This window comes from Camellia sinensis, chromosome 8, assembly GCF_055761805.1.
Source record: "Camellia sinensis isolate YWXY chromosome 8, ASM5576180v1, whole genome shotgun sequence".
Classification (NCBI taxonomy): Eukaryota; Viridiplantae; Streptophyta; class Magnoliopsida; order Ericales; family Theaceae; genus Camellia; species Camellia sinensis.
In genome coordinates this window covers 95,643,870-95,715,958 of record NC_138968.1, presented here as the reverse complement: position 1 = coordinate 95,715,958, position 72,089 = coordinate 95,643,870, and the positions used below count along the sequence as shown (strand labels likewise).

General features: G+C 38.9%; 1 protein-coding gene across 9 annotated transcripts; it reads left to right on the top strand.

Annotated features, from left to right (window-relative positions):
- Nucleotides 1-29,596: 29,596 nt before the first annotated feature.
- LOC114278094 (sulfate transporter 4.1, chloroplastic) lies at nt 29,597-56,749 on the top strand. 9 transcript variants are annotated; one of them, XR_014337957.1, is made up of 19 exons: nt 29,597-30,057; nt 31,592-31,640; nt 32,113-32,314; nt 33,158-33,326; nt 35,275-35,340; nt 35,432-35,539; nt 41,096-41,203; nt 41,298-41,363; nt 47,612-47,672; nt 47,854-47,981; nt 48,281-48,322; nt 48,511-48,552; nt 48,768-48,884; nt 53,871-53,922; nt 54,755-54,893; nt 55,022-55,110; nt 55,455-55,615; nt 55,858-55,934; nt 56,196-56,749. XR_014337957.1 is itself a non-coding variant. In XM_028220084.2 (18 exons), exons 1-18 carry the CDS (start codon nt 29,728-29,730, stop codon nt 56,511-56,513), a joined length of 2,163 nt encoding a protein of 720 aa, XP_028075885.2. In that variant the 5' UTR covers nt 29,597-29,727; the 3' UTR covers nt 56,514-56,749. The 9 variants fall into 9 exon arrangements, 8 of the variants coding, with proteins under 8 accessions (XP_028075885.2, XP_028075889.2, XP_028075886.2 ...); XM_028220084.2 differs by lacking the exon at nt 55,455-55,615; XM_028220087.2 differs by lacking the exon at nt 55,455-55,615 and having other exon boundaries at nt 29,620-30,057; nt 32,109-32,314.
- The last annotated feature ends 15,340 nt before the right edge of the window (nt 56,750-72,089 follow it).

Here is a 72,089-nt window from a genome sequence, read left to right as displayed (position 1 = left end):
AATATTTTTTATGGGGGAATTTAGGAAACCCAGACTCGTTTGCCTAAGGCCACGTGTCCGTTATCACTAAAGTTGCCTCGGCTTGGGAATTTGGGTACGATTGGGGAAGGTCAGCTATGAGCACCCCCGCTTGCTCAATCAAAGATCGGCCTCTACCAACCATGATATCTAGTTTTGAAAACATTATGCATTCTTATTCCGATTAATAGCTAATCTTACTATGTGATGCGCATAACACAAAAGTATAGACTAGATCGCCTAATTTGAAACAAAGCATCGCATATCCGTTTGTTTGGAAATGATTTGAGGTTTGCTACTCGCAAGTAGGCTAAAATACGGATTTCAATGAATTATTCCAATTCAAACAATCCAACCTTCACCCATAGGCATTCAGACAGTAAATCAACTAAGCATTTAGCCTCATGGCAAGCATGCTGTCATGTTAACACTCACATACATGCAAGATGCCAAAGCATAAAAATACTTACAGTGTACTCCGAGCCAAAACAAGAAACTAGTTAGTAATCATGATGCTAGTTCATGTTAAGATGGCTAATGTAACACATACAGAATGTCACTAGAATAGGCTCGGATAATCTATGGATGGCATGTGAAATGCACAGATGACATGTATTCAAGTTAGATTTGAAATACTATGCAATTAGTATGATGCGCCGAGCTCGGTGCATGCAATACAAATGAATGGATGCACGCATGCATAGCATAAGGATGCTAAATTAAATATGCCCTAATACTAACCATCAAAAGCAGGTAAGTAAAAGGGAGAAAGAAGTGGGGATTGGAAGACATGCATCACACGCACGCACACTTATTACAAATTCGCCCTCGCTCGGAGGGACCGAAAGAATAATACAATTTAATCAACTAACAAGCTAATTAAATAGTTACAAACCAATTAACTAGTTAAGCAAATTAACTAAGCTAATAAAGCGATAAAATAGCCTCGAGAAGAGGGTCCAATGCATGCATGCTCGACTCCGCTTGGAAATCCACCACCATGCACAAGCTGCCTCTGTTTTCACTGTTTCATGCCTCTGAAAATTGCACAAGTCCTAAGGAGCACTCTATGAACACTGTGGGGTGCCATCGACCGTGAGGAATGGTCACCGGCCATGGGAAAGTGATCATCGACCATTGGTATGGCTCTCGGCCAGAGATTTGTGGTCGGCACTCAATGTGGTCAGTCGGCCATCTATGCCTGTAGAATCCTGTTTTGACAACAGCGGAGGACAAGACAAGGCATGGCAATGCATTTCAAAGCAATGTTTGCACCACCACACCCCTTATCATGTTTATGACTCAAAGGGGTATGGTGTTCGACCCTCGGACCACCAATCGCGCATTTCAATGCGTGATGGTCCAAGGTGTCGAGTTGTGCATTTTGATGTCAAATGTAATGCACATAAACACACAATGAGCCCAACCTCAATCATGGTGATTCAAGGGGCAAGGCATGCATGCCAAATACAACCTAAGCATGCAAGCATGAAGCAATGTAACAACATTTGAGCAACATGCAAAAGGTGGACTTAGACTAATTTGGGCAGCTCTCAAGTAAGCCCAAAACAGTGGCCAAAGTGCTCAAGAATGAGGGACAAATGCACATGCAAACATGCATGCAAATGGACTAACACTTAAGCATAAAGAGGGGCCTTTTAAGCACACTTAAAAGAGGATGAAAAGCATGCAAATGTGACAATGTTGCAAGCTCTGAAATGGCGCTAAGAGTGATGCCAAATCACATAAACAAACCAAACATGGCATGTAATAAAGCTTAGAGCCCAAAAAATAGCAAGAGGACTTGAACCAAAACCATGCAAAACAGAGGGCATATGGCAAATATGACCCGAGACAGTCCTAAAGCATGGCAAAGTAAGCTTAACACATGCGATGACCAAAGCCAACAAGCTAAAACAAAAGCAGCAAATGCATGAGGCATACAAGGCCACTAAAGGGCATTACACCACACTTAATGCAACCAAACATGGTATGAATTAAGCGACCAAAAACAGAGATATGACATGCTAAAATGAGCTCCAAAACCCGCCTAGATGGCATTTAAATGGCCTAAGTCTAAAGGCATGCGCAAAGGTCCAAACATGGAACATAAGACATCAACCTTTCGAAGCATCAAAGGAGTCACAAATGCAAGTATACAAGCATGCTATATGGACTGAAATGACGTGGTAAGTGGTTCCAAACCACTGAAATGATGCAAGGAGAGTATGCTAGAGGATCCAATACTCAAGGCCTACAAGGGAGATTGCATGGTAGCTATACAAAGCAAGTCATGGATGACCCAAATGACCGAAATCAGACGTCAAGCACATCAAAAACATGCATAAAAGCTTCACAAAGCTAAGCCAAAATCACGCTAAAAACAAGGCTCAAAGCACAAAGCATGTTAAGGCAATTTCATGGCATTACAGGACAAGTATGCTAAGCATGCATGGTGTGTCTAAACCAATTAAAAATAGTGCTATATCATGGCAAAATAATCACAAATACTACTTAAGACATGGCCAACATGAACTCAAGAAATGTGCTCACACATGAGGCTAAAATGGCAAGTATTGAAGACAACAAGGAAAGGGGATGACCCTCTCCTTCTTAGGACCTCAAAATATCATCCCCACTACTAAAATCCCTCTGGATTTCAGTGGTGAGGAGTCCAACGCAAGGTGGTCCCGGAGCTCACCAAAAATGCACAAAAAAAGAGGCCAAACAAGGCCTAAGATGGGTCAAACCACCCCAAACCTCAAGAGACCTTAAACAACTATTTTAAACATTCAAAATCAGAACTTTTATTAGTTCTAGACTAAGCTTAAAAATAGATGCAAGGATGGCTAAAAGCCTATGCAAAAATGGAGAATAAAGTGGTAAAGTTCTTACCCTTGAAGACCTCTTTCAAGAACAATGCTCTAGCAGCCTCTCCAAGCTTAAATCAACTCAAGAACTCTGAAAATAACTCCTTTGTACCTCAGTAGCTAAAGGAAGGTGTAGCACTAGGTGTTTGTATGCAAAACTACGAACAAAACACCTTAAACACACACAAAATGGAAGGAGAAGGAGATATAGAGGTAAAATAGATACATAATCCTCTAACCCTAATCTCAGAGCTCTAGAGCTTCTTGGAACCCTTGAGGAAGGAGGAGAAGCCCTCCCTTTATAGAGATCCACTCTTGCAAGGCTTACAAAACAAGCTAAGCAAGAGGGAAATCCCTCCATACACGTGTATGGAGGGGGTGCAAAGTGGGTGCCAGCTATCACAGCTGGCATAAAATATCTACTAAAAGCAGATGAACAGTGATCGGCCAACCAAAAATGACAAATTGACCAAAACAATGGTCGGCCGACCAGAAATAATGCCGACCGGCCAAACATTTGGCCGGTGGCCTCAAGCCATGGCCGGTGAGGCGTAGGGATGGCCAACAAGCCATTTCCCACCCTCAGGAGCAAAACAACAAGTGTTTGGTGCAAAACCAAACACAAAACAGGCAAGTCGAGAGGTCTTGAGGCAAAGCGCGTGGCCGAGACCTCCAAGAACTCAAGACGAACACCAACATGGATGATCACCGAGTGTTCAAACGGTGACGTCCAAGTCTTGAGGACGGTCAAAAATAGGGTGTCTACAGTTGCCCCTCTTTGACAGAACTCGAAAGTCATAACAATGACGGGAGTGAGTGTCAAAGCCCAGAGACGACCCATTTTGACAAGGCCGATGACTTAGACAAAGCATACAAGCTACAAATAAAGGTATGCACCCGAGGCCAGGGGCAAAATGCAAAACAATGCACAAAGCCGAGCATAACTTATGATCATGCAAAGAGAGCTGTAATGACGCAAATACATACAATAAATGCAACAGTTTTAAGCAAGCCGAAAACCAAACTACATTACAATGCAGAAAGGATGTAAGAGAATTATGTAATTCTCGCTACGTTTCACGCGGAGAATATAATACCTGTGCGGTTCGTCTGGTCGTGCCAGCTTCAAATGAACCGTACATACAATATCGTTCCTGTCCGGTTTGTCTGGTTGTGCCAGCCTCAAATGAACCGTACATACAATATCGTGCCTGAAAAAGAAAGAGAACTTAACATGTACGATATTGTTAGAAACATGCATAGTAATGCAAGTGAAAAGTGCGTGACACCGCAAGTGGGAGGGTGCATGACAATGCAGGTGGAAGGGGTGCATAACAACGCAACCCGGGTGTGTGCATAACAATGCGATTTGAAACAAGCATAACAATGCTACGAAGGCACAAACACATATAAGTAAAGTACACAGGACAACGTGTACAATGTGTGAAGGTGAGGAAAAGTATACACATGTAAGTAAAGCGCATGCGACAACATGTACAATGTGTAAAAATAAAGGAGCTTGAACACATATAAGTGAAGCATAACGCGACAACGCATGCAATGTGTATAGGAACTTGAACACATATAAGTAAAGCATGACGCGACAATGCATGCAATGTGTATAGAAACTTGAACACATATAAGTAAAGCATAATGCGACAACGCATGCAATGTGTATAGAAACTTGAACACATATAAGTAAAGCATAACGCGACAACGCATGCAATGTGTATAAAAAGGAACTTGAACACATATAAGTAAAGCAATACGCAACAAAGCATGCAATGTGTATAGAAACTTGAACACATATAAGTAAAGCATGACGCGACAACGCAAGCAATGTGTGTGCGAGAGGATGCAAGACAATGCAACCTAAGAATACGAAACAACGCGGGTGGACGGGAGGATGCAAGACAATGCAACCTAAGAATGCGAAACAACGCGAGTGGAATGCGCATAACAATGCAAGATGAGAGAAATGCATAACAATGCAAATGAGATATGCATGACAATGCAAGATAGAGAAATGCATGACAATGCAAATGAGACACGCATGACAATGTAGGGTAGGAAAATGCATGACAATGCATATACTGAAATGCATGACAATGCATGTAATTGAAATGCATAACAATGCAAAGTAAGGAGATGCATGTCAATGCATGATAAAGAAATGCATGACAATGCAAATGCGGTGTGCATGACAATGCACGATGAGAGAAATGCATGACAATGCAAGGTAAGGAAATGTATGACAATGCAAAGTGAGACACGCATGACAATGCATGGACTGAAATGCGTGACAATGCATGTAATCGAAATACATGACAATGCGTTTAATTGAAATGCATGACAATGCATGATATGGAGATGCATGACAATGCGAAATGAGACACGCATGACAATGCATGAATGAGAATGCATGACAATGTACGAACTGAAATGTAGATGAAAGATGCGTGACAATGCGTGTAATTGAAGTGTATGACAATGCATGACTTATTGAAATGCATGACGATGCATACTATTGGAATGCACGACAATGCAAATGAATTCAAAACGCGTAACAATGCACATTTTTTGAGATGCATGACAATGCAAATGAATTTGAATACGTGACAACGCACGTCTTGTGAAATGACAATGCAAATGAATTCAAAATGCGTGACAACGCACGTCTTTTGAGATTCATGACAATGCAAATGAACTTGAATGCGTGACAACGCACGTCTTTTGAGATGCATGACAATGCAAATGAGCAGTGCGTATCAATGCAAGTTGTGCGCGTTACAACGTATGTAGACATGCATAACAATGCAAGGGATGATGTGTGCTACAACGTATACAAACATGCATAACAATGCAAGAGATGGTGTGCGCTACAACGCATGCAGACATGCATAACAATGTAAGAGGTGGTGTGTGCTATAACGCATGCAGTCATGCATAACAATGCAAGAGGTGGTGTGCGCTACAACGCATGCAGACATGCATAACAATGCAACGTATTTGAAGTAGTTTCCGAACCTTTGCAAGATACAAAAAGCATACGAAAAGGATACACCTTGCACGTATTCGAGTGCTACGCACAGAAGACACGGCACAGAGACCGGTTAAGCTTCAAAATGCAGTTCCTTGCACTGTCTTCGGCAAAGGAGGCCCCAAACCACATCAAAGACCCAAACAAAGGTACAGGAGGTTCACCGGCCACCGGGGAAGACCACCGGCTATCCATCGGCCAAAAAACAAGGCTATCGGCCAAATATTTGGCCGACCGGCCAACAATGTGGCCGACTGGCCAAAAATGCCTAAATCGGGGCAGTTTTGTCCTTTTGGCCACGGGCCTTTATATATAGGGCTTTAGCCCTATTTCTTCACTTGCCTCAAGCTCGAAAATCTCTCCTCTCTCTCTCTAGATTATTTTCCAATCTTCGATCCACCATTTTCCTCAGTTTTTGAGCCCGTTTCGTCGTTCGATTCGCGAATACCTTCACGTTTTGGACATTTTGAACCGAACAAAACTTGTTTTCGGTGTCTCTTTCTCGATTTCCACCACTCGGGGTTTGTTTCCCTCGAGTTTACCTTGATTCTCGTGCTTTTTCCGCACCCCGACCTTTCCGACCATTTTTCACCCTCCCGGGGTTGACTTTTCAGTTGGCTTTTCACATTTTTGCCCGGTTTTCACACTTCCGGCCACTTTTGCACTCTCTTAGAGATGGAAGACGACATACCACAGGGTGGGCTCCCCTAGAGTAGGAGATGGACCCCGAGGCTGAACTCTTGCCTTTGAGCATTCAACCGTTCGACCCGGCGACCTACAGGCTGGCGATTCATGTGTTGCCTCCTAACGGACTTCGCTAGTTCAGGAGTTTTGCCAGGGACGTATCACCAGAGCTTCTTTTGCGCAAGCCAGAGTCATATCTGTCATACAACGCTTCCGAGGTACATTCTTCCCCGTTTTATTTTCTGTAAAGTAGAATACACAACTGTAATACTTGATTCTGTCTTTTAAATGTTTGGCCCGGATACACCGATATACCATATGCTATAGTCCACTATGAACACACTTGCACCTAATATCTGCTTGAAACTGAAAACGTGCACACACGCTGTATTTCACTGAACCACTCAAACACACACTGATACATCATATGCTGTAGTTCACTGCGAGCCCTCCGGCACTCGATATCTGCTTGAATCTGAACACGTGCACACACACTGTATTTTCACTGAACCACACGAACATACTGATACATCATACGCTGTAGTTCATTGTGAGCACACCGGCACCCGGTGTTTGTTTGAATCTGAACACATGCACACACGCTGTATTTTTGTCAATTCTGAATGTTCTTCAAAACTGTATATTTAACATTGCTTCGCAACTGTTTGCTTTTGAATACAGGGGGATTCCCATGCCTTCCTGGGGTATGGGAATGTTATCACCCGTGGATGGTACTTGGAGCTGCCTGACGCAATCTGCCACATCGTCGACTAGGCCGGCTTCGGCACTTTCTGCAGGGGACTCTCGCGCCTTACTGCGAGCAGGCCTCTCCTTGCTGCTCTGGTGGAGAGGTGGTGGGACACCACCGATTCCTTCCATTTCTCTGCCATGGGAGACATGACGATGACTCCCTTTGACTTCTCGATGCTCAATGGCATCGGGGTAGGGGGTGATCCGATCCCCTTTGACACAAATATGGACGAGTGAGAGGCCGCCCAGATGCACCTGCTTGGCGAGCTGCCACCTCTTGCCCGTCCAGGATTTGTCAGATATTCGTGGTTTGAGGACCACTTCAAGATTCAGCCAGCCTTGGCTGAGGAGGCACCAATGGCTCAAGAGGAGGCAAAGCAGTATGCACGCGGCTTCCTTATGTTTTTGCTGGGGACGACTCTCTTCGCCAACCGGGCGAACACCATGCCCCTCTGTCTGCTGAGCGCTTTAGTGGACGCCACACGGATCCGCCTTTACGACTGGGGTGGTGCCGGCTTGGCCAACCTTTACAGATATATGAGCTCATCCTGCCGTTGTAGCGGACAGTTGCTCAGAGGCTACTGGCGGGCTTGGGAGGTACATCTTCTTTTTTGTTTTACATTTCTGCTTTATATTTTTTTTACTCTGTATGCTACACACACTGCGGTCTACTTCACGCTGGTCATATACTGCACACACGGCACACATATAATCTGCTTTACACACTGCACATATTGCACAACACACTTCATATACTACACAATCTACTACCAACTGACTGTACACTGCACACACTGCAAACATGCAATCTGCTTTACTTATTGACTGTATACTGCGCACACTGCAAACATGCAATCTGTTTTATTTACTGACTGTATACTGCACACACTGTACGCTCTGCACAATACACAGTTCTGCGATTTCTACTTTATTATGCATTCTGCTTTATCTGATAAGCATACTGATATTTGCTTTGCAGTTGTGGGTCTATGCCTACTTCCCGAGGCTTGCCCCAGTGCCAGATGAGGAGACCCCCCTCAGCATTCCATTCTCTCGACCCTTCGATGTAAGATGCGTGCAGAGACCACGGGAGTCATTCATATTCTTCCGTCGCTACTTCGATACCATTACCGCCGCAGAGGTATTTTAGAATTTGCAGTTCATTTAAGCTTTGCTTTACATTATGCTTTCGATAACAGTAGACAACAAACTGCATATCATTTACAGATCACCTGGCAGCCTTGGGCTCCATTGCCAGCCGCAGTTCGGGAGCGGTATGCAGGCGCTGAGGAGTCCACCCGATTCAGGCTTCTGTTGGAGGGCTCGGTCTGTCGGGCTTGGTACCTAGGCGAGCGCTTCCGGCGCCAGACCTTAGGTTTACCAGAGCAGATAGTTCCAGGTCCACCTCCTACGACCATGAGGCAAACAAAGAGATACACCCCACAGGAGATGGCCACTTATATGATCGATTGGGACTCGGGGGGCTTTAGAGGCGAGGGCAACTATGCAGAGTACGTCCAGACCTATATCATGCGGCCTCTGGGTAGTGCTCGCCGAGCTGAGAGGGAGAGGCCTGCGGCGCCAGCGGCTGGAGCAGGAGCAGGAGCATCGAGGGTGGCTCGGGCAAGAGCAGAGGCACCGAGGATGGCTCGGGCCCATGGTAGGAGTGGGTCCCGGAGAGGACAGGGGGCTAGTTGGCCAGCACTGCCCACGATGATGACATGCAGAGGGCAGGGTGGGGAGACTTACCAGATCCCCATCGCTCTCCTTCCGGCTGATCATGAGTTAGTCGGGTTCTACGACTTGCCCCCGGTATGTACTACTGCATTTTGTACAGTCATTTCATTTCTCTTGATATTCCGTAGAATACTGATACTTCTAACACTTTTGCAGGCTTCATCCGAGTATACTCGCCAGTTCCTAGAGTTGAACGCCTCCATGATGGGGATGCTACAGCGGAGCTTCGACCTACTGGCCATTTACAGTATCCCGGTACGTTCTTTCGATCGTCATCTCAAACTTTGCACAATCTGATGCATCACACCATCAACACAGTACTTGATATACGGCCCTCACGGCATTCGATACACTGTAACCCACAGACTGTTCATAGCATTACTCACGGCATTCATACACTGCACTCAGTCACTACATTCTGTATTCATACACTGCTCACAGTATTCATACTCTGCTTTGCGTAGCATACTGATGCGTTTGCCATTTATCCTTTTCAGCCCCCATTCCAGATGTCGGCCGTAGGGGGTGCTTCAGCTGGACCTTCTGTTCCTGCTCGAGGAGGAGGGCGAGGAGGCACAGTATATCCCCGCACCAAAGTGGGGCGCACTCATGTTGGGAGCAGCTCTCGGGCACCGATCCCTGACGATGATGAGTCGAAGGTAGAGTCAGAGGCGGAGGCAGAGTCGGAGGCGGAGGAGACCGGAGATGACTCGGGCTCGGGCTCAGATGGTGGAGCTGGCGACGATGCTCCTGGACCTTCGTCCAGGAAGAGGACGAGGACAGACCCTCAGGCCTGAGACCAGTTGGCATTGATCCAGACTTTTGTTGCCTTTCTTCTTTTTGTTTTACTTTTCTTTTTGTTGGTAGCTTGAGCACACTGTATTGCCACAGGCAGGTTTTATTTTCTTCAAAGCTATGTACTTGAAAAGATGATGAAATGAAACAAGCTTTTTGTCTGAAAAAGTGTTGCATTTGTACATTTCATACATTGCATCGCATTGCATCGCATCATATTACATAACAATGTAAATGAGATTGATCGTTTGTCTGAAAATTGGAACACTTGCATCGTAATAACCAGATAATGAACCGGCCAACAACAAATAACTCATACAACAATACTGCTCATTCTGAACATACAGCCCATAACACAGCGCTTGGTTCATTCTGCACACGGCGAATCCTGAACAAACAGTCCAATCTAAAAAGACGAAATACAAAGATGGAATTGGAAAAAATTGAAACACACTCAGATGCTTCCAATTTTCCTTTTCTTCTTTTACTTCACAATCCGGAGTCCATATGTTTGCTGTTCTCACGTGACCTAGGTCAAACCCTGCGGTTGTTGAAAGAACCAATCTTGCTTTGCACAAATGTGGAGAATGGCACAGCACTCTGAGCACAAAACGATTTTATTTAAAATTGAGAATATGAGTTCTCGACCGGGTATTGAGCCTACGACTGAACACAGCGGAAAAAAGACTCAACAACGAAAAACAAAAGGTAAAAACCTAGACACATTGAGAAACACTCGAGATGACTCAAGACAAGAATCGAGACAAACAAAACCGAAGATGCAACACATAGACGTGTTACAAAGACAAGAGACCTCTTAGTTCGCGAGGAGCCAGTTTCTCCGGGTATTATTTCCCACCCTTTCTTATTTGTGATTCTCACATCACTCGGCCCTCAGGCTCTGTTTTTCTGAAAATAGCCCTTTTCTCACTTTTTCTCTCAACGCACATCTCTCTGTTCTTCAATCTCTTGTTTTTTATCCCTCCCCTAGGTGGTTGATGGATAAATAGGAGGTTGTGGGTTCATGCCTAACACTGTTAGCTCGCAGCTACTTCTTCCGGCGACGTCTAATCGATGCTCCGAATGAGGGAGTGGAGTATCTTGATCCATTCCGACTCGTGCTTCGCACTTGGCTTGATACCTCATTGCTCGAAGGGTGAGAGAGCTTTCAGCCCTTTACAGACAGCTCCAGTTGTGCCCTTTCTGGCAAGTATGCTGGTGATGGGGGAAAGACAGGAAGCCTGACTCAACTGTGTCCCTTAGTTCATCATTTTGACCATTTTTTGTTTTGGTTTTCTATTAAAACAATTTTGACCAAAATGAGAGTTAGATTAACATACTTGTTCGATTTTTGATTTGAAAATCATGAAAGTTAGGTTATGAGCACTGAAAATTTTCCTTTTTGGGTCCAAGAAATGGTCCTGTTTTGAAAAAAAAGAATGGAATAATTTTCGAGAAAATAGTCAACCTCAGTAAAAATTCTCAAAAATCATTTTGGCAAACAGCTAGTGCTCAACGAGCATGGAACTTACTCTCGAGATGCACAACCTCGGATCCGAAGGAAAATTGCCCCTTGCCTGAAGAGAGAGCATGGCAACGGAAGGTTGCCTCTTGTTTGAATGGCGACTCATGGCAACGGAAAGTTGCCCCTTGTTTGGATAACGCCGCAGCATACTGTAAACAGTCCTCATTAGTGATGATCGCAACCGAACTCTCGGATAAAGAGAAGACGAAGATGGTCAAAACCAATATATGGACACAGTCACTTTGAAAGTGTTGGTGGATGGACTTCAGGATGAAGTTGCCTACGTATCCCAAACATGGGAATCAAGCCTTACGTAGTTCCGGTTAAGGGACACTCGGGTATTAACCTCTCCTTCTACGCTCTAACTTTTGCTAAGGCCGCCCTTCTGGGTTTTCAACCTTGCGAGCTTTGTTCTTTTCTTCTTTTCAATTCTTTTTATTTCTTTTCTTTCTTTTTTTTTTCTTTTCTTTTTATTTTCTTTTTTTTTTCTTTTTGTTTTTGTTCTTTTTCTTCTTTTTCTTGCTCTAACTTTTGCCTGGGTTGCCTTTTCGGATTTTCGGCCCAGCAAGCCTCTCAAAGGTAAAAGTGTAGCTTTGTCCATGCCAAATGGTTTTAGGATTTCGAAGCCATCTGAATCCAGGAGAATGCCTGTTGTTCACTGATGCTGTAGAAGTCCATCCAAATGTTGTGGATAGGAACTCGGTTGTTCTTCAGCAATGCTTCCTTCTTTCCTCCCTTTTGGGATTTGGTATTCTTGCCGATCTTCGTCGTGGACTCTTCGAGTGCATTCTCTGACGTCTTTTGCCCCTAGTTCCAGGGGTGCTTCTGATCTGGCCATACCAACCTCACATTGTGGTTGACCGTTGAACATTCTGAATCTAAGTTCAAGGTTCGAAAGCAAGGGGTTGAGTCGCGAGGCTGAGAGCGACCCTAGGCTGCACAATCTCAAGAGCGATTCCACACAAATCTTCGCAGGACCGCGCAAAACATTTTTGAAAACTTTTAAGAAAACGACGAATCGTTCGCGCTGAAGACAGTGCGGAACCAATCTGGATCAAGCCAGGATCCTTCTCAGTACTCACATTAACAAACATGATCTCAATCATTAAGGGCTTAGGATGCCTCTCTTTCTCTCAATTGATCAAATTTTGCAAAACCTGAGGAATTCCTTCCTCTTCGTTTTTATCACAATGTTCAAAAAGTTTTTAAAAAACTTAGGTCAATACAATGAGTTCAAAGCACAGAAAAGTAAGTGAAAAGCACTGTCACTTCGTTCTGAACATTGTTGGCATAACAGGTTCAAAGTAGCAACGAGCACAAAAGCATGACAGCCACAGCTGTTTCGATCAGATTTCTTGGTTGCAACTGGCTCCACAGCAGAGACAGACTCAAAAGAAAGGAAAAGATAAGCACAAAAACGACAATGGTGTCTGAGGTAATAACTCTGGGATCACCCGACTCCTATACAACAAGACTGACTCGATACAACAAGACAGACCTTTAAGCAAAAAGACTGACTCAAAACAAAGAGACAAACTGAAAACAAAATCACAGGACTGACTTAATGCCCAAGTCAGAGTGTACAAAAGTTAGCATTCGCAGATGCTCAAAACAGTGCGTGCCAAACGCCACGTCTGAAGTAAACCGGGCACCGCCCGCAGGTGGGCCAACCCCTGATCACATACTTGTATTATCATCGAAGTCCAGAAACTCAGTGGTGACAAACTTTGTTGAGCTGGGTGGGAGGATGACCTTATTATCGATCAAGTCTTGCACTTCGTGGCGAAGATGAAAGCAGTTGTCGGTGGTGTGACCAGCCTGTTGATGGTACACACAGTACTGGGTGGCATCATGACCCGGTAGAAGATGAGCAGGGAGAGGCCGAGACTCAAGGGGTTTAAGATGTCCCTTCTCAGCAAGGATTCGAAGCGCCTTAGACAAAGGCATGTAGAGGGCATGAAAAACCCTGCGCCCTCGGGGCAGGTACATCGAAGTCTGTAGATTTTTGCTGGGCGCACTAGCAAAAGGATCAGCAGGTGCTGCCTTGGCTCTCTGATCTTTCCCAGGTGCAGGGTTGGGAGTGGAAGGAACTGTTTTGGCGTGACGGGGCCTATCTCGATTTTTTGCCTGGCTTGAACTACTTTTGGTCTGAGTGGGGAAGCTGTCATCCACAGTTTTAGCCAAAACTACGAGTACTTGTTGCTTATTCAACCCCTCGGCTTTCAGAGCCTCAACAGCTTGCTGGAGTTGCGCATAGGGATCTGCATCTGCCTTCATTTTGTTCTTTCCACTAGCCTCAGCTTGGTGGGAGGTTTGGGTTGTTACTTCAGTGCAAAGCCCCGTTGTCGTTGACACATCATTACTATAGCTTGAAACAACCTCAGGTTGGCTGAGCTCGATCACAGTTTGCCCCAGTAGTGGGGGCTCCTGCGGTACAAAATTCCCAGCGTACGACATGGCTGGTGGTGAAGTCGACATCCCATAGGCCAGATCGGCCACAGATCTCTGGAGGTCGCCGATCATTCCCATTAACTCAAACGTGGTGGGCTCACGAGCTTGAAACAACTGGGGTGTCCAGATCGGGTGTGCGACAGACGACCTGGGCGGATGCGGTACATAAACATTGGTCTCATCCTGCAAGATGATTCCTTGGTCTAATGCGGCTGCCATAACCACAATTTCCTCTGAACTCTGTGTCATCATAAGTCCGCTGGACTGAACGGTGACTGACGGATCAGATGTCTGTCTTGCCTCAGCAAAGGGGAACACTGGCTATTCTGTACTAAATCTCTTAACTGAAAGAGAAAACACGCAGCATTTCGGCCCAATCAAAATAGACACAAGCATAGCTGAATAACTGTACTCTACTACTGATCATTGTTCCCCCAAAATCACTGCCGCAAAAACTGAATCTGATACCCGCAGATATAAATGATTCCTCAAAACACTGATACTGATACCCTCAGGCCTGATACTCAGATTTACAAACTGATATGCACATTCTCTGTAGAGATACACTCTAAAAGCACATAGCAAGTAAAAGGGAGCCAAAACACCCCTATATTGGGGTAGGGTTTCCCTGTCCTATTTTATCAGGAACTAGGGTTTCACTAAGCACACAGCGGTTTCAAACAACCTATAATCGGGTAAGCAACCTGTCCTAGTTTGGAATGGTCACGATGGATTCCGAACATGCACTAGGTCGAATGGTCAAAAGGGTGCCCCGGTGACAACCGGGGTTTGTGTTCCCATCGTGGCAAAGCCCGTAACCGGTCAGCCTTATGGCACGTTTCTCAAAGTGAGCCTCCGGCAAACCGTTCAGGAATAGCAGATGGAAAACACTGTGACTTAGGCGCACCAATGCACATGCAATGCAAAGAAACACATGAGTGTAATCAAAACAAGATATCATGAGTTCGAGTCAAGCTCTCAAAGTCCCCAGCAGAGATGCCAGAAACTGTAGACGTCCCCGAACGTCTCAGGGGAAATCCCCCCCCCCCCCGTTCTGTTCATTTGGGCTCACTACAGTTCAGAACTCAATGTCATGGTCCTGTATCTAATCTCGCAGAGTGCATTGCAAGACCAATGAATCATCAAAGAGTCGAAGTCCGGCAAATCATTTTGAAAAACAGATTTTTTAGAAAGAAGTGCCAAACATGGACTGCTTTGCCAGATACAGAGTCACCATCTAAATATTTTTTATGGGAGAATTTAGGAAACCCTGACTCGTTTGCCTAAGGCCACGTGTCCGTCATCACCAAAGTTGCCTCAGCTCGGGAACTTGGGTACGATTGGGGAAGGTCAGCTATGAGCACCCCCGCTCGCCCGATCAAAGATCGGCCTCTACTAACCATGATATCTAGTTTTGAAAACATTAGGCATTCTTATTCTGATTAATTAGCTAATCTTACTATGTGATGCGCACAACACAAAAGTATAGGCTAGATCGCCTAATTTGGAACAAAGCATCGCATATCCGTTTGTTTGGAAATGATTTGAGGTTGGCTACTCACAAGTAGGCTAAAATATGGATTTCAATGAATTATTCCAATTCAAACAATCCAACCTTCACCCACAGGCATTCAGACAGTAAATCAACTAAGCATTTAGCCTCATGGCAAGCATGCTGTCATGTTAACACTCACATATATGCAAGATGCCAAAGCATAAAAATACTTACAATGTGCTCCGAGCCAAAACAAGAAACTAGGTAGTAATCATGATCCTAGTTCATGTTAAGATGCCTAATGTAACACATACAGAATGTCACTAGAATAGGCTCGGCTAATCTATGGATGGCATGTGAAATGCACAGATGACATGTATTCAAGTTGGATTTGAAATACTATGCAATTAGTATGATGCACCGAGCCCGGTGCATGCAATACAAATGAATGGATGCACGCATGCATAGCATAAGGATGCTAAATTAAATATGCCCTAATACTAACCATCAAAAGCAGGTAAGTAAAAGGGAGAAAGAAGTGGGGATTGGAAGACATGCATCACACGCACGCACACTTATTACAAATTCGCCCTCGCTTGGGGGGACCGAAAGAATAATACAATTTAATCAACTAACAAGCTAATTAAATAGTTACAAACTAATTAACTAGTTAAGCAAATTAACTAAGCTAATAAAGCGAGAAAACAGCCTCGGGAAGAGGGTCCAATGCATGCATGCTCGACTCCGCTCGGAAATCCACCACCATGCATAAGCTGCCTCTATTTTCACTGTTTCATGCCTCTGAAAATTGCACAAGTCCCAAGGAGCACTCTATGAACACTGTGGGGTGCCATCGGCCATAAGGAATGGTCACCGGCCATGGAAAAGTGGTCATCGACCATTGGTATGGCTCTCGGCCAGAGATTTGTGGTCGGTCGGCCATCTATGCCTGCAAAATCCTGTTTTGACAGCAACAAAGGACAAGACAAGGCATGGCAATGCATTTCAAAGCAATGTTTGCACCACCACACCCCTTATCATGTTTATGACTCAAACAGCTATGTTGTTCGACCCTCGGACCACCAATTGCGCATTTCAATGCGTGATGGTCCAAGGTGTCGAGTTGTACATTTTGATGTCAAATGTAATGCACATAAACACACAATGAACCCAACCTCAATCATGGTGATTCAAGAGGCAAGGCATGCATGCCAAATGCAACCTAAGCATGCAGGCATGAAGCAATGTAACAGCATTTGAGCAACATGCAAAAGGCGGACTTCGACTAATTTGGGCAGCTCTCAAGTAAGCCCAAAACAGTGGCCAAAGTGCTCAAGAATGAGGGACAAATGCACATGCAAACATGCATGCAAATAGACTAACACTTAAGCGTAAAGAGGGGCCTTTTAAGCACACTTAAAAGAGGATGAAAAGCATGCAAATGTGACAATGTTGCAAGCTCTGAAATGGCACTAAGAGTGATGCCAAATCACATAAACAAACCAAACATGGCATGCAATAAAACTTAGAGCCCAAAAAATAGCAAGAGGACTTGAACCAAAACCATGCAAAACAGAGGGCATATGGCAAATATGACCTGAGACAGTCCTAAAGCATGGCAAAGTAAGCTTAACACATGTGATGACCAAAGCCAACAAGCTAAAACAAAAGCAGCAAATGCATGAGGCATACAAGGCCACTAAAGGGGTATTACACCACACTTAATGCAACTAAACATGGTATGAATTAAGCGACCAAAAACAGAGATATGACATGCTAAAACGAGCTCCAAAACCTGCCTAGATGGCATTTGAATGGCCTAAGTCTAAAGGCATGCGCAAAGGTCCAAACATGGAACATAAGACATCAACCTTTCAAAGCGTTAAAGGAGTCACAAATGCAAGTATACAAGCATGCTATATGGACTGAAACGACGTGATAAGTGGTTCCAAACCACTGAAATGATGTAAGGAGAGTATGCTAGAGGATCCAATACTCAAGGCCTACAAGGGAGATTGCATGGTAGCTATACAAAGCAAGTCATGGATGACCCAAATGACCAAAATCAGACCTCAAGCACATCAAAACATGCATAAAAGCTTCACAAAGCTAAGCCAAAATATGCTAAAAACAAGGCTCAAAGCACAAAGCATGTTAAGACAATTTCATGGCATTACAAGACAAGTATGCTAAGCATGCATGGTGTGTCTAAACCAATTAAAAATAGTGCTATATCATGGCAAAATAAGCACAAATACTACTTAAGACATGGCCAACATGAACTCAAGAAATTGTGCTCACACATGAGGCTAAAATGGCACGTATTGAAGACAATAAGGAGAGGGATTTCAGTGGTGAGGAGGCCAACACAAGGTGGTCCCAGAGCTCACCAAAAATGCACAAAAAAAGAGGCCAAACAAGGCCTAAGAGGGGTCAAACAACCCCAAACCTGAAAGAGACCTTAAACAACTATTTTAAGCATTCAAAATCAGAACTTTTATTAGTTATAGACTAAGCTTAAAAACAGATGCAAGGATGGCTAAAAGCCTATGCAAAAATGGGGAATAAAGGGGTAAAGTTCTTACCCTTGAAGACCTCTTTCAAGAACAATGCTCCAGCAGCCTCTCCAAGCTTAAATCAACTCAAGAACTCTGAAAATAACTCCTTAGTACCTCAGTAGCTAAAGGAAGGTGTAGCACTAGGCGTTTGTATGCAAAACTATGAACAAAACACCTTAAACACACACAAAATGGAAGGAGAATGAGATATAGAGATAGAATAGATACACAATCGTCTAACCCTAATCTCAGAGCTCTGGAACTTCTTAGAACCCTTGAGGAGGGAGGAGAAGCCCTCCCTTTATAGAGATCCACTCTTGCAAGACTTACAAAACAAGCTAAGCAAGAGGGAAATCCCTCCATACACGTGTATGAAGGGGGTGCAAAGTGGGTGCCAGCTATCACAGCTGGCATAAGATATCTGCCAAAAGCAGATGAATAGTGATCGGCCAGCCAAAAATGACAAATTGACCAAAACAATGGTCGGCCGACCAGAAATAGTGCCGACAGGCCAAACATTTGGCCGATGGCAACAAAACAGGGCCGGCGGCCTCAAGCCATGGCCAGTGAGGCGTGGGGATGGCCAACAAGCCATTTCCCACCTTCAGGAGCAAAACAACAAGTGTTTGGTGCAAAACCAAACACAAAACAAGCAAGTCGAGAGGTCTGGAGGCAAGGCGCGTGGCCAAGGCCTCCGAGAACTCAAGACGAACACCAACATGGATGATCACCGAGTGTTCAAATGGTGACGTCCAAGTCTTGAGGACGGTCAAAAATGGGGTGTCTACAGGTGCCTGGCATATTCTCAATTGTAAACTCTATCTCCCTGTCTACCAATTCCCCTGGTAATTCATTTGGAAACACATCTGGAAATTCTCTAATAATAGGGATATCATTTAATTCAATATTTACAAATTGTTCAGACAACACATAACACAAATAAGCCTGGCACCCTTTTCTGATCAGTTTGCATGCTTTCATTGCAGCTATCAAATAAGGTGGATGCACTACCCCGTTACCCATAAACACAATTTCTTCCTGTTCTGGTGGTCTAAACACAACCCGTTTTGTCACACAATCAATGGTGGCACAATATTTAGTTAACCAATCCATGCCCAAAATTACATCAAAGTGCCTAAAGTTCAAGGGTAACAAATCCACATACAGGATGGCATTCCCAACACGCATGTCACAAAAATGATATACAGATTCACACAATACAGATTCTCCGGATGGAGTAGATACACATAGCAGATATGACAATAATTCTAGAGGTCTACTTAGTCTAGATGCAAATGCACATGTCACAAAAGAGTGTGTTGATCCGGAGTCAATTAACACAAAGGCGTCCTGATTACATATAGAAATAGTACCTGAGACAACTGCATTGGCATTCCGCGTATCGCCCGAAACAAGCGCAAAAACTCTCTCTTGCCTCACGGTATCTCCGGTGGTAGTAGATCTCATGGTATTTCCCGTCTTCGGGATCGATGCAGTGGAACTAGCAGCTATCTTCCTACTGTTCTGATTACAATCTCGGGCCATGTGCCCTTGTTTACCACATTTGAAACAGGCTCCTGACACACGGTAACAAACCCCATGGTGCCTTTTGCTACAAATATTACACATGGGAGAGGTGTCTCGAGAAGAATTATAAGTATTTGAGGAGCCCGTATTTTGCTTTTTCGAAAATTTCTTCGTTGAGAAGAAGCCTTGCCTTTTGTTGCCTTTCCAGTCAGTTGTTGGTTTAGTTTGTCTAGCTATATTGGCTTTTGATATTATGGCCCGGTTTAGCACCCCAATGTAGGTTTCTAGCTTTAAGACATTCACCCTTTCTAATATGTCGCTTTAAAGCCCACCCTCAAAATGCCTCGCCTTCTTATAATCAGTATCGATCACATGTGGTGCAAACCTGGCCAATTCAGTGAATTTGGCCTCGTACTCGGCTACAGTCATACTGTCTTGCCTAAGCTCCATGAACTCTGACACTTTCCTATCCCGAACACACTGTGGGAAGTATTTGTCATAGAAAATCTCCAGAAATTTCACCCAGTCAACATCTTTATGATTTTCTCGCATTAACATCCACCATCTCCTTGCTTCATCCTCTAGAATAAAAGTGGCTAGAAGCACTTTCTGTGTCTCTAAACACGGGAACACTTCAAACAATTATTCGATGCGAAGAACCCATGCTTCGGCCTTCAACGGATCTAATCCACCATGGAACTATGGTGGTTTCATTTTTTTGAATTCTTTGGTGAGAGCTATTATCCGATCATCGTTTTGATTATCTGGCACAGGAGGCACCGGAGGTAGAGGTGGAGGATGTGGCTGCTGCCACTGTTTTTGCCACTCTTGTTGTTGTCTCAAAGTCTCTGCCATTTCCTGAATCAACCTTTCCATTCTATCTATTCTGACAGTAGAAGACTCCTCTATCTCATCGCCTCTTGTTCTCACCATCTGATTAAACTTACATTATACTCCATACTAAAGATTCACAAGTATGCATATACCAGGAAGTATACATATTCAAATAATTTGCAATGCAAGCAATTCACAAACTTATAACACATTGTTGTTCACATTGAAACATTTAGATGCATTCTCGATGCTATCAAATTCATACTTATCACATGAATGCATCCTAGATCTTTTCTAGACGCTTATTGCTCTTTTGGACAAGTGTGTGAGTTATTAACTCGTGCTCTGATATCACTCTGTCACGACCCGAACCCGCCCCTATGGGTTAAGGACGTAACCGGCCAGTAATCTTGAGATTATCTACGGCCTCAAACCAAATCAGACCTATCTCGTCAGAATAAAGGGGCCAAACGGAAGCAAAATTTGAAAATTTGTCCATAGAGCTGTGTTTACATGGCACGTCATGACAAACCATACATACACATATTAATAACTCACAACAGAAAACACAGTAACATAAAGTTCTGTACAGACAGGGTCATTCAAGTCTAAGTCAACCCAAGAAAACTATATTCAACAGATTCAAAGTCTTCGCTAACATGACAAAATATAAATACATAACAAAAGGGCGAAGACGAGTCTCATGCGTGAGACGCAAGGGTTGACTCTTCAAAACCTTGGTTGTTCCACACAGACTTCACTGAGGCTGGGTCTGGACCTCTCTTGGCTCTCCTACAAACACATGAATAAGCGTGAGCGAAAGCCTAGTGAATAATATCAATTAAAGAAGATGCATTGGAACAATATACATCGGATGGCCTTAGGCCCAATTCATATTTCTATCTAGTATATAAATAGATATGGATCAAGTAACTTCGGTTCCAAACACTTCGGATGGCCTCGGGCCAAATCCATTCATGTCAAACTGGCCTTTGGCCCATTTGTCTTTCATTCATGTCAGACTGGCCTCTGGCCCATTTGTCTTTCATTCATGTCAGACTCGCCTCTGGCCAATTCATACTTTCATTCAGATCATACTGGCCTCTGACCCATTCATTCTATCATTCAAATCATACTGGCCTCTGGTCCATTTATTCATGTCAAACTGGCCTTTGCCCTATTCATACTTTCATGTCAAACTAGCCTTTGGCCCATTCACTCTATCGTTCAAATCATACTGGCCTTTGGCCCATTTATTCATTTATTCATGTCAAACTGGCCTTTGGCCCATTCATACTTTCATGTCAAACTGGCCTTTGGCCCATTCATTTGGCATAGCAAACATTGTCCACCAATCAAATCAACAAACTTATAAACTTACATAGAAGTAAGCAATTGGACAGCAACATATTTCAGATATCTTTGTCAAGATATTACTCACAGTGATCGATTGGTTGATTTGCCCTGGAGCTCGACCCTACACATCACATAACACATATGGGTCATAAATGGTTTAATCCGTTCCTTAATTCACATATTCCTCTTTAGGCTTCTTTTTTACTCTTTTAATTCATTCACAATGCTCAATGCATGCCTAAAAGTACTTAGAAGTGAAAGAGAACGGAAAACGAAATACAGAATATCATTACAAAATTTCAGAAATAGGGGTCCCCGCTCGAGCGGACCCATGAGGTCTGCAAAAGTGCTGGTTACATCAAATTTACGCTCGAGCACGCACTCGGACGCTCGAGCGCGAACTCGGTCTACATAGCTCCCCACTCGAGTGGACGTCATGACTGCAGAGAGTACTGGGTGCTCATATTTCCCGCTCGAGCAGACATCAAAATTTCTAGGTTTTCTAGTAATGTTCTTGAGCTCAAATTCAACCTTCAAATCAACACATCTTGTATTTTATGGCTCAATCTTCACATAAACATGTACTAACATGGTATAAACACCAAATTACAACATTATGAAGCTCAATTCCATGAATTACTTACATGCATGACCCAAATTACCCCAACTTGCTTTCGTGATAACAATTCCATGTATTTCAAACTCATTTCCTCATAAATTGTACATGCATATGGAGTATAACTCCAATTTCAACTCAAATGGTGCAAATGGTGATCACAAGCATGAGTTCTAACCAAAATTCTACACGGATCATATTTTTCATACTCAACTATACAAATTCATGGCAATTATACACATGCATGCATTCCATGACTTCAAACTCAACAAAATCAACTCAATTCCATCACAATCAATTTAATTCATGTCCTTGACCATTAATCAAACTTGAATTCACAAAATTGCAATTTAAAGTCCATGAATTCACTTACCTAGAGGCTTTAATCTTCCCAAATTATGGTCAAATCTAGAGTTGGCCTTCTAATCTTCACAACTTGAGCCAAACACCCAACTCTCCCTCTTCCTCTCTCTCTAGCCGACCCTCTCTCTTTTGCTTAGAGTTAAAAATCAGCCAAGTATGAAATAAGGAGAGAAGTTGAGTGTATAGTGTCCTCTCATGTAAGTCCCACTAATCAAAGTTATCAATATTAAATAGTTGGGCACTCAATTCATTAATTTAATCTAATTAATTTAATCCGAATCAATTTTCAATTAAATTTTACCGTAGGCTCTAAAAATTACGCTAATCACAATGGCGTAATCAATTTCGGGTTTCGTGGCCGATAAGGCCTCCAATTTAATTTTCAAAGCAGATAATCAAACAGATATTCCTACGATGAACAGATAGAAATTCAAAATCACATATTTTCACATAATGGCATACAAAATCATATCAAACACATAATCACCTTTATAATAAGGACCAATTAGCACAATACGGAACATGGTTATCACGACCGCAGTCATAAGGTTGATCAAAATAGAGTGTCTACAGTAAGGTACAAGTTTTTCCCGGTAAATGGCAGATTGAACTGTTTTCCATTAAGAACTGGCCAATTATTTTGGGTAACGTTGAGATGGACATGTAACAGGGAAATTGGAACTTGTATATTGTGATGCGGGCAATAGGTAGTAAAATACCATTGGAAAAAAGGAATATGGATTTGTAATGTGGTAAGAATGAGGTAATATTCAGAACGAATGATTTGTTGTTGGTTTGTAGTGTGAGATTTTTTAAAATAAAGACATTTTTTTTTTTAAAATTGTAAGGAGCATTATATTCTTGTGAAGTAATTCTCGATTGATTTCAAAATTATTAGTGATGACATTGATAGGTAAGAATCAATATCAAAATCAAGTTCTTGGTTAAATTGGCTAAAATCCTGGTAATTGACGTGTTGGATTTAGTTTGGTAATGGTGTTGTAGAAAACAAGGGTGTAGCTATGAGATGTTTATCGGGTAAATCAAGGGATCGTTTGGATAATTGGATTGTTGTTTGGATGAGAGTATGAAATCTAGTAGAATTAGTGGATTGACGAGATTGGGGTTGGGAACTTACAGAACAGATCTTTGGAATTGTAAAACAACAAATCTATTTCAATTTTGCACGATTGTTTCAGGATTGGTTTGAGGTTGTGTGATTATGGCAGGTACTACGTACCTGTTTGGCAGAACTTAAAAGCAACTTATTTCAGCTTTCAGCTTAATTTAAGCTATTTTGATATGTTTGGTTTAGCTTATAGCTTATAGCTTATAGCTTTTTGGAAGTCAGAAATCAGCTTATTCTTTGAGTGGAGCAGGAGATGTTTAATTTATAAGTCAGAAATCAGCTTATGTTCATAGTTATAAGCTATAAGCTGTTTAGGCATAAGCTATAAGCACTTTCCCATAGCTCTACCAAACAGGGCCTACATGTGGGATAACCCAAGTATTCTCATCATCAGCATTAGATTGCAAAACTTCTTCTCAGGTGATGACTTTTGGAACCATAATTTCTGTATGTTCTTTGTGAGATTGGAAGAGTATTGTAGATTCTTTGAGATTAGGTGAAATATATTTGAATCCAGGACAAAAAGTTGTCATAGCTTTGAGATATATACGATAACAGACCACAATATTAAAAGAATGAGAATCCATTTTATATCTCTTTGTTTGGATATTTAAAGTGAGGGTTTTAAGGACAGTTGGATCTATTAAGGATACGTTAAAATTGGGGAAACATTCAAAATAAATTGGTCCACGAGCTAAACTAGATTTAATAACCCCTAATATCTTCATAATCATGGTATTGCATATCACGGTGTGTGCATAAAACAGATTTATTTAAATGTGTTTGAGTCATAGGTTTGATTCCTACTTGGACTAGGCCAAGGTGTAAGAAGTTGATTTTTTTTTTTTTTTTTTTTTTTTTAAGGAATTTGATGATATTGTCGCAGTCTAATAATTGGAAATTCTGATTGTTTGGAGAAATGGAGAATTTGTTCTACTATTTTTATTTTATATGTTTATTTAAGTTCAAATTTCTTATCATATAAATGATCTATATCTTTTGTAGGTGCCTTCCAATTTTTTAATTTTTCTTCAATTTGTTCTATTTCTAAATTATTTTGATTAATAATGACTGGTTTCTTAGAGAAATCTTCACCAGCTACTAGGCCTAGTTTGGGAAGACTAAATAAGTGTACTTTTTGACTTTTTATGAAATATGGGTTGGGTTTGGGTTGGGTTTGAAGTGATGTATTAGAGAGGTGATGTGACTTAAATAAGATGATGTGACTTAAATAGGATAGTGAGTTTTTGACTTTTTGTCTTTTTTTCAGTCTTCCCAAACTAGGCTTAAATTAGACAATGACTTGAATATTCTAGCCATAGCGACAATTAATTGTGATTGTCAACAAGTAGTTCAGCCTAAGCTCTAATGGTCATTGACGACCTTTGGCCTAAACACCTAATGGCTTACTTACTTCGACTTAAGTGTCACACAGATTAATTAAAGACTATGGTAGAAATTCAAATTAATCTAAAATAATTATGACTCTGACCCCATAAGATGCACTGCCCTTATGGTATTTTTAAAATGTTTGTTTCATTAAATTTTAACTTGTGAAAAAAAGACTTTAATATCTCTATATACTTGATATTCTTACCATGACATGAAATTTATATAAACTAAAAAAATGATACCTTACAATAATACAAAAATAAATAAATAAACAAATAAAATTAGTATTGAAAGAATTTTGATAAGGACTCGAAACCACAGGACACAAAAATCGACTATCACGAGCGGTTCACATAACTTGTGAGAATTCACATAACTTTAGAAAGGGACAGAAAGATAGAATATTACTGATATCTTGATAATAATTTTATAATACGTATATTTCAATACTGAAATTTAGATATCACAAGTGTTACCTATGTAATTTACATAATTTGTGAGAATTCACATACCTTCGCAACATATGAATCTAACAAGAGTAAAATTACAATCATTAGGGACAGTACATTTGATCCAATGGTCCATGTAGCCAGCTATCCATTAGGATAGTAAGAAGGAAAATGTTTGAGGGCCCTAATTTCTGTGGCTCAAATGATTCAAATTTATCAAAACGACGTCGTTTTGGCAATTTTGATGTTGTTTTGTACTCAAAACGACGTCGTTTTGGCAAATTCGAGCCATTTGAGCCACAGAAATTAGGACCCTCTATCATTGTTGTAGTAAGAATGTTAGAAATTTTGGATTTGAGTAGATGTAGCGATTGTGATCCTTTCATTATAATTTAATTTACTAACCCCTTAATATCTTATCGTGTATATGGCAAAAAAAATAAAAAAAAAAAATAATCATCCCAAAATACATATCATTTACATTTAATTTTATTATCAAAATTTATATTTTTTAGATGTTGATTCTAAATAAATGGATATGAGGCAAACATTACTATCTCATGATCAAGGCCATTTTCAATTATAATCATGTATATGGCACATATTTCTGAAATTCCGATCATCTAAAATTTATAGCTAAATTTAAGTTAGGTAAATTATACTTAGCACCTTTGTATTTTTATCAAAATTTTACTTTAATTCTTTAATCTCACTATTACCGCAAATAGAAATTAAAAGGGGGAGTAAAGATTTTGGTGAAAATGTAAGCATTAAAGTAAGATTTTAATAAAAATATAAGGATGTTAATAGGACAACAAAAATGTTACACATGTTTCACGTGACAAGATTTATCAACTTTGTTAATAATATAGATGGAAAGGGTTATATTGTAACTTGATTTGAAGTGTGAGATTAAGGGGTGATTTGGCACTTAGAGGTGGTTTGAGATGTTCTAAATAAAGGGTTGTTTGGGATGATCTAAATAAGTGCACTTTTTATCTTTTTACGAAAAGATGTGCAGAAAAGTAGAGAGGTGATGTGATGAAAAGAAGATAAAAAGATGGATTATTTAGTGGATGCCAAACCACCCCTGTGTACTTTTTAACTTTTTATGAAATATGTGTTGGGTATGGATTGGGTTTGAAATGATGTTGTAGAGAGTTGATGCGACTTAAATAAGATGATGTGACTTAAATAAGATAGTAATTTTTTGACTTTTTGGCTTTTTTAGAATATGTCAAACAAGGCCCCATCTTTTTATCATTTTTGGGTCACATCAATAAACATCTCCTCTCTATTTTTTTACACATTTTTTTTTAAAAAGTCAAAAAATGTACTTATTAAGAACATCCTAAATAACCGTTTATTATAATTAAAAGTGAAGTGACTAAAATAAAATTTTAATAAAAATACAAAAGTATTAAGAGATTGTTTGGGATGATCTAAATAAGTATATATTTTATCTTTTTACGAAAAGAAGTACAAAAAAATAAAAAGATGACGTGATGAAAAAAATAAAAAGGTGAATTATTTGAAATATGCCAAACTTGTCCTTGTGTAATCAATCCTTTAAGTTATAATTGAGTTAGCCCCAATTTTTTTTTTTATTATGTATTTTTATATAAGTAATATTACATAAGGGTACTTTTTAAAATTTTATAAAAAAAAAATTAATAAAAAAATAATATAATTCAAGAAAAGATAAAAAAAAAGTGTGTACTTTTGTCACTTTACCCAAACAAGTAAAGACACACGTCTTTTCACGTGAACAATACGTAGCCTCAGATGGTTGCTTTTCAAAATAGGAATGATAAGCTCTCTAATGTGGAATTGTCTTATCTTTTAGAAATTTTAATTAGGTTATATATCATTTCAATTATACTAATTATTTTTTGTCATATATAGAAAAAATAATAAAAAATAATGAATGTATAATTAATAGAATTGTAAAGATATATCACATAAAATATAAGATATGAAGCAGACATATATTATAATTTTTCTAAAAAAAATCCATCCCATGCCTAATTCATTGCTAGGATCAATATGGGAAAGGAGCACTCAATGGGAAAGGAACACAATTGAGTGGAATGATACTACGTACATGTGAATTAGATTGAATCATTTGTCATGTCAACTTTATCTTCTTTTATACATTTTTATTGGCACAACATAATGTTCATATTCATCGAGGATTCTTAATTATATGGAAAATATTTATGCTAAAGTCCTAACGTGATATACTTAATCATTATTTAAGACTACTGAATCATAGAATTGGATAGGAGACATCAATTGAGATACTGATCAGTAACAAGGTCTTGTTTCAACTCACTCATTTGATTGCTACAGTCTCTATAATTTGACTGTTATAATCTCTATAATTTGACTGCTATAGTCTTCATATTAAGTTATGGACCAAACCGTATAGGGGTCTCTAAACTTGACCATGCAAATCAATAGCATATAACTTACCCGATTATAATTACTTCCACAATTGATATGAGTAGTTTGTACCATATTAAATCCAATTTAAATTTTAATATTTCGTGATAATACGTTACATTTATTAATAATTTTCAAAAATTAAATAATTCGTATAATATGTTTTTTAAAAACAAAAAAGTGAAAGAAGAAAGAATGTACCATTGTGTCACTTTTGAGCTTCATTTATTGTAGATTTTTTGTTTCTGGAACTATGACATATCATATTTTCTTTTAAAACTATACAAAAATTAATAGATTCACTACTTTTTTCAATAAAAATCAAGTTGAGATATCCTTATTTATAAAAGAAAATACTATTAATTCTAAATTTTTTATCACATTTTTTACTAAATAGTCGCATAGTGATGTGAGTATTTGGTAGAAAATTTAGTAAAATTTTTTATATCCGTAACATTGCTGTCAAAACACTAATGTTGTGTTTGGTTGGGGGATTTGAAGAGGGATTTGGAAAAAGAAAGAGAAAAGGTGTGTGAAATTAGGTGAAATGTAGATATATTTTGGGTTGTTTTGGAAAGTTGGTAAAAAGTTGACTTTTGACTTTTTACTAAACTTTTTGACTTTTTTGGAAGTGATTTGAGAAGTTGGTAAAAAGCTGACTTTTTGCTTTTTAGTTTAATATTTATTTGTGGTGTCAAATCAAATTAAAATGACCAAAATACCCTTACCCAACATAAGAGATTTATTTTTTTATTTTTTTTTCATAGACCCTAATTTGTAATTTTACGGTTGCGTTTTTGACACTTGTCAAATGGCTTTTCTGGCGTTTTTAACAGTCACGTTTTTGGACATTTTGGGGCTGTTTGGGAAGCTGCCAACGGGGCTATTATAGCCTCATTTGGTAAATAAGCCAAAAAGTGGCACTGTTCACAAGTTTAAAAAAAAAAAAAAAAAAAATTGGCACTGCGCTGGACAGTCAATGGGAAAATTACCATTTTGCTCATTTATATCAATTTTAAAAAATAAAAAGTTAGGGACAAATCTGTCATTTTAAATTTAAACATCATTTTAACACATTTTTCAATACAATAACCCAACTAAAAAATCATCTCATCTTCCCAAACACAAAAACTAAAATAGTCACTAAAATAGCCAAAAAGCCAACTAGCCTACTAAAATAGCCACTTCCCAAACGAGGCCTTTGTCAAAAAACGTGGCTTTTTACCATGTTCCCAAAATGGCACTTTATTTATATTTCACCTAGCTTTTTCCTTTCCCTTTCGAATTCCCTCATCAAATTCTCCAATCAAACACAGCGTAAAGATCTTGTTTGACAATTTAATTATTTTAATTGACTTTTTAATTATTTTATAAGATGAAAAAAAATTATATTTGAAATGATTTGTGAAATATAATTTTCTACAGGTGAGTGTAACCGAAAAAGTAATTTATTGATATTTATTTTAACATTTTTTTAAAATTTTTATTACAGTAAATATTTTAGCTAAAAAGAAAAAAAACACTACTGCCAATCGGGCCTACATAATTTTCTAATTTAGGAGGGGCCAGTGCGGACTTTCGCAGCAGAGCAATTGGGGTCCCCGAACACCTGGCGGTGCAGGAGAACCGCGCTTGCAGAAGCCCAGTCAGCTCTGCTCTCCCCTTCCCAAGCATATGATCCAATGCGCCGGGTATGCGCATGGAGATAACATACGCTTCCTCCAGCTTGAGCGACCTCGCCTCCTCCGCCGCCGCCGCCGATCAGACATCCATGCCGACGACTGGGCGTCCGGTGAGGGTCATCCCCTTGGAGCACCCCACCGCCACCACCTCCACCTCCTCCTCTTCCTCTTCCTCTTCGTCTTTATCGAGATGGCGATCGAAGCTGAAGCGCATGACATTCGAGGAGTGGATCGAGCTCTTCATCCCTTGTTACCGTTGGATTCGAACCTACAAATGGCGCGACTATTTACAGCTCGATCTCATGGCCGGTATAACCGTCGGCATCATGCTCGTCCCCCAGGTTCTCTCTCTCTCTCTCTCTCTCTCTCTCATCCAAATTGTCCATAGCAATCGTTTCATGTGTATGTATGCGTGTATATACATATAATAACAAAATTTGTATTTGAATTTTGTGTTTTTGTTTTTGTTTTTGTTGGGTTTGGCTCGTTTTTGATTTTTTCCACACCTGTCTTACTCGTGTCGCAGTGATGAGCAAACCTAGTTTTAAAGTTTTTATCTTTGTTTGCTTTCAATTCTCAGAGCGTGGTTTTGCACTGTTCGTACGTTTGCCGTGCTCCCCTTAAACTATTTGTTATTTTGATTTCCCAAAGAGCTTAAATTCATTAGTTTTCTAGTATTAGTTTGTAACCGAATTGATTTGATTTTTGTTTTTGTTTTTGTTTTTCCAGTTCTGTTGATTTGCTTTTTCCAGTTCTAGTGATTTGTTTTTCCAGTTATAGTGCTTTTGCACTTTAATATGCTTTGGTTGAATCAATAGCCTTACATGTTGGATAGGTGTAGTTTTTTTTAGTTTTGTTAGAGGATCCCCAAGCCTTCACCTTCTTTTTTTTGATCATATTTGTTCAACAATTTATATCAAATGCTTGATTTGATATAACTCACCCCTATGGTGAGAATCAATTTTTTGATCAAATCTTTTCTAAAATATTTAACCTATTCCGAAATTCTCCTTTAACCAATTCAGATGAAAAAATTTGATCTCCAATCTTTCATATTTTAACAATTTTATCAAATTTAAGTGAAAAAAGGGTTGTTGGAAATATGAGGAAAGATTTGATTTTTATCCCTCCTTCGATGAAATTTTTGTTGAAAACTTGATTTGATATAAGTTTGATCAATTTTTTCATCAAATTTAAATTTGATGAAGGATTGGAGATGCTCTTAAGTGGGTTTGCACTATGCCCTCCGTAAGATCAACAAAATTCAGTGGGAAATTGGATCGTATTTTGTTTTTATCAGCTGATGATAATTGGTTGAATGTGGTTGCTTATCTATTCAAGATATGGGTAGTACCTTATTTATTGTTTACTTACATATATATATATATATCATTTAGTTTGTTGAGGACTAGAAATAATGCAAACATTGTATTGGAGGGCTAAGCTGTTTAATATTGAAGATTAGATAGGTTGTCAATTAACTAAAAGTGTTGGCTAGTGAAATAGTGCTTGTTTACACCCAAGTCTTGGTTAGTACTTCTGTACTGTTCTGGACCCCTTAATGAGAGTTTACAGGAACTCTAGTATACAAAATTCTGATTTGTTCAAGTACTTAAATGGTTGATGATAAAAATGCTTTGCTTACCAATTTTACTTGCTGGTTTTTCCTTACATCCTCACAGACCTTACCGGTTTCATGCATGTAGACCATTCAAATAGCAGGCTACAATTTTTGGATTGGGTAAAATATCTTAGTCAGTGTTTGTCCTCTTATGGGGATGGGGTTGGAGTGGGTTTAAAGGTGATTTACAAGATTGCATTTCGATATTGTTAATTCAGTGTGTTTAATTGTTTGTTTAATGTTTGTGTCACCAGTCAATGTCTTATGCAAAGTTAGCTGGGCTGCATCCGATCTATGGACTTTGTAAGTTTTTAAATAGAATTATCATGTTATCCAATTTGTATCGATTATATTTATTGCAGAAATATTGTTACAACTTATTTCAACTAAATTCTGTTCTTCAATTTTGATAAGATTTACTTTCAATTGATTTCTGCATGAAATTAGTTTTTTCCTCCTTTTTAATCCGAAATTTATGCATAGATAGAGCAAATTCTGTATTTTGATATCTTCGAAATTTTTGAAGTGCATGAACTTGAGACTGGACATTTGAAGTTTAAATATTTTCCGGTATATGTTTTTTATCTAATACTAGTGATCAGAACTCAATTGCGATGACATTGTGGCATTTTTCAATGTCACAGTGCAGCTACATGATAAATGCTTTAGTTGGCTGATTTTACTTTGGTAATTGGGTTGTAATTTGCAAATCTTTCCTTATGTATCATAACGGCTTATGTAACTGCGGCATTCTTGTTTTGGCTTTGCAAGTCAGATTCTGGTTTTATCCCTATATTTGTCTATGCCATCTTTGGGTCATCTCGCCAGCTTGCAATTGGTCCAGTAGCATTGGTTTCCCTCCTGGTCTCTAATGTCTTAGGCAACATAGTTGATTCATCTGATGAGTTGTACACAGAACTTGCAATATTATTGGCTCTGATGGTTGGGGTTTTAGAATGCATAATGGGGCTCTTGAGGTACTTCTTCCTTTTCTGGTTTGCTTTCGTTTTTGTTTTCATTTCTGTTTTGATATCTATTTTTGTTTCAGTTGTTCCATAGAAACTCAAAGATGCAAAGTGGGTTTTGCAGACTACACAACTATACTTTCTCTTGCACTTACACCACTTCATAATTTTTAGGAAATAATGTTTGTGTATCTCTTTGTGCATATGTTTCCTCTTGTACATGTCAAGTTCAATCTTCTCCAGAAACATAAGAAAAGTTTATAAAACCAACTGAATCTTGTAAGCCGGCTTGTGGATATTGGTGTTAGAAACAGTTATTTTAGTACGTTAAAGTTTCTGAGACATCCATATTCATAAGGATGTAAAATAAATTAAGATGGTAGTATTGTAAATTTTAGTCTGTACTGGTCACAGAATTGTTAAATAGTAAATTGAATCTAATAATTCAATTTTATCTTTAGCTCGGCAACTTTTGTTTTGAGTGCTTAAGCATTTGATAGTGGGAATAGTACACATGATGATTGGTTTCCCTTTTTTGTTGTTGTTGCCATCATTATCACCATTGTTGTTGCTATTATTATTATTGTTATTTTCTTTTCTTTTTTTGATAACTGGGTGTCTAAGCCATACATGCACCTCAGACTAATCCCAAGGCCTTGAAGTTAAACGATTGGGCAAACCTGTCGTGGCCCCTTGGAGGGATTCGAACTCAAGACATTGGATTTTATCCTCAAGTCTTTACTGCTCGGCCAACCCCTTGGGGTTTATTATATTTTTTGACCTTTACAACTCACCTCTCTAATTTTTTGGATGGATTTGTAATGAATTATTGAATGCTTATTTCTCTGTCTGTAGGCTTGGGTGGCTTATTCGTTTCATCAGCCACTCCGTGATATCTGGCTTCACAACCGCTTCAGCCATTGTGATTGCCTTGTCTCAAGCAAAATATTTTTTGGGATATGATATAGTACGAAGTAGTGAAATTATTCCACTGATCAAGAGTATAATATCTGGAGCAGACAAGGTATCCTTTGCATGCCAAGTGATAGATCCTTTGAAGGGTAATCTATCCTAATGTCTGTATTTTCTCATAGAACTACATTTTAATACACCCTTTAGTCCATTTATAAGATGGTAGTTCAAGGATTTGTTACTTAAGCATAACATTTAATCACATGTTGATTAGTAGTTTAAAGAAAGTTGTAATATTAATGTATATAAACTGAAATGTATCTCGTAATCCTAATAGTTAGAATCCCATCCACTTCTAAGACATTCCTAGATCATTGTCAGAGTGTCGAACACATGTGCTGATCTCCATCACGATGTTATGGTGTTTTTCATACTTTCAAATAGCTGTAGTGGTTGGTCACCCAAATGATACGAGACAAGAATATTTGTTAGTGCACATGGGAACTGGGTGAAACTATGATGTATCTATTTGGGGATAACAAAAATTTTGTAAACATCAAGGAATAAATGTTAATTCCAATGTTCCCCATACAACAATTTGAAGTGGTATTCATATGATACATGTATCATGTTTTGTATGTGGTGAAATTTATGTTGGTTTGCTTCTATTTTTCTTTTGATTATACATGTGATTATAATTATAACAAAAATGTAGTCAATTAGAGACAAGACCTATCACCATACAATTGATTAGTCATGAGCTACATTTCTTTGAGACAGAGTACGTGGAGTACAATTTTAGTAACAGTAACAATGGAAGGAGAAGAGAAGTGAAGATTGAGGACTGAGCACTATCTAAGAGTGAACATTTTCATTATTAAGGATCGATTATCACAACGGCTGGGGAGATTGGAGAAGATGTGGTCCATAAAATTAAGGCAGGTGTCTTAAGTAGAGGAGTGCGTCTGGGGTATTGTGCGATAAACGAGTACCCACTAGACTAAAAAGGAAGTTCTATAGAACGGCTATTAGACCTGGGATGAAATGTTAGGAAATTAAGAAACATGTAGATAAAATGATTGTTGTTGAGACGAAGATGTTAAGGTGGATGTGTGGCAAGATTAAAAAAGACAGGGTTAGGAATGAGTATATTCAAGAATGGGTAGGAGTAGTACCGATAGAAGATAAGTTGAAGGAGAATAGATTGAGATGGTTTGGTCATATACAACGGAGACCAACAGAGGCAGTTGTGAAGAGATGCGATACAGCGATGGTAGATAGAAGCATTAGGGAAAGGGGCGGCGGATCTAGATTGACCTGGGCTAGTGTAGTAAATAGAGATATGAATCTCCTTAATTTGACTGATGATATGACTTTGGATAGAGTCGAATGGAGAAAAATGATTCATGTAGCCAACCCCATTTGATGGGACGTAAGACTTGGTTTGGTTTGGTTTGGTTATACAAAACTTCTTTAAGTTAATTATAATAACCAAGAGTTCTAATTGAGCTCAAATTTCTTATAATCTGGATAACCTTTTGAATTCATTTATGTTGGTTGAAAATGGTTCATGAATAGCAAGTGATCAATGCATTAGAACCGTAGAAAAAAAGTAGGAAAAATATAAAAAGAGGAGTGTTTTGGGTCCTTGGTAAACTATCTTATGTGGCTATTACATTTGGCTGTAGTGTTTTTGACACTCCCTTTTTTGACAAGGCAGCGGGGTTGATGCTTCTACTGACACACTTGATAAATAACCAGTGGTCTGATATTGCTGTATTTGTTTTGTAAGTTTGATATCTCAATCAGTGGCAATCTATATAGCAATTGGTAGTGAATAATTGTTTCTTAATTTAATGCCCCTTTGTATGTAATTTAACAGCTATTTTATGTTTAACCATCTAAAATTAATGTTTACCTTGTCATTTACTTTGGTAATATCAGGATGAAGGACTCACCTTTTTTTTTTTTGTTGATTTAAGTTTCTGTTCAACTTGCTTTGCCTTAGAGTTTTACTGATTCAAACTGTTCTCAACACAAATGGTGATTTCCTTTTGTAGTTCTCATGGCCCCCTTTTGTAATGGGATCAATCATACTAGCCATTCTTCTGGTTATGAAGCACTTGGTATGAGCTTATAATTGGTTGTCTTGTGCAGTTCTTGTGTTTACCTGTAGCATTCTAGATTGGCTAATCATTTGGATGGTTTCTTGTATAGGGAAAATCAAGGAAGTACTTGCGGTTTCTACGGGCAGGTGGTCCCCTTACAGCAGTTGTTTTGGGTACAACCTTTGTGAAAATATTTCATCCATCTTCAATTTCTTTGGTGAGAATAACATGAATTGAGGTTATTCTAAACTCTACTGGAATTGATTGAATCTTAACAATATAGCCACGAGATCATTTCATTATAACCTTAGGCTTAGAAGTAATAATATAAAGTTAGCATCTTTCTTATTTATTTATTTACCTTTTTGTTTTCACTTGCTGTCATCTAGAAGGTATCTATTTTTTCCCAAAGATATAACCTTGTGATCCCTTCTACTTGGAATTTCAACCGAAACTGAAGTGAATCAGTTGTTTCTTTTGATATTTTCTCCTCTCGACTGCAGTGAATCCTACTGTGCTATCCCACCATATTGAAGACAGTACTTTGTCAGTGCTTTTGTTGTGGCATAATGTTCATACACACAGCTGTACAGCTTATATTTGACAGTATGGGATGATATCCGTTGAGTGTGAAAGCACAATGGAAAGTCAGAGACTATATCATGAGGTCTCATAAGGAGACTGACCAGAAAGAAAGGGAGTAGGCATGCGGTTGAGAAGAAAAGCAGCAGTAAGAATTGCCTCCCCCTAAAATGGAGCCGGAACTGAGGCAGAGAGAAGAAGAGACCTAGCTATTTTAAGGAGATGGTGGTGTTTACGCTTGGCTTGACCATTTTAGGCAGGTGTATGTGTACATGAAGTTTGGTGAATAGTATCCAAATTGGCTAAATACTCACAAAACTCATTTTTAAAATATTCTCTACCCAAGTCAGACCGTATTGTAGACCCAAACTGAGCAGTAAGCATAGATTGAAAGGTATGATATATCTGATAGAAATCGGATTTATGAGTTATAAGATAAACTGAAGTATAACGGGTGTAGTCATCAACAAATGACACATAATATGCAGAATCTCCTTTGGTGAGAACAGGAGAAGGGCCCTAAACGTCAGTATGAACTAAAGAAAATAGTGTATTAGATATAGAAATACTTTTATGAAAAGGTAAGGCTGTCATTTTGGCAAGTTTACACTCTTGACATTCAGTAAGTTCACTAGGGGAAACTTTACCCAATATACTAGACTGAGCTAAAGACCGTAAGCGATCAGCAGACAAATGTCCGAATCTAGAATGCCACAAGTAGAAAGGACTAGACAGAGGATCTAATTGAAAAGAGGAAAAGGCAGTCAGAAAGGTTGCCATAGGCAGATGCAAGCTCTCCACTACACAAAGGTCTCCAATGCTACTGTTGGTCCCAATCTGCCACTTGGACATCCGATCCTGCACATAATAGATAGATGAAGAAAAGATAACATCAAAATCAGAGGCATCAAGTTGATTGATAGATAATAAACTGACAGATAACTAAGGAACATAAAGGACAGATGGAAATAGAGACAACAAATATAGCAAATGGTAAGACAGACCTAACAGATATAACAGATATACCAGACTCATTTGTAGCATTAACAGTAATAGGAAAGGGAGGGGGAGTACAATTTTGAAGTAAGAAGAGATAGGGAGTCTTATGATGGGAGGCACCAGAGTTAAAAATCCAGACAAACGAAGAGATAGTTGAAGAAGAATCAAACCTGAATGAAGAAAGGAAACAACAGAAACAGATGGGGAGGGCTAAGAGGTAGACAGAACATACTGAAGCTAACCAATTTGGGCACTCAAGGAAGCCAAGTCAGGAACAAAAGACTGAGCAGATGCAGTATAAACGGTGAGAGGAGCACGAAACTGATTCTGAGACTGTTGAAGGGACGAGGTAGCTAAACGTCCCTTCTTGGGACAATGATACTTCTAAAGGCCTCTCTGATGGCAAAAGGTACACTCATCAATAGCAAGAGACATAATAATGACCAAACTGAGGGGTTTATGTGTAATAAATTAGAACACCTGAAGGGAGAGAGACCTCACAACCTGAAGCAAAATGGCGAATCAGAAGTCGACTTGAGGCTGTTGATGAGTCGACTCGAATAGAGGACCCGACGAACCAAATAGATCGCTGACCCAGAGAACTCAGAGGGAGAGAGGTTGAAGTCGAGAGAAGTCGAGGAAGATAACTCACACACAAGAACAACGATCGAAGCACACAGAGGCAAGGAGAACCAGAAATTGATCTAGGAACCAGATGAACCACTATTTCGATGGCCTAGAAGCCAGATAAGGTCGCGTCACAGATGAAGACGACGACGACGGCAGCACTAGGGTTTCGAACCAGATCAACGACGACAGCACTAGGGTTTTGAACTAGCTTTGGTACCATGTAAGTTTCTGAATAAACTTGTATATTCAATTATGTATTTGATTACAAAAGACCCTAGATTATATAGCCCTAACTCCTAAACCAAAAAAGGAAAACACAATCCGCCTCAACCACGCCTCAATCATGCCTATACACAATCACGCTTATAATATGTATGACCATAATCATGCCAAATATAGAATAAACACAATATATTCTCACAATGACCTAACCGTTTCAATACCTTTAAACAATAGTTACTGGGGATCAAGTGACATTTTTAGGTTTTCTAGTTGTTACACTCTTTTCTTTTAAAATTTCCGTCTTTGTGGTGCCAATCAAATATGCATTTTATTGTTTGGTGCTTAGTTAACCTTGTACCCTTCTCCTTCCTTAGGATGAAATATTGCTCCTTGCATTCTTTATATCAACAACGAAAACACAAGTTCAATTTTTTTTTTTGAAAAGTAAAATTTGAAAGGAAAGCAGAGTTAAAATAGTGCCACAAGTTAGATCCATTGGCAGGTTTGTATGGAGTATGGAGCTACTATCGCTTTCAAGTATAGCTTGTGTGTAACGCACACACAAGGGAACATACGGGTACAAATTGCCCCATCCCAAGCCTTGGGCTCTCATCAACCCTTGAAGATGTGTTGAACATCACCTCCTAACGTCACCCTTAAGGCTCTTTAGGACAACCACAGCCTTCTTGTCCCCAAGCTTGCGTACACTACGCAGATAACTTACTATCTGTGAGTTACAAGAGTTCCTTGCATCATAGGATCTTGGTCAAGCCTGTGTCCTATAAAATTGGAAAAATACGAGCAAATGTTGAACATGTAGATCTTTCTACCTATTTCCAATCTGTTATTGTTGTTGTGGGAGGTAGGTTAGTGAGCAGGCTGTGGAACCCTATGGAAGTTGCAGTGGTTTTTGATATGGTGTTGAGTCACCGTAGAAGCGTTGATCCAGCAAGAGATAGCTGGTTCTCCAGAGGTCTGATGGTCTTATTATATTGGAAGGGAATGCCTTTTAGGAGGTTCAAACCAGATGAGTTGGCCGCCACTTTTGGCTGACAACCGTATCAGTAATCATGTCGGGCATCGGTCTATATGAGAGTCCGTAATACATGTCACGGTGTAGGTCTCTTGAAGGACAATGAGACGAGCCTCCTTAACAAATTCTTAAACTCTAACCTTTAAGCCACAAGAACCTAATGATCTTTTTGGATTGCTTGGGTGTCTGATGACTGTGGTGCCAAGGCCTAGGTTAGCACATAAGTGTCTAGGTGCCTTCTTGAGGTTCTTGGAAAACTTTGCTTGTAGATTTTAGGGTAAAGATTGCTTCGTTAGAGAACTACTTGGTCGAACTGGGAAGACCAAGCTTGAGTGTTCTATGGAGATGACCATACTTGGTCATAGAGTGAGTGCGATAGCACTTGTGGGGGGCCATAGCCGAGTGCGTTGGCTCAAGGCTAGCACTAGCACACTTGGCTATTTATGATTGATTCAGGTGTCACCTTATTAGGATGACACGTGGTTGTTAGATCACTAGCAGTCCCAAAAACTTAAGCTGTTAGGAAAGGGGCCCAGTCCCAAAAACATAAGTTGTTAGGAAAGGGGCCCAATGCATATCAGTCTCCAACACCTGCCTCGTACGTGCAACCCCGTTTTGCATGTGGAAATGCAAACGTCCAAACTTGTAGAGAAACAAAATGCACATGGGAAAATAAATACAAGTGAAGAGACTTGAACCTAGACCTCTTCTAACCTGAGCTCTAATACCATGCTAGATCACCACTAGTCCCCAAAGCTTAAGCTATTAGAAAAGCAGCCTAATAATACATATCAAGATCTCCAATAGGGGTGCAAGTAAAGCCACCAAACCAAATGAACAGAGAAAAACCGTCTGAGTCGTTTCTTTGTTTTTATTGGTTTTTTCATAGCTCTTGGTCAGTGCAGTTTGAAGAAAAAATTGTTGGTTTTACTGTGAATCTGCAATTTACAAAATTCTAAAGCGGAAGTAGATGAAATTGATCAGATAGATATTATTATATACATATAACTATATGACATGCTTTTCCATCATGATGCCTGGGTCATACATCTTTTGTATTTGAATTGTGTGAACAATAGAATAATTGTATGAGAAGATGGAGTAAGTGGATGGTGGGAACCATATTTTGTCTTATGCTTGCATGAATAGAGAGAAAAAAAGATGTGTAAATGTGATGTGGGTCCATGCCTTCTATTTATGGCCACATTAAGAGAGAAGTAAAGAGTGAGAAGAAGAGAGAGAGAAGAGAGAAGAAGAAAAGAGAAGTTTAGAAATCATGTTTGTGAATGGTAATTTAGAGAAGAAAAGGAGGTATTGATCGCAATTAGCCAAAAAAGGTCTTTTACTTTCTTTCTTGCCCTTATTCTCTGAGAGTGATGCACTCAGTATAGCGGTTCAATCATCAATGGTGTTTATGAGGGGAGAGCCATTGGTGGCAAAGCTATTCAGCACTGTTGCTTCCAGGAGCCATAGTTGCTGCTCTCATCAATTCTCCTTCGCATTACTTTTCTTCCAAGAAACCTGATGATGATCAATCAGGGTTCTAGTATGTTAATAGTCCTGATAGCTGTTTTTTGTTTGTTTAATTCCATATGTATCTGTATGGGATATGAAATATTTTTTGTTCATATGGAGAACTTTGAGCAGCTCTTTGTGTAATTTATCAAATTTGGCGACACCGATGAACAAGCACATAAGTGGATACGACTCCAGTGTGAATTCGTGTACTGATTGCTTGCTACATCTTGGAGTTAGCACCCACCTAGAGTCCCAAATTCTCAAATCAGTCTCTGAGCTCTTAGCCTCTCTCCATCTTGTTCTACCAAAACAATTCAGCTTCTCTCTGATTGATCTGAAAGTTAATTTTCCCCTTTTTTATGTTGGCTTATTAGTCATTATTATCTAGGTTTCCTTTTTCTTGTCCATAATTCCCAAACTGACTAAACCGAACTTGACTGAACTGGTCCAATACATATATATATATATATATATATTTCAGTTATTTAATTTTATCGGTCAGTTTCAGTGTTAACCAATACGGTCGGTTTGGTTGAAATTTTACGTCTCACCCCAACGGAACCAATTACACCCGTACTCTCCAACAGTGGCATTGGGAAGTTGATATGATGGTGACGAGGGTCAAGCCACGTGGTTGGTGAACCCATGTACCTACAGTTAGTTATTTATTTTGCCTACATTATTGATTTAAAAATGTACTCTTATTCTTTTTCTTTTTCAGTGGAAAATGATTTTTAATATAAGTTAATTGTGACTAGAGCTTGTGAAGATATTGGACTTGTGTTTTAGGTAGGAGATATACCTCAAGGCCTCCCAAAATTTTCTATTCCTAAAGAATTTGGATATGTGACGTCTTTGATCCCGACTGCGATTCTCATCACGAGTGTAGCGATATTGGTAAGAAAAAAAATATGTAAATCATGCAACTACTATTTGTTTTTATATTCGAACTTATCATTATTAATTCAACTTCATTATTCTTCAACTCTAGGAGTCTGTGGGGATTGCCAAAGCATTGGCAGCGAAGAATGGATATGAGTTGGATTCAAATCAAGAGGTATGCTTTGTAAGACCTGGAAATGCAGATGTTTAAATTTTACAAATCCTTCTCCATTACTGCATGTAATGAAAACTTCTGTCAAAATGAACTTGTCATCAAACAATATCATAATATTATCTTTTGCTTTTATTTAAGCCATTTTTAACCATACCAAATCTGTCAACTTCAACTTCGGCAAAATGGTGCTGAATGTGTCTGGCACAACTATTGCGTAAAGAGTTCTTAACATGTACTCATCGTCACCATTAAATTGTGGACAAAAAGTTGTCTGAAATTATGCATGGTGTTTTTGAGATCTTTGTTTGGTCATTTGTACCAACATAAAGTAATTTAAATGGAGTCCCAGTCATGTGTTCCGCCTCACAACTAGACCATTTAGCTATTCCTGTGTGGTTGCTCTAATACAAAGTGGAGTCTGAAGTTCATAATCTTCAAATGGTGCCGGCATTTTCTTGTAAGTTATGTTATTGGATTTGTATATGTTAAGTTACCAATTGTCCCAAAAGCTTAAACTATTAGGAAATGGGCCAACAATGTATATGAAGCTATTTAACACCCTCCCTCATGTGCAACCCTATCTTGCACGTGAATAAACAAACTGAGAACCACATAGAAGGAGAAGCAAACAATGGGGAATTTGATTACAATCAGACCTTACATTATATAGCCCTAACTCTTAAACCAAAAAGGAAAATACAATCACGCCTCTAATAGGAAAATACAATCACGCCTCTAATATGTATAACCACATGTCTAATTTAGAATATACACAATATATTCTCACACCCCCGCTCAAACTCAAAATGTTTTAGCAGAAAACACTGAGAGTTTGCTAAGAAGAAACTGAAGCCGAGCGGTAGTGTGAGTCTTGATGAAGAAATCTGCAAGTTACAAAGCCGAAGGAAGCGAGAGAGAGCGAGACTGCAGATGTTGGCAAACAAAATGACAATCAATCTCAATGTGTTTCGTCCGTTTATGAAAGACAGTATTGTGGACAATCTAAACAGCACTGCGGTTGTCACAATAGAGAGAGGTCGGAGAAGACTAAGAGACACCCAAATCAGACAGACACCCAAATCAGACAGGAGACAACGAAACCAAACAATCTCAGTAGTGGCATGAGCCATAGGATGATACTCAGCTTCGACAATAGAGCAAGCAACGACTGATTGTTTTTAACTTTTCCAAGAGATCAAGAAATCACCAAGAAACATACAGAAACCAAACGTAGACTTATGATCAGTAACATCACCAGCTCAATCGGAGTCAGCATAGGCTACCAAGTCCAAAAAGGAAGTAGAGGACAATAGTAAGCCCTGAAAGATGGTACCCCTGAGTTAGCGAAGAATGCGAACCAAAGCAGCTCACTGGGTAGAGTGAGGAGTAGAAACGAATTGACTAACCACATGAACAACATAAGCAAGATCAGGGCAAGTGACAATCAGATAAACTAAACAACCCACAAGCTCGCGATATAAAGTGGGTGCTTGGGAAGTTGTTATTTTAGTAGGTTATTTTAGTTTTTGACTATTTTAGTAGGCTAAAATTTTTGTGTTTGGCAAGATAGTTGGATTTTTTTTATAGTTGGATGTGATGTTTATGAAAGAAAAAGTGAATGATTATCGGTTTGATGTGACATTTTGTTTTATTGGCTATTTTAGCCTATTTTGTTATTTTGTAGATTTTAGTCCAAAAAGTCAAAAATAGCCTTTGCCAAACACCCCCAAAGCGATCATCCAGAGGGACACCATCAGTAGAGTTAAGATTCACATTAAGCTCCATAGGTGTATTAGAAACCTTAGTATCAGTAAGACCAGCACGGTGAATGACTTCATTGGCATACTTAGCCTGAGACAGAAAACACCTTTTTGGAGAAGAAGCAACCTCGATGCCAAGAAAATACCGTAATGGACCCAGATCCTTCATTTCGAAGGTGCGGAAGAGATGCTGCTTTGGCCTCAGAGATACTAGAAGAGTCAAAGCCAATGATGATCATATCATCTACATATAGTAAGAGAGCAACAAAACCGGCCGAGATATGTCTCAAAAATAAAGTAGAGTCGGAAGCAGAAAGATGAAACCTAAGCTCGATAACAACAGTCTGAAAGCGATCATACCAAGCACGAGAATACTGCTTCAGACCATACAGAGCACGCCGAAGACGACAAACCTGGCCAGAAGAATGGTGAAGGCCAGGGGGAGGACACTTGTAAACCTCCTCAGTGATATGACCATTAAGAAAAGCATTCTTAACATTCATCTGATAATGAGGCCAAGAACGAACAGCAATGACAGAGATCAAAGTACGGATAGTAGTCATCTTGGCAACATCAACAAATGTCTCCTCATAATCAATACCATACTCTTGAGAGAAATCTTTGGCAACCAAACGAGTTTTGTAGCACTTAAGAGAACCATCAAAATGAGTCTTGACTTTATAGACCCATTTGCAACCAACCAGATTCTTATTAGCAGGCAAGGGAACCAAGTCCCAAGTACTAGTTTTTTGTAGAGCAGACAACTCATCCTCTATTGCTTGAACCTAATAAGGATTCTGACAGGCCTCCTTGTAAGACTAAGGTTCGGAAAAAGAGTGAATAGCAGACAAAAAAGTACAATAGGAAGCAGAAAAACATGTATTAGACCAACCCAACTTGTTTGGAGGATGACATGCTCGAGTAGAAGATCGGTGTGTAGCAAGATCTGAGTCGTCAGAAGTAGGAGGATCAACAGCAGGGGCAGAGACAACTGGTGGAGGAGGAGCCTTGAGACGAGAATAAACTAACACTGGAGGAGGAGAAGAAGCCGAAGGAGGAAAAGCAGCTAGAGGTGAAACAAGAGGAGAAGATGGAACAAGCTCAAGAGGGACTGTGGAGATGTTCTCATTAGATGAAACCTCAGAAGGAACTGGATCAATATGAACTAAATCCTCTTTAGAAATTGGGGTGGTAAGAGGAGGAAGCTGAAAGTAAGGTAGACGTTCGAGAAAGGTAACATGGTAGGAGACATAAAAGCGACGGGAAACAGGGTCATAACAGCGATAACCTTTCTGAGTGAGATTATAACCCAAAAAGACACATAGGACAAATTGGGCACTAAGTTTGGTCCTATCTGTATGGGGCAGATAGACAAAACAAGCAGACCTAAACACATAAAGTATGGAGTAATTAGGAAGTTAAGAAAACATAGCCTCGTAAGGAGACCGACCAAAAAGAAGGTATACGGTTGAGAAGAAAAGCAACATCCAGAACGGAGGCAGAGAGGAGAGACGTAGCTGTCTCGAGGAGATGACGGTGTTTACGCTTAGTTCGACTATTTTGAGCAAGTATATCAGTACAAGAAGTTTGGTGAATGGTACCCAATTTGGCCAAATATTCACATAATTTAGTTTTAAAGTATTCTCCGCCCTAGTCAAACCGCAACAATTTAATACTAGACCCAAACTGTGTAGTGACCGTAGACTGGAAAGTACTGTATATTTGGTAGAAGTTAGACTTATGAGTTATAAGATAAACCCAAGCGTAATGGGTGTAATCATCAACAAATGACACATAGTATGCAGAACCCCCTTTGGTGAGAACAGGAGAAGGTCCCTAAATGTCAGTATGAACTAAAGAAAATAGTGTATCAGATATAGAAGTACTTTTATGAAAAGGTAAGGTTGTCATTTTGGCAAGTTTACGCCCCCGACATTCAGTAAGTTCACTAGGAGAAACTTTACCCAATATACTAGACTGAGCTAAAGACCGTAAGTGATCAGCAGACAGATGCCCTAATCTAGAATGCCACAAGTAGAAAGGACTAGACAGAGGATCTAATTGAAAATAGGAAAGGCAGTCAGAGAGGTTGCCATAGGCAGCTGCAAGCTCTCCACCACACAGAGGTCTCCAACTCTACTGTTGGTCCCAATCTACTGCTTAGACATCCGATTCTGCACAAAACAAATAGAAGAAAAGATAACATCAAAATCAGAGACATCAAGCTGACTGATAGATAACAAACTGACAGATAATTGAGGAACATAAATGACAGATAGAATAGAGACAACAAACATACAGACGGTAGGTCAGACCCAATAGATATAACAGACATACCAGACCCATTAGCAGTATTGATAGTAATAGGAAAGGGAGGATGAGTACAATTTTGAAGTAAGGAGAGATGGAGAGTCATAAGATAAGAGGCATTAGAGTCAAAATCCAGACAGACGAAGAAATACTTAAAGAAGATCTAAGCAAACCTGAATAGAGAGAGGAAACAATGGAGGCAGGCGGAGAAGGCTGGGAGGTAGACAATATATGCTGATGCTGACTAATCAGTTTATGGTGAAGCTCACTAATCTGAGCAGTCAAAGAAGCCAAGTCATTATCAGGAGCCGGAGCAGATGTAGTAGAATCGGCAGGAGGCCAAACGGTACACTGAGGAGGAGCGCAGAACTTGATTGGAAACTGTTGTGAAGACGAGGCAGACACAAGCGAAGCAGACATGCATCCCTTCCTGGGACAATGATACTTCCAATGACCTCTCTGATGACAAAATGCACACTCATCAGAAACCAGAGGCATCATAGTAACCAGAAAACTGAGGGCTTCAAGTGCAATAAAACAAAATAGCCAAACTAGGGGTTCAAGTGTAATAATCACAATCTGAGGGGTCAAACTATAATAATAAGGAACTTATTTAGTCCAAACAAGAATAAAAGAGAACTGGGTCAACCAAATGTTAGAACCAGGTCATGACTATGAGAGATGTCACAATGGGCGACTTCGAACCACACGCAGAGAGAGACAAGAGTCGAAGTCGACTCTGGAGCAGCCGACACAGAGTAAAGGGTCAAAGTCGAAGCCGATCGAGAGGAATAAGGGCAGACAACTCTTCGATCATGCAAATCGAAGCAGGAGAGAACCAGGGATGCAACAAGATGAGCTAGATGCAACTCACTAACCAGAACCAAAACTAGAGAGGATGAGTTACACAACCGCGACTCGTTCTCTCTGGGGTTGATAACAATCGAGGTCCGAATCAGAGAAGGAGATGCAAGCTACAGACGGCGAACCAGAAATTCCACTAGAATAGTCACGAATCAAGAGAGAGAATAAGCTCAATCAATTCGTGATTCAGAAACCAAAGAAAGAGTTGGTGAATCAAGCAGTTAGGGTTTTGATTACAATCAGACCTTAGATTATATAGCCCTAACTCCTAAACCAAAAAGGAAAATACAATCACACCTCTAATAGGAAAATACAATCATGCCTCTAAGATGTACAGCCACGTGCCTAATTTAGAATAGACACAATATATTCTCACATTGAATCCAAGACCTTTTTCAACCTAAACTTTGATAACATGTTAAGTTACCAATTTTCCCAAAAGCTTAAGCTATTAATCAACATCATAGGTTGCATCATCAATGCTAAAACAAAAGGTTCACATGGAACCTAAACATTAATTAGTATGCTTTATATTTGGTCCATGTTTCATTTTTCCATTTGATGAAAGCACATTGCTTCCGAGGCTGTAGCTTCCCATAATTTAGTAACTTCAATAGTTTATGAAAAAAATTTCAATGTAAGGTCTATCAGTGGAACCATATATTATGAAGTGTCTTTAATTGATTCAAAGATGTCTTTAATGATTACAGGCTTAGCACAAAGAGGGAAAAAAAAAAAAAAAAAGGAAAGAAGAGTGTATGCAATCTTGTTATCCCTTTCAAATAGGTGCATTTGGTACTTCATTAAATAGATTTTTGTTTGGAAAAAAGTAGCTTTCATACGGACGATTTTTATTGAGTTGATTATGTAGCTTTGGAGAATCCATTACCTTAATATCATAGAATGCTTCCGTTGGTATCATGAAGTGGAAGATCTACTATTTCCCACACTTCAGTTTGGAGAGATGAAGTATATTCTCTAGTGAAGCAGAAGAATGCTAGAAAACTGTAGTTGCAATAATGATGATACTCCAATAATGCAATATGAATATCGCTAATGATAAATCCACAGACATTATGGGGGTGGTATAGATAGCCCTCTCTCATCTTATGGGGTCCACATTTGTGAGAGTTAGGGCTTTGATGCATTTATCTTACTACACAATTTGGAAACAAAGAATCAAGAACCAGAAATAGCAAGAAATTGGTGCTTCTGTGTAGTTGTTTGGATCTTCAAACCAAAAATGCTGTTTCTTTTATTTGAACAAAGAATGGGAAAGCAGTTCTGACTGTTTCAGTTGTTTTTTTGTTGCAGTTGTTTGGTCTTGGTGTGGCCAATGTCTTTGGTTCATTCTTTTCTGCATACCCCACAACAGGTGAGTTTTTTTGGGGTCATAAGCTGCATAGGGGGTTTATAGTAAATCTCAGAGCAGAGATGGAAATAAAAATGATACACTTCATATTTTATGACTCTTATGCATCTTTGAACCACTCTATTAATGGGACATACTTCTAACTTTTAGGAGACAATTCTTCTGTTTTGAATGTGTTGTGTAGGTTCCTTTTCTAGGTCGGCCGTCAATCATGAAAGTGGAGCAAAAACTGGATTATCTGGAATTGTAATGGGAATCATAATGGGTTGTGCACTTTTATTCCTGACTACATTATTTGAGTCCATACCACAGGTTTGGTTTCCATGTTGATTCATTGATGTGTTTCTTTAGGAGGAACTTCATTAGTAGCCCAGATAACCATGTCCAATTATCTTGTGGATTCTTATTTCCAAAACCAAGTTTTGCTCATAATATTAATTTTCCACTGATTTTTGTGGTGCCCATCAGAAACTTTAGTTGTTTGAGAACCTTTTCACCTATTGTTTAATTTGTTTTTCTTTTTGTTTTACCTGCTTTATTGTTCCACTTATCAAGAGATATGTCTTCGAGTTTGCTCATAATGTATCTTGTGGTCTCTATCATCTCCACAGTGTGCTCTGGCTGCCATTGTGATTTCTGCTGTAATTGGACTGGTGAGTTTATAAGATTTTAGACTTTGAAGTCCATAATCTTGTTTAGGTCCACATGGTTGTTGTACTGTCCAATTTGCTTGTTGTCTGTGGTTTACTTTTCAAGTAGAATATATTGGTTTAGCATTTGACATTGATCTCAAAATAAATTATTAGCTTCCTTTGACTTTGGCCATCCTGCAATGTTTAAGGAGGTCTACTTATGCCCAGATTCCTCAGACATGCAAAACCAAGTAAGAAATATCCCTCTATTCCTTGTCAATGACGGAATTTTAACATGCATGGTCAACCACAAAAAAGTTCATGGTAGAAGAATGGGGATCCTATATTAATTATTGTTGTGTCAGGTGTTTTAGTGTAATTTAAGTGCATAGATATACGAGGATGCATTGTACTGATTACTTTGTTTAGATTGCAACTATAACTTTTTGTGATTGTTATTTTTCAGGTGGATTATGAAGAGGCTATCTTTTTATGGCATGTAGACAAGAAAGATTTTCTTCTTTGGACCATTACAAGCGCAACAACTTTGTTCTTTGGTATAGAGATCGGTGTCGTTGTTGGGGTGAGCATTAATATATATATATATATACATATCTTTGTGACATGTTACAAGTTTTGTGGGATATTAGGACATACTAGTGTCAACTTTGCACACCCTAACAGCTAAATCTTTCTTAGCTATAAATATTTCTAGGCTTACAGAAATTGCAAAATTTATCAACTTTCATTGTTAATCCGATATCCTTTGACATCATTTTAGGGGATTCTTGAATGTTTTTTTAAATTTCATAGTAAACTTAGAGAGTAGTTCATAGTGCATCTCTTATAAAAGTAAGCAAAAACTCAATATGTAGTTCTTGCGATTTGACTGCACTATGTAGCCAACGTTTAGTTCTTACTTCTTAACCATGAGGCATGAAAGTTTTCCCTTTTGGCTTTGCTAATGCACATAGAACCTTAAGGTGGATGATGATACCCTTAGGTGCATACTTCCTAGAACATTGTTGTTAAAGGTGAGCCTAGGACCCAAAAAAGTCCTAGGCTCGTTAGGGCTTGAAGAAGTGACAAAAGTAGGAGAATAAATAAGAGTCTAAATATATATATACATATTTTAACCAAGCCAAATAGATAATGACCACACTTATTATTATTATTATTATTAAACAATATATAGATGGACACACACAAACAAAATGGTTGAGTGATAGCAGTTGAATAGAATAGCATAGGTCTTACAGTTTCAACAAATCAATAACATGTTCATCTTTCTTCTTCTCTCTCTCTATCTCTTGCTCCTTCATCTTCTCTTTTTATCTTCTATCTTCTCTCTATTCCTCTTTCGCCATTTTCAGCTCTTTTTTTTTTGTGTGTATTTTTTCGAAAGAAGCAGTTCGGAACCGTTACGTAACGGTGTGTAACAAGCCGTTACGGCGCCGTTACGACCGCTACGGCAGCTGTTACGGCCGACACACCTGTGAATCTCAATCACACTGCAAAAGCAGTCGTAACGGGTGGTAGTAACCACCACAACCGTTACGTAACGGCGTCACGTAACGGTTGTGGATGTTTTTTAAAACCTTTACCAGATCCATTAACAGTATTAATAGTAATAGGAATGGATGGGGGAATACAATTTTGAAGTAAGGAAATATGAGGAGTCATATGATGAGAGGCACCAGAATCAAAAATTCAGACAGAAGAAGGGATACCTGAAGAGGACCCAAGCAAACCTGAATGAAGAGAGGTAAGAGCGGAGGCGGATGGGGATGACTGAGAGGTGGACAGGATATGCTGAAATTGTGTAACCTGAGCACTCAGGGATGCCAAGTCAGCATCAGGAGCCGGAGTAGATGCAGTGTAAGCAGCAGGAGGTCGGAAAGTACTCGAAGTAGGACCGCGGAACTGTGTCTGAGAAGACAGAGCTGGCTAACGTCCCTTTTTGGGACAATTGTGCTTCCAATGACCCCTCTGATGGCAGAAAGCACACTCATCTGGCTCTAATGGTCCTTTCTTGGGTTTCGCAGTGGCCTAAAGCTGATGAGGAGGTGGGATCGATAACAAGGGCGGCTTGGTAGGGGCCAAGAACATAGAAGGAGGCGAAGTCTGACTGGCCGTCTTAAGACGGGTTTCCTTAGAAAGGAGTTCATGAACAATAGCATCCACAGAGGGAAGAGGAGATCGGTGAAGAATGCCACCTCGAATAGCCTCATACTGAGGGGAAAGAGCTGTTAAGAACTAGACTAAACGACCCTGCTCTTGAAACTCAATATAAGCGTCTAGTATCTTGAGACTAGGTGGTTCCATAAGAGCCAACTAATCCCAAACACCTGTCATCTCAATATAAAAGTCCTGAATAGTCTGATCCCGCTGACGAGCACTCTGAATAGTTGTTTCCAACTCATACCGCTTGACAAAGTTGGACTGCTGATAAACACCGAGTAAATAATCCCACACTTCCTTGGCAGTACTGTACTTGGAAAACATCATTCCAATACGGTCATCCACAGAATTATGAAACCAGGTTAGAACTTGGGCATTATCACAATCCCAAGTGTCACAGGAAGACAGATACCCTTCCGCCTTCGGATCCGATGGACGAGGAACAGAACCAGAAACATAGCCTTATTTTTTTTGACCAAGAAGAAAATTTTTCATGACACTGGCCCAATAGGCATAATTGCCACCAGTGAGTTTACATTTGATGGCTTGGATTTTAGTATCCGACATTGTAATAAAACAAAATTTGTAATAAACAGACGAATATGGGGCTTTAGTGCAATAATCCTGAAATAGGGTTTTAAATAGAAATAGCTAAGTTGAAGACACAGAGAGAGAGGCTGAGGCTGAGAAACGAATTAGACACAAATCGTGAGGAAGAGAGAGGCGGACGAACCAGAGAGCCGAATTAGATGGCTGCGAATCGAATCAGACAGAGATCGCAAGGAAGAGAGAGGCCTTCGCGAGACGAACCAGAGAGAGCTAGGGTTTCGAACCTTCGTGAGTCTGTAGAGAGACAAGTCGCGACTCCGATGGTGACAAACCAGTCGAACCAGAGAGGGCTGATGGTGATGACCTAGACAAACCAGAATGTCACCACTTAGGGCTGATCACAAACCAGAAGAACCAAGGCGGGTTCAAGATCGATGACCCTTTGACCAGCGAACTATGATAGCGACAAGCGAAGCAGCTAGGGTTTCAAACCTAGCTCTGATACCATGTAAGATTTCTAAACAAAACTGTATATTAGATTTAATTGAACAAAAAATACATACGTCACTCATTTATATAGAATATTAAATCGTAATCCTAAACAAATAATACATCACTGATATAGTGTTCTATTAGATATAGAACACTAACACTAATTCCTAATCCTAAAGGGAAAAGGAAAATGGAAAATGGAGAACAGTGTTCTCACAATCATGGCAAAACCTAGAACTCTAATACCAAACTGATGTAGGATGATTAGGGACAGGCTGTGAGCACTGTAAAGAAAATTTTCTGTGGGTTTTTATGGTTGCTTAAAGCTGAAAATCAATAGGAATTTTAGGATTTTAATTAATGAATGGAATGAACTATGTTTAGGATTAATCAATGTTCCATATATATATATATATATATATTTTCTTTTTAAGTATCTTTATATCCATCCGGCATGCCTAATTGCCTATCATTCATGTACCCTAACTTCACTCAAGCTCGAGTTTATGTTGCACCTTGCACTTGCACTGTAGGAGACATTGGCATTTTAGCACGTGTTGAGCATTTAACTATGGCGTAGAAGCTATGTACATTGGTGCAGGTGCCGGGTGCAGGTAAATATGTGTCTTAAGTGTTAGATTCATCTAATTCTCATGCCCAAGGACATGAGGATGGGTTGTAAATTACATTTTTTAAAAATTTCCTTCATTTATTTAGGGTAAAATGATTTTATTTTATTTTATATTTTCCTTCTTAATAACACACAGCTTTTCATGCATAGAATAGGAGTTTCATGCGTAGTTCATTGTGAACTTTTCTATTTAAACATATTTGGTAGGTGCATATATGACTAGACATGTTGGACACATATCTCATACCCCAGTCCAAGTGTCAAGTGTCCGACATGGGTACTTCACAAATTTAGTAGAGTCTATGTAACATAGCCCTGAAGTGATTTCATGACAAGAAGTCAGTACTTTGATTTTGATTGTTGCTCAACCAGGTTTTGTTGTAGTACTTTATCTCTACTTGAATTCACATCAACTTTTTAATCCCCCACCAAGTTGATGAGGTATTGAAAATTGTAGGTTATGAAAGGACCCGTTAATCTATTATCATGGATGTTAAATTCATGATTTCATACTGCCAGAGACTGTAGAATTCATTGATACTGGTGATCCATGTGCTCATCTGTTGGCATGCTATTAAAGCCAACACCAGGTTATCTTTAACTTTGTCTCTCATCCTTTTATGGTCACTCCTGTATAGACTCCTATCCTGTCACCTCTATACTGCCCCTAAATTTCTTCCCTTGATTAAAAAAATCACAATCTTCCAATTGCTTTTTCCAACCATTGATAACCTCCCTTAGATAACTAAATATATATTGATAGGTAAGGTCAGGAGACCCAAACTCTCTCTCGTTATTGGTGGAGAGAATGCGACCTAACCTGTTGTGTTAAGATTGTCATCATTCATTTCTTGATAGAGACCCGTGTGCCACCCCTTTGAATATTTAGAGATGCAAAAATAAATAAATAAATAAAATAAAAATCTGGTGACAGAATGATCAGTTGTGTTTTTATTATGGAAAATTGTTTTTTTTTTTTGGGTGAATATTATGGAAAATTGTTATTCATGCTGAACTGACCATACTAATTGAAGCATAAAAGTTGAAGATATGATAGGTTAATTAAGATAGTTGTCTATCTATGTTATGGGTCACCATAATCCTTGAGCCATTTATGGTACTATTGGTTGAGGCCCATACTTTATAGTTCAAACTGGCAAGGGTTAGAAGCATTCTGTTTGCTCTCCCTCTTTTCCCTTTTTTTTTTTCTCCCCTTCATTTTATTTAAAATTTTTTTATAGGTTTGAATTATGAAGAATGGTATTTGCGATCTTTACCGTTGTTTCTTATCCATGGAAAACTGAGCAATTCTAGTAAGTTAATGCCTGAGTGTCTGTGGAGGTGTTGGTTTGCACAATCCAAATGTATGGACAACTTATACCTTATTGTTCTAACTTTGTTTGGCTGTTGAGCTGAACGCTTTGTATTACTGTTTAGATTTCCAAGAATCTTTGTAGCTTCTCAATTGTTTCTTTTGATGCATTGTGTGATAGTCAAGGATAATGAAGAGTCTCGTTTTCATTAGTGGCAACTTCACTACATCCTTTCATATGTCCTTCCAAATTTTATAGTAATTGTCAAAACAAATTGACCTTTGCTCTTTGCTGCTGATTGTGCATAAAAAGTAGTGTTCTGCATTTGTAGGTAGCACTTGAATATCTTTAGAATGCTGGATAAGTCTTTGCTTATTAAGTGTTGCAAAAATTAAATTTGTAGGTTGGTGTTTCACTTGCTTTCGTCATCCATGAATCAGCAAATCCACATGTTGGTAAGCTTATTCTATCATGATAATATGCATGTGCCTGAATGTCTCATGTTAATCATAATCTTTTTCTGGATTCCAATATCTCAGTGTATTATGCAAGTTAATTGGTTTGATCCAGTGTTTTTGATTCCTTGGTCTGTTTTGGATAATCATTTATCTTTATCATCGTTGTTGTCTTAATTGTCACCATCAATGTATTCATCTTCATTAACTTCATCATCATCTCAAAGCCTTATCCAAATGGACCGGGATCAGCTGCAGAAATTTCACTTTACCTTTCCATTCTGTCCAGAATCGTGATTTTTTTGTTTCTTTTCCCCACATTGAAACTTCTTCATCCTTGGCGAGTCCTTTACATTAGCAATTGTCCCTTGAAGCAAACTTGTGGACTCTTTCTCATTTTATCATCCCTTGTACCTGATGCACAAGGCTCCCGCTCACAACAAGGTTTGAGAGAGCTAGTAGGTAAGCAGCCTTACCCAAATGTTTTTGTGGAGACTGATTCCTGTTACTCGAACCCGTGTCACATTTGCTGGGGCGGATAATACTTGCCGTCACGGCTGGTCACAACACAACCTGTGTTCATCATCTCATCGTAAATTCCATATTTTTTATTGGCTTCTTCTGCACATGTTTGTTCTTCATACCAGTTGATTCGGTAGAAGTTCCTTGTTGGCAAAATGGCAAAATCTGCTTTGGTGTTTGGATTGCAAAATAAGGAGTTGGCAGCACACACCCTGTTGTATATTTTATGTGCATCCATATTCAGCTTCCTGGATAAATACTTCACGATGCAGTTTTATCTCCTTATTCATGAATTTGTTTAATACTGCAGCTGTATTGGGGCGTCTTCCAGGCACCACTATTTATAGGAATGTTCAACAGTATCCAGAAGCATATACTTACAATGGGATTGTGGTTGTTCGAATTGATGCACCAATTTATTTTGCCAATATAAGTTACATAAAAGACAGGTGAGTCAATTCCTTTATGTGAAAATTATTAGTACAGTGTAAAAATGAATCTAGTTTTCAATTGTTTGGCACTACCTAGTTTCCAAATTAAGGGAGAAATTTTGAATTATCTGGTGTTCATTTCTCAGGCTACGGGAATTTGAATTTGAGGTTGATAAATCTACAAATCGCGGACCAGAAGTTGAAAGAGTTTATTTTGTGATTATAGAGATGGCACGTAAGTTTTCTTTCATTTTGTGTTTTCTTCGTGGTGTCCGCAAGTACCTTTCTATTTGACCCCATACTGAATTCAGTATTTTCATTTTCACATATCAAATATTTTGCAAGAGATGTTATACACCAATTGCCATACTATTCTGTTTTCCTTTCCCAGTGAAGTTTGTATTCTCTTTGTGGTTTCTATTTTGTCTTGTACTTTTTCTAAGATTTCCTTGAAGTCTTTTCCATTGTTCAAGACCTTTTTTAATTTGTCTCCCTTCAATTTCTAATCTATATGTAGTCTTAAGGTGGTGGTGTTGTTCCATTGTTTTATATCCATAATATAGTAAACAAGTCTCACAGGGTGGTTGGCCTAGTGGGTTGATGACTGGGGTCTGGAGATTTGCTCCCTCCCAGGTCTCAAGTTCGAATCCCCTAACCAGCAATGCATACATTGGGGTCACAGACCGCAGGGCATAAGTCCTATTTCAGAAGGCTTATTTGGGTTGTGGAGACTTAGTCTGGTGCGTAAGCTGGCCTGGGATACCCTACATAACAAAAAAAAAAAAAAAAAAAAAAAAATGATGTGTATTAATCACTTCTATCTGAAACATCATAATGTCGTTTTGAGTAGCTATTTTCCATTCCACCTTTCTGCTGCTAAATTTGATCAGAACATGATGCTGATGAGCTATGAGTATTTTAATATTTGAAATCTGCTTTATTTCATTAATTTTATTTTGTAAGTTTTTGCCTGCATTTTCAGCTGTTACATATATAGACTCGAGTGCAGTTCAAGCTTTGAAAGACTTGCACCAGGAATACAAGTCAAGGGACATTCAGGTTGAAAATCCCCCTTACTGATGAATGGATTATAATACTTAAAAGTAATGATATTCAGTGTAAGAGGTTAGAGGTTTAAAGTGTAGTGTGAATATCATTGCTCCATATTTATTATGGTCTGTTACATCTCTCAAGGCCTTCTTGTTCTTTCTTTTCCTTTTAATGTATTTTGTTCTATCTCAGTATTTTGGATGCAGAGAATAAAAAATCCTCAAGAACATAAATCGGTATTAGTCTGTGTAACCCTGGTTTATATTGCAGATGGCCATTGCCAATCCAAACAGAGAAGTTTTGCTGGCGCTAACAAGATCTGGTGTGGTTGAACTTATTGGTAAAGAGTGGTTCTTTGTGAGAGTGCATGATGCTGTTCAAGTCTGCCTTCAGCACGTGCAGAGCTTAGACGTCTCACCTAAGGCACCAAAACCATTATCTGAAGATAAATCCACTTTCTTTCAGAGGTTGTCGAAACAGAGAACTGAGGAATTCCCAACTGCTGACTTGGAGTCGGGTGAAAGACATTCTCGGATCTCCAAAGATGCAGACCCTCAACTGGAGCCCCTGTTATCTCGGAAGTCCTAAAACTTGTGCCATTGTTTTGTGAGGTAGGGCTATATATATATGCATGTATACATACATTTTCACACGCCAATGCGTGTATATTGTTTATCCATTTTTTCCCAGCATTTCTGGGTGGTTTTATTTTATTTTATCTTAGTAGTTGTCTCCTTGTGAACATGCACTTCATGGCTACGTATTATAATGGGAAATTGAGTCCCTGCCATGCCCATTCAATTTAAATGTGTTGGTGTGAAGAACTACAGTTTATCTATGTTGTTGATGGTGGATACAGAAAATGTTACTTTGCTTTAAAGAAAGAGCACTGCAAGTAACTAACTATTGCTGGTTAGGCTGTATTGAAGTGTTTGGTTTGTTCTCCCTTGCTATAAGATACTGATGTTCATCATTATTACCATGTTTGTTTGGGGGATTGGATTTGGGGATAGAGGAGATAAGTAATTCCATAAAATTCTACATGTTTTTTTTTTTTTTTTTAGTAATATGAAATTGTTGCATGATATATATATATATATATAGTGAGATTTTTGGGTTAGATTGAGATAAAAGGTGTGAATTATTTATACTGTTGGATGGTGGAAGGAAGATAATTTGGAGAGACTATCTGTCCCTCCCATAAGATGAAATTCAATAATCTTCTATATGAATGCTTAAAATTTTGGATTGGATTTGTAAATTCAACCAAACAAACTTTGGTTTGGGGGGTTTGGGGGGCAAAATCTGAACCATTGTTCGTTTTTAACATGTCTCCTTGTGTAATCCAAATTGAACTCTAATCCCTTCAAGCATACATCACTATAAGAGAGAGATTGATATCGATATTGATTTAAGCCTTTTGAGTACTGGCTAGGTTAGTTCCCATTGCTGGTATGGGGACTTTTTATCAATTTACACCAATTAAAGAAGGAAAATAATATGTAAATGGCAAGGGTTTTTTAGTTTAAGGTCTCTTATATTAAAATTTTATAAGATAAAACATATGTAACATTTTTATAGTTGGGGTCTCTTAACATTTTCACAGAAAAATTTCGGTATAAAGAAATTTCAGCACAGAGAAATTTTGGCACAAAAAAATTTGTATTTATAGAGAAATTACAATTCTTCAAAGAAAAATTTTACAGAGAAATTTTAGTTCATCACAGAAAATTTTCAAAAAAATATATTCAATATCTCTTACTATCAAAAGTTGAAGAATGATATTTCACTAATTTTTCCAAATATCAATGGTTAAAAAATTACTTGAAATACAATCAGAGTAAATAGAGAGGTTGAACCTGTTGAATTCACCCCATGTGAAGGGGAAATTGTCTTGTGAACACACCTTGGTTGGTCAACAAGGAAGTAGGCTACCAACCATGTCAAAGAAGGAGGCTGCCGAAGTCAAGCATGGAGGCTACCCAATGGCACTCCCACCTACTCCAAGGTGTATAAAATGGAATGGTGATGGTGAGTTGTAGACAGGGCAAATGGCAAAACACATTGCTGAGAGAAAGGCACAAAACAGAGAGAGCTAGTGAGAGCTATTTTCTGTTTGTCAGAGAGTGTGAGTGAGTGTGTTATATAGAGAGACAGTGAGTTGAGAGTGTGTAATCTCCTCCATTTGTTGATATATAACAACATCGCTCCCGTGGACGTAGGCCGGTTTGCCGAACCACGTTAAAACTCTTGTGTTTTTGCTTGTGAGTGTCCCCTGGTGTGCCCACGATTCGCAACAATTGGTATCAGAGCCCGGGTGGAGAAAAATCGAGTTTTTTCCGAAAGTGTCCAGAGTTCGAAGTGGTCGAAATCCACTTTTGAGCATACCAGGAGGAAGGTCAGGAGGAGAGGAGTCCAGAACAGCAAAAACAGAGCCCAGAAGCCTCTCCACGCGCCCTCACGCGCACCTAGAAGTGGGCGCGTGAGTCACAGTCTCGACACGCGCCCCCACGCGCCGTTAAGGCACCCGGCGCGTGGTCCCACTCTCATCCACGCGCCACACGCGCTGACGGAGGAAGAAGACGAGTGGGGGAAGGCGCGTGTAATACACGCGCGTACCACGTCAGCCGACACGTCAGCCACGTGTCAGCCACGTGTCAGCCCAGTCAGCCTGAGCCGCTGACCAAGCCGGGTTGACCAGCTGTCAAGCCGCCGTTGACCGCGCCGCCTGCGCCGTTGACCGAGCCGTTGACCTGCCAATCCGGAGGAATTATCTGGTGCTTCTCAGGCGCACCAGATTCAGCAAATCTGAACCGTTGAAACTGTTTTGGCTAGATCTAGGCCATTCGGAGTCCGTTTTTGGCGATCCAATAGTGAGTCCCAACTATTTGGAGTATTCCGGACACATCCGTACGGTTAGTTTTTGAATCGGAGGCATTCAAACTCTTTTGGCTAGATCTAGGCCATTCGGAGTCCGTTTTTGGCGACCCAATAGTGCGTTCCAACTATTTGAAATATTCCGGACCCATCCGTACGGTCAGATTCTTACATCGAAATTTCTTTAAAAAGGGAAGAAATTTACAATGGCAGGAAAAGGCGCAAGTTTCATGATTGAGCCTTTTAATGGTAGTAATGACTTTACCCTGTGGCAGCAAAGGGTGAAAAACATTTTAACACGAGAAGGTCTGGTGAAAGCTCTTCTCAAAAAGTCCAACAAACCGGAAGACATAAAGGATGACAAGTGGGAGGAGTTGAGGGAATTGGCAAACAGTACAATTCAGTTGTATCTTGGGAACAACACACTCCGGGAAGTCATCAGTGAAGTAGATCCGGCGGAGCTATGGGCAAAGTTAGAGATGAGGTACAAGTCAAAATCTTTGACAAACCGGTTATCTCTAAAGAGGCAGCTATATACACTTAGAATGCCAGAAGGTGCGAACCTCACAGAACATCTGGACGAGTTCAATAGGATCACAATGGAATTGGACACCATTGGAGACAAGACCCAGGAGGAAGATAGGGCTATGATCTTGCTGGTCTCTCTACCTGCATCATATGAGCATCTTAGGACAACTCTATTGTACGGGAAGGATGCTCTTGGACTGGATGAGGTGATTGCTACGCTCATTTCTCATGAGTCGATGAAGAAACAGGAAGGTAGCAGTAGCAAACACCCAGAAGGAAATGCCATGGTTGCCTCAGAAAATGAGCAAGGCAGAGGTAGGTCCAATGATAGACGGGGTAGATCCAAATCAAGAGGACGTTCGCAATCAAGGTCAGGCTTCAGGAGAAAGTGTTATTACTGTGATCAGGAGGATCACCTCATAAAAGACTGTGCAAAGCTCAAGGAGGACAAAGCACAAAAGGAACAGGCGAGCTCATCAAATGTCGCTGCTGCAGTAAATGCTAAGGATGAGTATGCATTTACAGTTTCGTCGAGTATGACGAAACCTGACTGGATCTTAGATTCCGGAAGCACATATCATATATGCATGGATAAGAAACTTTTTTCTACCTACCAAGCCAAGGATGGAGGTATTGTTCGAGTGGCTAACAACACTGTGAGTAAGATTGTTGGCATGGGAACAGTACGGCTGAGAATGGAAGATGGAAAAATTTTCACGTTGGATGGAGTCCGACACGTGCCAAGACTGAAGAAGAATCTAATTTCCTTAAGTATGCTAGACATGAAAGGTTATAGCTTCACATCTAGCAAAGGAAATCTCAAAGTCATCCATGGAGATACGGTGATGCTACATGGACGACTGGAGGGGAATCTGTACAGGCTTGTGGAGAAGGTTGTGACAGACGGAGCTACTGTCACTTACCGGGCAAGACGTACAAGACATGCACAGAAGAGACATAGGGCCCAGCAGACATGGCAACCAAAGTGTACAAGAACGCATGGAGGCAGTTCGGAGGTGCACAAGACGGAGCCATTGCGGCCAATTTTAAAGACAGCTCAGAGCAAAGAGACCAAGACAGCAAAGCATGTCCCAGGAAAGAAAGTTTCTTTTGCTCCTGAATTAGAGACATATTGGGATCTCTCCAAGACTGGATGGAAGGGAGAGATGCCATCTCAAAGAGTTGCAAAGTAAAGCTTTGCATGGCACCCCAGTGAGGGGGTGCCGGGCACTCCAGGCAAGGGGGTGCAAGCATCTCAGTGAAGAGATGCAGACTTTGTTGAATTTGGGCGTGACAAGATTAGCAGCAGTGTGTGCAGTGGATCACCTCACATGGGTTGAGGGGGTGATTTGTTGAATTCACCCCATGTGAAGGGGAAATTGTCTTGTGAACACACCTTGGTTGGTCAACAAGGAAGTAGGCTACCAACCATGTCAAAGAAGGAGGCTGCCGAAGTCAAGCATGGAGGCTACCCAATGGCACTCCCACCTACTCCAAGGTGTATAAAATGGAATGGTGATGGTGAGTTGTAGACAGGGCAAATGGCAAAACACATTGCTGAGAGAAAGGCACAAAACAGAGAGAGCTAGTGAGAGCTATTTTCTGTTTGTCAGAGAGTGTGAGTGAGTGTGTTATATAGAGAGACAGTGAGTTGAGAGTGTGTAATCTCCTCCATTTGTTGATATATAACAACATCGCTCCCGTGGACGTAGGCCGGTTTGCCGAACCACGTTAAAACTCTTGTGTTTTTGCTTGTGAGTGTCCCCTGGTGTGCCCACGATCCGCAACAGAACCCGGTGCAAACTTTGCAATGGCTACGGATTCCCTGTACCAATTTCCTGTCTCGACTTCTTGTCCCGTGCGTCTCTGCTCGCTACATGGCCTAATATTCAAACAAAACTTCACTATGTTAACTTGACAAAGGCATTGTTTGGGAAGGGTAAAGTGGTTATTTTAGTCACAAAAGATAAAATAAGTTATTTTAATCATAAAAAATAAAATATCGCATTCAACCTATAATCATTACATTTTTTTTTTTCACAAAAAAAGTCAAAAAAGTCAAAAAATCCTTACCAAATCAAGTTTTTTAATCTAGACTAAAATAGTCAAAAAAGCTAAAAAGCCAACTCATTTCTCAAACAGAGGCAAACTCTTTTATATATTTTATAATTAAAATAAAATAAAAATCTAAAGAATCCTAGTGGGCCTATTCTTTCGGGCCATTTCCCAAAATAAGCCAAATTTACAATTCAATTCTCAAACTAAGCCTAGTTTTGAAAGAATTCTCAAAATAAGCTAAATCGTAGTTCACAACCACGATTTCAACATATATGCGCCTGTCTCGCGTGAAATCTGAGAAGTCTTAAAAACGTGGTTACAAAATGCGATTTTAATTAAGAAATCGCGGTTACAAAAGGCGCTTTTATTTAAAAAAAAATTCTTCTGAAATCGCTGTCTGAATCACGCTTTTATCCAAAAAAATTTTTTTTTTCTGAACTCGCTGTTCTGAACCACGCTTTTTGACCAAAATTTGTTTCTGCTGAAATCGTGGTTCTTAACCACGCTTTTTGGCCATACACATGCACTCACACAAACACTCTCACTCTCTCACTTTGACTCTGACACAAACACAAACACAAACAACCACTCACACACACAGTCACACTCAGTATATATATATATATAAATTTTAATATATATTTATAATTTATAATTTATATATATATATATTAAATTAAATTATAAATATATAACAAATATATTAAATTATATTAAATTTAAAATTTATATATATATTTCATAAAATTGAAATCAATATTAAATATATATAATAATTTATAATAACAAATATATATATATATATATATATATATATATAAATTATAATTTATAATTTAGCTTATGGAAATCCTCCGCTTTGTCTTGTTTTCAACATACGGGTATATACATAAACAATCAAGATTCAAGAACATAATGATGGAAATAATTGAAATAGATCAATGCATTGACAAGAAGGTACAAACCTTGTAGATTTGAAGAATACCCAAGAGCTAGTTTTGGTATTCTGCTGCGAGACAAGGCTTTAGATTACTGAAATTTCTCTGGATCCTGTTGAGGGACCTTAGACATCATGGAAATATTTGATATCCTTTATACTATAAAGTCTTAATATCAGGGACCTTAAAAAAATTTCACTTTTTTATAATTATTTTTATTTATTTTAATAATGAAATACCCAATCTCACCTTTTATGATCGAAATACCCCGATACTAAGGGCTTGTTTGGTTTGTATTTGTAGAGTAGTTTTTAAGATAAAAAGTACGAAAACTTGTTTGGTTTCCTTTTTTTCAGAAATAATTTTAGAAAATTGTTTTGAGGAGAGAGTTTTAGAAAAAGTGATTGATTTTATGTGTATGAGAGAGAGTGATTTTGGAAAGAAGCAAACCAAACAAAATTTTGAGATTTTTTTTAAAAAAAATTGTTTGGTTTGATTACACTTAAAAATTTGTTTGTAGAGAATTTTTTTCAAAATTTTTTTCCAAAAACAAACCAAACAAGCCTTAAGGTTCTTTAGATTTTTATTTATTTTAATTATAAAATATAAAAAAGAGTTTATGTTAAATTAACAGAGTTAAGTTTTGTTTGAATATTAGATCACATGGCGAGCAGAAACGCACAGGACAGGAAGTTGGGATAGCAAATTGGTAGAGGGGATCCGCAGCCCTTGGGAATATATTGAATCTATTGATTGATAAAAAAGAATATTGATTTAAATATTTCTTTACGTTAATCCAATATTTATAAGATTTTATTTCCATTTTTTATAGTAATATTAAAGAGCAACAATGTTAGGTAGTTCAAAATTTTGTGGTTCAAATGGCTCAAATCCTTCAAAACGACGTCGTTTTGAGTGTAAATGAGTGTAAAACGACGTCATTTTGAGGGATTTGAGCCATTTGAACCACAAAATTTTGACTTACCAAACATTTTTCATTAAAGAAACAGGTGAAATTGTCGAAGGCTTTTCACTATTTGAAAAACAACGCTAACTATTTTTATTTAAATTTGACTCTCAACTCTATCACATTAGATACTTTTTAAAAATTGATCTATTTTATTATATAAATATTAATTTTTTCTCTCCTACAAGTGAAGGACTTGCGTAATTACTAGCTCTATTAATTAGAAGAAATATGTGGAGTATTAGGGTTACTTTGAAAAGTGATTTTTTTGATTAAAATATAAGGTGAAAATACTCTCAATGGCATGTACAAACATCTAATCTAATCCTAATAAAAAACAAAAATTCTTTCAATTTACTGATATAAAAGCTCAGCTTGTCTCCTTTACAAGTTTAAACTCGACTTGCAACCCGTCAATATTTTGTGACAACCCCTCCAATATTGGACATGTGAGTTGGATAAACAAATCTACACCTTCGTTTTATTATAAAATGTCAACATGTCATAATCTCAATGCTTGAATTGAACCAACTATTTAGTCCAATTCAAACCCAAACGAAGAACAGCTCCCGTTTCTCTAATGATAAATATATCTGTTACTGTAAATTGTACGGAACCTTGTTTATGGTAACTAAGGATAAATTGATTTGAAATCATACGATAACACGATTTAAACTGTATATGAAATTAAGAGTTAGGATTGATTATTTTTTCAATACAAACACATATATGACATGATCTGATAATACAAATATTAAATATGCCAAGTTAAGTACACACGACATTTAATAAAAACTTATTTATATATTTAGGCCTCGTTTGAGAACCCTCCTTTTTAGCCAAAAAGTCAAAAAATTACTAAATTAACCAAAAAGTCAACAATCCATATCAAAAAGTCAAAGATTCTCTTTTATGTCTACTTTTTGTATATCTTTTCGTAAAAAGTCAAAAAGTCATCCCAAACATACTAATTTTTTTAGCTCATATTTTAGCCAAATAGCCAAAAAATTACTAAATTAGCCTGTTCCTAAGCAAGGCCTTAATATTATTCTCACTAAAAGTTGCTATGACATTTTTAAATCCTTTATATAATAATTTCTTTTTTTTTTTGGGTAAGTAAGTCATAAAATAAAGATAGTAAAATGTACAAGGGGCATATCCCAGGTATGCCCTACAAAAATAATAGACGAACAAAAACACCACAAAACTACCACTGGACATCCTACAACATAAAACCACACTCGCAAAAGCGAAAGAACAACAGAAAAAAAAAAAAAAAAACAGAACCTCACTTTGCCCATATGTCTTTTTTAACCCCAAGTAACCCTACCATCAGAGATAATTGGTGGAAACTTGGGGTGGATATATGGGCAAATAAACAAAAACACACCATAGACTCATAAAACATAACAGACAAACACACAATACAAATGAAACTAACTAAACACCCAACAAGACCAATCGAAAAATGAAACTGCCCCCGCTTGCTCCCAGTCTCTACCTCGGATGAAAGCATGGAATCCAATAAGCATCTCGCTTCTCATAGTCGTGACATCCTAGCCACTCAACCAAAGCCATGACGAAGGAAAACATCTATCCCATGAAAGATCCTGGCTGAGTCACATGAAGCCTACATAGTCAATCACCATAATCAATGGTCTTGAGAAGTTTAGTGAAAAAACAATAGCCCGCTGCAAGAAACCAATACATAGCCAACAAAACATAAGGGCAATCATTACATCCCCCAGTCCCTTCCTTAGTAGATTACAAGCCTCAAACCCCACGGCAGTGTCCCCTTCACTCCATGTCAGGCGTGGCAATACAATCAATTAGGATGGGTCACATGAAGACAAGAAGCGACCAGAAAACCGGTAGCTATCCTCTCGCTCATTTCCTAGTCTCTAACTCAGCTAGTTATCGAACCACTACTCCCCATAGCAGTGACTCCCCAATTACTCTTGGTGGAGATGGCTCAAAACCACCCTCATATCGGCCCTGTTTGGTAGAGCTGTGGGAAAGTGCTTATAGCTTATGCCTCAACAGCTTATAGCTTATAACTTTCAGCTTAAGCTGATTTCCAGCTTATTCTTAAAGCATCTCCTGCCCCACTCAAAGAATAAGCTAATTTCTGACTTCCAAAAAGCTATAAGCTATAAGTTATAAGCTAAACTAAACACATCAAAATAATTTAAATTAAGCTGAAAGCTGAAATAAACTGTAATTAAGCTCTGCCAAACAGGCACATCGAGTCACATGAGGATTACACGATCAATCATCATGAAATAACTGACTACAAAAGGTCCGTTGCATTGTGGCTAATAAAAAATATATGGGCACACCAAAAATTGAGACCCAACACAAAATAAAAACCAATATACTATGAGCCCAAGAATTAGCCCATAACCGTGGAATTAATAGTAGACCCATTTAATAATATAACCATGAAGTCCAAATGGGCCCCACTGAATTCTTCATAAAAAAACTAAATTGTCGGGAGCCAGAAAAAAAATCTTCACCAAGAACCGCCCACGGACATCCCAATGTATCTTTTTTTCTTCATATAATAATTTCATCTATCTAACATAATAAAAAGTGCGTAAAATAAATTTTTGAAACAATATATGTTTTATAATTGAAGATAAATGTATTTTTTGTTTGTTAATTTAGAGTTTTTCTAGCAAAAAATACTATAATAGGATATAATAATTTTAAATTAAGAAAATCAAATTAAGTTAAAATCAAATATTCTTATAAATAATTTCATTAAGTGAAAAATAATTTTATTAAATTTAGAGTGATAACACAAAATATTAAATAGATTAGATTAATATAGAGGTAATTTTGATCCAAGTCCAAAATGATATAACACAACGCTCATCCTGAATGTAACTTTTCTTTCTTTTGCCCAAAAATAAAATAAATAAATAAATTGGACATCTCAAATCACTTCGATTGCCAATCTTTCTCAAATGGAAAAAATTACCCATGAGAGGTAAGTTGAGAAAGTTATAATTTTATTATTAACATTAACAAAATTTACTATTAATTTATAATTATTTTTAACTTTTACACTGATTTAAAATTTTCCCTTCTCAAATTATCCATATCTGAAGTCTCAAGGCGCTATCAAGTAAATAAATCCAAAAGAAATCCACATTTATATCACATGCCAATGAGCTGCGCTACATGTAAACACAAGTTTATAAAACAATTAAGACAAGACACACCCAGACATATCAATATAACATATTTAACTTTTTATATTTATTATATATTTGAATAGTAAATATATTTTTATATTAAATAACTATTTTTGTCAAGTTCATCAACTTGGAACGCTACTGCAGTGAAAAACTTAAAAATAACAGAACACATGAAAATCGGATGCCCTCAATATGTCCCTAATATATCCCCCAATGTGTCTGACTGACTTGAAAAAGAAAAAATAACACACCAGCGTGCTTGACATGTGTACATTGGGGCTGTTTGGGAAGTGATTTGGCCGGCTATTATAGCCTAAAAAAAATTTTTAGCCAAAAAGCCATTTTGCAAGCTTTTTCAAAAAAAAAAAAAATATATATATATATATAGGCCTGCACAGCGGCAACTGCCAGCTACCAAAATTAATCCCATCAATGGTAAATTACGGTTTTAACCCTTGACAACAATTTAAAAAAATATATTTTTAGGGGCAAATTTGTCATTCTAATTTTAAACATCATTTCAACACATTTTCCAATACAACAACCCAAATAAAATTCATCTCAACTTCCCAAACACAAAAACTAAAATAGCCTACTAAAATAGCCAAAAAGCCAAATAGCCTACTAAAATAGCCACTTCCCAAACGAGGCCATTATATCATAAGAATTTGCCACTCCACCAGCTTGAGTCTCAAATAGGGTACCGTAAGATATAGATAACGCAGCGGACAAAACGAATTTGGGCATACCTTATGAGTTAGAATTCGAAACGAAAAATCTTGTGAAGAAATCGCGCGTTACACAACCACGAACTAATTAGAACACCCAACAATTGAGTATCATACACTCTATTTACAATGCAAAGGCTGTATTGTTATATTCTAATGGGAGAGAGTTAGAGAGAGAGTATGAGAAAAATGTTATGGGTAAAAAACATATAACGTATCCGGTGTTCTATATAATTAAGATATATAATCATATATATCCATCTATCCATATCTCGTATAGATAGGATAGATGTAGATAGATAGAGAGTTGTAGAGATGTGGTTTGGAAATACTCTATGGATCCTGTAGGACGCTCTTGATCCTCAGCTAGTCACCTGAAAATAAATGAACACTCTGGTCGGGGGTGCCGGAATTAGAACTCTGACGGATAAGTCAGTGTATACTCTTTTGGTTGCTTGTATCTCAAGTTAATCTTATTTGTTCTCACATACCTTTTCTTAGCTAATGCTCCTCTTATTTATAGTCGTCCTTGATATTGATGGTTGGGTCCACCTTTCAACCAATGAATAATTGCTTACTCGGCTATTCTGTCCTACCTATTCGTGCTCGACCCAATTTGTAGTTGATTCTACGGCTGATCTGGTTATTCGGCCTCTGTGTTCCTCCAGGATAGAGCCATATAATACATAACTTGATTTCTTTCTTTAAACTAAATCAGCTTCCCTACGTAATAATATTATTCGGCTCCCACAATTGCCCCCCCAAACATCCTCTTAATGTCAGTTATTCGGCATGTTTGGTCTTGGACTTAGAGGGTCAAAAAATATGGCGGTTTCCTTTACTCCAACGCAAGCGTCAGAACGCCTACTCTTTTTAGGAATTATTATAATCTCCAGCCCCTTCGTACACTTTATTCATTTAATAGGATTTGAAATCGTGTTGTCTATTCGTTTGTATGCTTTTTTTGAATACACAAGGTTTCTCGTTGCCTGTCAGTTCACCTCCCTCGCTTCACGTCCTCTGCAACTTCTTTCCATTCATTGTCCTCATTTCTTGTAAGTTTTTCTCTCTTCCATTTTGACTCCAATTTCCTTGTTTGTTTTCTGTTTAGAGTATCCACTTTACTGGCTACGATGGCGAAACATTTGAAAGCCCTTCTTTCTGCGGATCGAGTCTCTGGTTTCCGTCGCCATTTTTCCATTCCTGACGACGTCCATATGTCACTCTTGGCAGGGAGTGTAGTTGATATGGAGAGGATTGATGAGAGTACAATTGTCTTTCCTCTCCTGTCAATCGCTGAGGGCAGAGTCTGTTTCCCTCTTTAGCTATTTTTGAGGGCTGTCCTTCGCTATTGGGGTTTAATCCCTTCTCAGTCGAACGTAAAATTTTACTGAATAATAATGGGAATTGTAGAACTAAACCGACTGTCACGACCCGAACCCGCCCCTATGGGTTAAGGCCATAACTAGCCAGTAATCACGAGATTACCTACGGCCTCACACCAAATAAGACAAAACTTATCAGAGTAAAAGGGCCAAACGGAAGCAAATTTAAAACTTTGTTCATAGAGCCGTACTTATATGCACATCATAACATTCCACACATACATACGTTAATAACTCACAACAGAAAGTATAGTAACATAAAGTTCTATACAGACAGGATCATTCAAATCTAAGTCAGCCAAAACAAGGCTATATACAGACGTACACCAAAGTCCTCGCCAACATAACAAAATAACATAGAATGGCCGAAGGGCGAAAACATGTCTCGTGCGTGAGACGCAAGGGCCGACTTTTCGAAACCTTAGTTGTTCCATACAGACTTCACTGAGGCTGGGTCTGGACCTCTCTTGGCTCACCTACAAACACATGAATGAGCGTGAGCGAAAGCCTAATGAACAATATCAAATAAAGAATATACATTGGAACAATATACATCAAACGGCCTTGGGCCCAATTTATATTTCTACAATACATACATACATAGACATCTGTAAGTTAAGTAACTGCGGTTCCAAACACATCATACGGCCTTGGGCCCAATTCATTAGTGTCAAATTGTTATTTGTGTCAAACTGTTATTCGTGTCAAACTGGCCTTTGGCCTTTTCAAACTTCTATATCAAACTGGTCTTTAGGCCTTTCAAACTTTCATATTAAACTGGCCTTTAGGCCTTTCAAACTTTCATATCAAACTGGCCTTTAGGCCTTTCAAACTTTCATTCATGTCAATCTGGCCTCTGGCCCATTCATTTATGTCAATCGGCCTTCGGCCCAATCATTCATGTCGATCGGCCTTCGGCCCAATCATTTATGTCAATCGGCCTTCGGCCCAATTATTTATATCAATCGGCCTTCGGCCCAATCATTCATGTCGTTCGGCCTTCGGCCTAATTATTTATATCAATCGGCCTTCGGCCCAATCATTCATATCAATTGGCCTTTGGCCCAATCATTTATGTCAATCGATTGTCCATAATTCAAACTAGCAAACTTGTAAAGAAATAAGCAATTGGACAATTGACAAACTTCAAAACATCGATATTACTCACAGTGATCGGCTTGTGGATTTGCCCTGGAGCTTGACCCTACACATCATATAACACATATGGGTCACTAACGATTCAATCCGTTCTTTAATTCACATATTCCTCTTTAGGTTTCATTTTTATCTCTTTAACTCAATTACAATGCTTAATGCATGCCTAAGAGTGCTCGTAAGTGAAAGAGAACGGAAAACGAAACACAGAACGATCACACAAAATTTTCAGAAACATGGTCCCCACTTGAGCGTGGACTTCCCCGCTTGAGCGGACCCTTGAGGCCTACAAAAGTACTAGTTTTGTCGAATTTACGCTCGAGTGTGAATTCTAGCGCTCGAGTGGAAGGCCTCTCTACATGGCTCCCCGCTCGAGCATGAACTTCCCTGCTCGAGCGAACACCATGTCTGCAAAAAGTGCTGGGAGCACGAAATTCACACTCGAGCGGCGGTTTCCCCGCTCGAGCGGACATCAATTTTCTGGGTTTTCCAGCTGAGTTCGTGAGCTCAAATCCCGCATTCAAACCAATCCAACTTACATTTTTTTGGCTCAAACTTCAAATATCTTTATGCTATCATGATACAAACACCCATTTACATCAATATGGAGCTCAATTTCATAAATCAAACACATGCATGTCCCAATTGACATCAAACTCATTTCCAACATGCAAATTCATGCATATATAGCTCCTATTCTTATAATGTGTACATGCATGTCATGTATTACCCTTATTCTCAACCTAGATGATGCAAATAGTGTTCATTCTCATGAAACTCAACAAAAACATGCTTGCATGTATGATTTAAGACTCATACTTCCACATTCAACTTAATACATGTTTGATTATGCAAAATCATGGTGATCCTATACATGCATGTGCATTTTTAACTTCAAATTCATCAATTAAAGCACAACTCTTGTTCTTGATCACCAATTAATCTTTAATTCACAAATTACAAGTTAATATTCATGAATCCATTTACCTAGAGGCTCAAACCTTTCAATCCAAAGCAATTTCTTGAGTAATCTTCCAAAATCTCCAAGCCTCAAGACCAAAACCTCAATCTTCTACACATTCCCTCTCTAATTTGGCTCTCCCTCTCCTCTCTTGGTGTTGATTTTGACCAAATAAAGAAAAAGAGAGGGGTTGGTGTAAAATGCTCCACTAAATACCATTTCACTTAATTACAATATCAACATTACATATTTCAGCACTAAGTCATTATTTTAATCCAATTAATTTGATCCGAATCAATTTCTAATTAAATTTCACCGTAGGCTCTAAAAATTATGCCAATCACAATGGCGTAATCATTTCGGGTTCTGTGGCCAGTAAGGCCTTCAATTTAATTCCCAAAGTAGATAGGCAAACAGATATTCCTACGGTGAACAGATAGAAATTCAAAATCACACATTTTCACATAATGACACACAAAATCATATTAGACATATAATCAAACTCATAACAAGGACCAATTAGCTAATTACGGAACAAAGTTATCACACCGATGCCTTAGGCTTAACCTTGGAGTCCTTGCTATTCGGCATTGCTATGCCTTGGCCAAATCCTTTGGCCGGCAGGAGCGCTACTTCCTTAGGGCCAAGGACACCGACCATCATTTGGTGACTATGCTTTCCAGCTCTGGCAAGCGTGTTGATGGTGTCATCGTCGTTGTCCTTGGCAACTAGGAATTCGACGAGGGCAAAGATGGCCTAGATCCAGTGCCCAGGCGAAGAGGCGAACCAGGTGGCCGTTTAACCCCCCACTAATTTTTATTAAGTATTTACCTGGTTCAAATTCTACGTATTTACCATTTTATTTGTGCAGGAAATGATTTGAAAAAAGTTCTCGTCTCGGCTGACGACGCTATACTTGCACAGATCAGAACTGCACTTTAGTTCTTTGGCCATCCGAACCTCTAGAAGCAAGGGAGGGCGGCCCACATTCTTCTAAGATACGAGCCGACATATGCTACTTTTTCGGCCATAGATAACATTCCGATTCCGAGGGGTGAACAGTACCTTACAGCGCTTATTTTTCAGAGCTTCAAGAACCTTAGGCAAATTAGTCTTGAAGCTTCAGATTCAAAGCCAGGGGACGAACAAGCAGCCGGAGTCGCTGAGCAGCCGAATCAACCCTCCTTGGACAGATCCGATGGACTAGAGGAGGAGGTTGACGCGACACTAAATTTGGCTTTTGAAGAAGTCGGCCTCAATCCTTCATCCACTTCTGGTCGAATGGGCGTGTCCTTCGAAGATATTTTCATCGACATAGGGGACCTACCCGACTCATATCCTAACAACATGGCTGGTGAGTCGCT

Excerpts from the sequence above, each read along its gene's own strand:
- LOC114278094 (XM_028220084.2), top strand. The coding sequence starts at position 29,728 with ATGCGCATGGAGATAACATACGCTTCCTCCAGCTTGAGCGACCTCGCC. Across the intron at positions 47,673-47,853 it reads TTCTGCATACCCCACAACAG|GTTCCTTTTCTAGGTCGGCC; the intron begins GTGAGTTTTTTT and ends TGTGTTGTGTAG. Across the intron at positions 55,935-56,195 it reads ACAAGTCAAGGGACATTCAG|ATGGCCATTGCCAATCCAAA; the intron begins GTTGAAAATCCC and ends TTTATATTGCAG.